Source organism: Pygocentrus nattereri, chromosome 11 (genome assembly GCF_015220715.1).
Source record: "Pygocentrus nattereri isolate fPygNat1 chromosome 11, fPygNat1.pri, whole genome shotgun sequence".
NCBI classification, from domain to species: Eukaryota; Metazoa; Chordata; class Actinopteri; order Characiformes; family Serrasalmidae; genus Pygocentrus; species Pygocentrus nattereri.
In genome coordinates, this window is record NC_051221.1 from 5,639,247 (window position 1) to 5,711,335 (window position 72,089).

Genomic DNA, 72,089 nt, shown 5'->3' on the forward strand with positions numbered 1-72,089 from the left:
GAAAATGTGTGGCGCGTTATGAAGCGCAAAATACGACAGCGGAGACCCCGGACTGCTGAGCTACTGAAGCTGTACATCAAGCAAGAAAGGGAAAGAATTCCACCTACAAAGCTTCAACAATCAGTGTCCTCAGTTCCCAAACGCTTATTGAGTGTTGTTAAAAGGAAAGGTGATGTAACACAGTGGTAAACACGCCCCTGTCCCAACTTCTTTGGAATGTGTTGGAATTGTTCAGTCTACTCACCTCTGAATAGGATCTAATAAAAGCTGATGAGTCTGAGTTTGTTGAAGGATTTCTTCAGGGACTCCCTCTTTCTCAGGACTGAGAGAAACATCCATTTCATAATCTCTCCAGATCCTTCTAATAAACTTTAGAATAAATTAGACTCTAGCTGAACTCTACAGCTAGTTCCAGACCTGTGGAGATCAGGAAATAAACCCCTAAAATCACAAAGCATTTCCAGTCTAATGAAAAGAAGAACAAAGTCTAAAGTCCTGATTTCCACAGAGTGTGTTATTGTGTGTGTCCATCTCCCCCTCAGCACCTGCAGTAGAGTCCAGCTGCAGCAGTGCAGTCTCTGTGCAGCTGGACTGAGGGGGGTTTTTGTACACCTATTAAACACTGTGGGAACACCCAGCTACCACTGATCTTATGTAAACTCTGACAGTAATAATCTCCTGCATCTTCAGTCTGGACATTACTGATGGTCAGGATGAAGCCAGATCCAGATCCACTGCCACTGAAACGAGCTGGAATACCTGACACTAACGCTTTAACATATTTAATCAGCAGTTTAGGAGCTTCTCCAGGTTTCTGCCGATACCAGAAAAATCCAAGATCCCCATCACTATAGATATACACTGCACTGCTGGTTCTACAGATGATGGTAACTGAGTCTCCTGGAGAAACAGTTTTCACTGAAGGCGTCTGAGTGACAGTTATCTGACCACTGGATCCTGAGATAAAAAAGGAACTGTAAATAAACTGAAAAGAAAATAATTAAATTGCACATACAAAACAAAATCACAAAAGGTAATTTACACAAACTTAATGAAGTGAATTACCTTGAGTCCAGAGAGTGAGTGTCCAGATGAAGATGGAGACCAAAGTCATGGTTGCTGTGGGTGAAGTTTGTGGGACAGCAGCTCTCAGTCATGAAGTGTTAAACTCACAGGACTATAAACACTAGCAGAGCACTGAAGCATGGGCTGATCATGCAAAGTGGAATGTTTATGGAAATCATCTTTCTAACAACACGGAGTAAAGATGATCATATTTATCTGATATGGTTTGGTCAGATGTTTCTGCTCTGGGTGGAATCTGAAGTTTAAAGTGCAGCTTTTAATAGAGATGTGGGAAAATGAAATTTTCTGAAAGAAGACAGAATGATTTAAGCGTTATGTGACATTTCACTCCCCCAGATGATCCATAAGGCATGAAGTGGAGAGTAAAAATAAGGGGGTCTCAGAGGTTTGTGGAGGTCAGTAGTGGAGACTATTGCTGGGAGCAGCTTCAGCTCAGCCAGTCTTGTCTAATTCTAGAGGGATAAGAAGTGAAATTCCCTTTAATGTCCAGCAGAGGGCGCTCTCTTATTGTGCAGTTGTAACTGTCTCTGCCTTTCATTTGAGGGTTTCTGCAGCTACGACTGCCACCCAGTCTGTCTGGATCAGGGCTGGAGGACTTTTTGGTGGAGGAAACAATGAAAACAGTAAGAACCTTTTCGTCTAATACTTTTAGAAGAACTTTTATTTTTCAGTTTTTATAAATTTAAAATGATATATTTATTCTTTAGGAATTTCAGTTTGTCTGTTCTGTAAATTCTAAAGGACCAAGTGAGTCCTCAGTTTAAATATTTTACTGCTTATAAAATAATCCTTGCTGGGAATAAAAGGCAGAAGGTATGCAGATCTACCATGTGTAGTTTATTCCATTATTAGATGATTGTAGAACCCATTAATATTGTATTATAGGTCAGAAATAGTGCATGTAGAGGCTGAAGAGAGTGGCGTGTTTAGAGCAGGAGGTTTTTGTACAGCCAGTAAATGAGTTTATATCACTGTGGTACACCTTTGGTGGAGGAACCAAACTGCTATTTGGAAGTAAGTACACTTTTTCTCCTTATTCAAAAGGAATCTTTTATTAAAATGATTATGGATCAACAGTACAGATGTACTTGATGATCTTCTAAATCAGTTCTGATCCAAATTTGAATGTATTTCATTAGAACTTGGCTGAAGTGTGGGGAGCCAGGAGCTTTAGGCTTTACCACTGTATTTCTTTTCTTTAAACTACTAATATTTCCTAAAGGTTTCCTGTGAAGTGTTCAGTAATGACATTTCTTTAAAAAGATCAAATGAAGAGCTGGATTGTAGTGTCAGTGTTGGGCTTCATTACAGCAATTCTGTCTCCATCTGGAAGCCACAACGTAGAGGTTATTATGAGCAGCGTTTTCTGCTCGAAAGCTTTGAAGCCATAGTACATGGAGACTGCAGCTCCATTCATTTAGTGATTATTTATTGTTTTGGAGGAAATAAAATCATGTTCCATTTCAAATTTCCCATCACAGGATGTGCAGAATGTCAGAGTTTTACTGAGTGAAATTCACTAATATTTTCTAAGTAAAATGGAAATGAAGTGCAGCTTTGAATGTGATTGGAAATATGAGTTTGTGTGTGAAACGGTTGAGTTTAAGGTTGTAATTAGAGTTTGGTTTTTAATGCATCACTGAACTCAGTTGTGCTCTGTTAGAAATAAAGGAAATGAAACTGTGTGTGTCCTAGGTTTGGCCGCGCCCACCCTCACGGTCCTGCCCCCCTCCAGCATGGAGCTGCAGCAGGGGAAGGCCACACTCGTGTGTTTGGCCAACAAGGGCTTCCCCTCAGACTGGAGGCTGAGCTGGAAGGTGGACGGGAGCAGCTGGTGCTCGGGGATTAGCCAGAGCCCTGGGCTTCTGCAGAAGGACGACGGCCTCTACAGCTGGAGCAGCACCCTGACCCTCCAGGAGGACCAGTGGCTAAAGAAGACAGTGACCTGTGAGGCCACCAAGGACTCCCAGCCTCCTGTCAGCCAAACCCTGAGGAGAGAGCAATGCACTGGGCAGTGAGTGTCCACGCATGTGTTGGAGCTGCTAGAGCTCCTCTTGATCTTCAGTGAGCTCAAACATGGCTCTGCTTAATGCTGTGATCTTCATCTCATCATTACATCATCACAATAAAGAGTTTCAGTATTAATAACTACAGTCTTTCATTGTTTGTGTTATTTTATTTTTCCTACGCAGGAACAATTAACATGTAAACATTTCTTTGATGTCTAATTTACTGGAAACATGTCTGTTCTTTTCTTTAATAAATAAAGCATTTGGTTTAGCAGAACTGCAGCGTTTCATCTTTTATATCGTGATTTTGGAGGATCTATCAGAATAAAAATCATGAAGAGACACAGAGATTAAGTTCATGAGAAATTTATTTATAGTTCATTACTTCCAGTGTCAGAGATTCAAAAATGATCAAACAAATGAAGAATTAAACAAGACAATTTTATATTGGGTAAAATACGATCTCTAGATTCAGACATTATTTTTTTTTATTCAATCAGAGCAAAATGTTAACAGTTCTCAAAAAAAATTCCCATTTCTATAAAAAGGAACAATAATCAAACAAATAAACAATCAGATAAACAAATAAATGAATAAATAAATGAATAATTCTCTTCACTTTCAGTCTCTTCACTATAATCAAATTATTATTAAATCCTCATTCATTTTTGTCTGAGTGTAATGTTTCTGATTCAGAGACTCTAAAGACCTGCAGAGTCTACCAGCAACGTTCATTAACCTGAACACTCTGATCCATCACACTGTTTCCCACACAATCAGACATTTACTAGTTTAGTTTATTTAGATTCTTTGTGTTATGAATTTCTTAAAGTGAATACATGTGAGTTTCTTAAAGGGACTAATTCATGTTTATAGCTGAATTATCTGTTATAAATGATTCATAAATGATTTCCAACATTAACTCCTTAAAAGTCCAGGCTTCTTAGATAGTAAGGCTTATGATTCAATAACTGCAGGGATTCCAATGCAAACTGGTTGAGCTGTTCTGAGGTTATAGAAGCGTGTAGTAAAGCTTTGGGCCTGCCGGTGGTCCTGGCCATTTAAGGGGTTAACTTTCACCTCAGTGCAATAGAACATTCCCAGTTAAGTCTATGAAATCCTCGGACACTTCACTAAATCACTTGTGTCCTCCTAAATGAGACGGACTAGATTTTATGGAATAACACTTTTATTCCTTATCAAACCAGCCAGCTGAATGTGTAACAGTATTAGACAAAAAGAGCTTGAAGTCCCCACCAGTTCTTCAAGCTCGCTCCTGTTAACCCAGTACAGATGAAGTTGTTATGCGATCACCTGCTACCAGTTAGTCATTACCTATTATCTGACCCCTGCCCACCATGTGGATGTTCATTCAGAACATTCTGTCTTCTGTTTGGGCCTTTGAGCTTCTGAATGGCTGGTTTATGATTCCTCGAGGCTTGTTCTCTGCTGCACCTCAGTATTAAAGTTCAAGCGCTGTCCGTTCATCTATATTTACAGAGAGAGAGGATCATTTAGAGTGATATTTGCTTAATAAATTAGGCTCATATAGTATTTAAAGAATTGCATTACTGACACCTCACACATCTATTATTATCTCCATTGTTCTGAGATGAACAGTCAGTACACAGCCTGCTGAAGCTCCTGACTTCTTGAGTTGCTGTCCATCATCTACATAACACACAATTCTGTAAGTACAGTAAATACTTCTCCGTTTCTGTGTTGATCTGCTGCTACTAGTGAGATGTTCCCTCTAGTGCTGAAGATCCCTGTTCCACAGTGAGGAGAACCCCCCAAAAGAGAACAATGCTCACTACTGTAGTGTTTTGGAGTTGATGAGTTCAGCTGAGTGCTGCTTTAGCAGCTGTTCTCAGATCAGTGAGAGTTTCTGAGTCAGTGCAGTTCCTCTACAGCTGAGGGAGGTTTGTGTATTGTGCTATAACACTAACAGAGTGTAGCCACCCTGCTGACAGTAAAGTTATGCAAAAGGACTTGATGTTTGAATCCCAAATAGTTCAGTTTCCAGTTGGGACCTTGCTTGGACCACTCAGTGATGTTACTCTACGCGACACATCGTCAGTTGTGTACCCCAGTATCTTTAGCTGTTTCAGCCATTTAACACAAGACACCCTCCTCTGTGGCAGGCCCACCACAGGCTGATCAGACCTGGGTGTGTGTCGCATAGGAACTGAGTGGTCACTTTGCCCCCCATGCCATTTCCTTTCTTCGAAGCCACAGCCAGTGACTACTTCTCTCAGCTGTGGTGGCAAGCTCTTTGATGGTTCTCCTCTGAGCTTGCCCTCTGATGCCCACCTCTTTCAGGAGCCTTATGGTGGAGTTAGCCACAAACCCCCTACAGCCCACCTCCACTGGACACATGAGCACTGTCCATCCCCGCTCTTCTGCCTGGGCTGCACGGTCAGAGTATCGCAACCTTTTCCTTTCATAGGCCTCATCAATGGCTTCCTCCCAGGGCACCGTGAGCTCGATGATGTAAACACGGCGACAGGAGTTGGACCACAAAACCAGGTCTGGGCGCAAGCTTGACACAGCAATGTTAGGTGGAAACACTAGGCTCTTGTCAAGGTCGACCCGCAATTGCCAGTCCCTGGCAGTACCAATGAGGCTTGAAATTGTGGGAGGGGCTCTGGTTGGTTGTCTTTCACCCTCCCGGATAAAGGCTGTTGAGGTTTGGACTTCTTGATGCGCATTAAGTGGAGTGGCATTTGTGGTAGTTCTTTTCTCTTCTATGGCTGAGGCCAGACAACGCAGCACTTGATTGTGGTGCCAGGTGTATCTGCCTTTGGAAAGGGAGGTCTTACAGCCCACAAGAATGTGCTTGAGGCCTGCTGGGGCTGAGCACAAGGAACATGCCAGGTCCTCACCAAGGCACAGGTGTAAGTTTGCTGGCGTAGGCAGCTCCAGGAGATTTTCTTTTTGGCAATTCCATTCCATCTCATCCATGATCCTTGCTGCGGCTGATTGACTGTTCTGGCACACCTGGATGCTTCCTCTTGACTTCGAACCTCCACCACCATGCAACGGCGCTCTGCTGGAGAAGCCTTCCCCCAGGTAGGAGCCATCACTCCAAGGCCAAACCCCCTCTACCCTGTTGCAAATGGCCAACTATGTCTCGATGTCTGAGAGCCGCCCTTGCATCTGCTACTGCTGCCTTTGGTGTCCACTTCTTACCAGTTCTCAAGGCTGGGGCAGCACAGCGTACCAAAGGGTCCAGAGACTCAGACAGGGTCATCTCCAGTCGTGCCTTAGCACACTTGTACTCTTCCGTCAAGCTTGATATTGGCAAGGAGAGTGGACCATCAACATACAGCCCTACACTGCTCATGCATTTTGGCAACCCAAGCCACCTCCTTACTTGAGCATTCACCAATCTTTCCAGTCGGCTGATATGTGACGAGGTGACCTCGTAGATTGTGATCGGCCACATGAGGTGGGGCAGCAACCCAAACTGAAAGCACCACAGCTTTAGTTTCCCTGGGAGGCCAGTGTTGTTGATTTGTTTCAGGCTGCTGATGGTGTCCTGTCTGAGCTGTTCTATTTGTTCTGTGTCATTGAGGGTGGCATTGTACCAGCGTCCGTGACTTTTAATTGGTTTCTGTAGGCTTGTAGGGATTGGCTCATTGTTGATGGTGAAAGTGTCATTGGTGATTTGGCCTTTGACGACTGAGATGCTCCTTGACTTGCAGGGTTTGATCTTCATTCCTACCCAAGATATGTTACCTTGAAGCTTTTCCAACAGCCGTTTTGTGCATGGTTTCGTAGATGTTATGGTGGTCATGTCGACCATGTATGCCCTGATTAGGGGCAGACGTAGGCCTCCATCCACACGCTCCCCTCCAACGACCCTTGCTGAAGCCCTTATAAATCAACTCCATAGCCAGGGTGAATGCCTAAGGTAATAATGCATCTTCAGGCTGAACTCCACTGATTTTTAGGGAATAATCTGTTCCAGATCCGCTCCCACTGAAATGAGCTGGAACACCAGACTGACGGGAAGAGGCACCATAGATCAGTAGTTTAGGAGCTTCTCCAGGTTTCTGCAGATACCAGTTCAGACAGTTGGAGGTTGCTGTAAATATTCTGACTTGATCTGCAGCTGATAGTAAAAGAGTTTCCTGGTGAAACAGTATGAGATCCTGGAATCTGAGTCAGGATGATGTTGTCAAAGGACTGTAAAGATAAACAAAGAATCATCTAATTTTATCAGAACATCTGTTTTAGCTGTAAACAGAAATCTAATTAAAAAAATAAACACCTAAAACACCTCCATAATAAACACGTCTGATTATTTAGATCTGATTAAAAATTATCAGCTCAGTTCTGTTCATTCAGTGTTAGACGTTCATTTCTAAAGCTCATAAATAGTTGATGAGTGTAGAAGAGCTCAGGGTGAACAGTGATGAGTGATGGAGGTTTATGTACAATGACCACTGAAATGTAGCACTGTCGTTCACTTTCAGTGGAGGAACCAAACTCTAAAAGAGACTTTTATTCTATTTAAACAGGAGATTAATTTAATCCCCTCATTATCAGCTACAGATCATGATGAACAGCTGGTCCGAGGTCAGTGAGATTCTCCTGTATGAAGACATTCACAGGTTTTAATGAGAGGTTTGAACTGTTGTTATGACACTTCATCTGATGGTAGTTAGATTATGAGTTAGGAACGTTCTAGTTGTTCCACTGTGTAAAGAGGAACCAGTCAATGTTCTCCAGTGCTAGAACGCATAAGTGCTGCTGCATAGTTTCCAGTTCTTTTAGTTCAGTCTGAGTTCTTTACTGTAATGAATGGTGATGGTCAGTGTTAGAGAGGGAGTTCAGCTGGAGATTCAGTGCAGTGTTGTGTGTTGACCTTGGGGGAGTTTGACTGAATGAAGCTGAACATCTGGTGAAAGTGCTGCTCTATTCTGGGAGAAAGAGGACGACTCAGGCCTGTTCATGCAGATCTGAGTTTCACCTCACTGCTCTCTCTCTCTCTCTCTCTCTCTCTCTCTCTCTCTCTCTCTCTCTCTGTCTCTCTGTCTCTCTGTCTCTCTCTCTCTCTCTCTCTCTCTCTGTCTCTCTCTGTCTCTCTCTCTCTCTCTCTGTCTCTCTGTCTCTCTCTCTCTCTCTCTCTCTCTGTCTCTCTCTGTCTCTCTCTCTCTCTCTCTCTCTCTCTCTTTGTCTCTCTCTCTCTCTCTCTCTGACTGTTTACTGCTTAAAACTGCTTGATTGTGTTCAGCTGGGTGGGCTGTGGGGGGCTGGTTTCACTTCTTCCTTTTCTTCTGCTTCGTAGTCGTAGTGTATCGTCCTTCATTAAACTCATCAGGTAATTCTAAAGCCCTTCATGGGTTTAGTGTGTTGGACTAAGACTACAAAAGTATGAGGACTGTAGAGCATTCAAGGCTGGAACTGAGAACCAGTGTGAGGAACGTTTGAGAATAAACTACTGAACTGTCAGGCAGGTAAAGGACTGTGAGAGGAGAGATCCACTGATGCTGCTCCAAAGCCTTTAATCTGAGAACTTTCCACCACAGCACAGCAGCTCACGGCTCAGACCTCCACTCATTCATTAGCTTGTGTGGTCTGAAATAAACCAGAGTGAAATAAACAGCACAGCAGTTTAAGTAGTCTAGAGAATTAACACCTCCCCTTCACGCCGTAATGAAGTCCACACTACTGTTTAAGACTCATCACAGGCTTTAACTACAAGTCCACCATCACCAAAGTCTCTGTTTAACATTTACAACAGCGCCTCCTTGTGGGTGAAGTGAGTCACTGTTCACTGACGGGACTACAGTCACTAGAAAGCCTGACACTGTGCTTTCACAATGAACAGACATGCTACATAAACACGGCAGCATCACCACATAAAGAGGAATTCTCTGTGTCAGAGCTGCAGTTGAGAGATAATCCTGTACCAAATAAACATCAGGCTGATCTGTGACCTCATGACCCTGCAGTACTCCATAAACACTAGTGTTATTCAGATTTCAGTGAAAAATATTAGAGAAGATTTAGTTTCACAGGAGAATTTTAAATAAAAATATCAATATATACTTTATAACTGAGTCTCCTTTGCGTAACGAGCAATGAAACTGCTTATTTTCTTATGTTTTACACGGTAAACGTTAAGTCCCCACAAGGTAAACTGTAGTCTACCAGTGTTGGCAAAAGATTCTCAGTTGACTTGTGGTGCCCTTCCCCCCACTGAGTCCCCACACTGTCTTAAAAGTGAAGGCTTTACACAAAGTCCTCACAAGACATCTACGTTAAAATACCATCATTTTAATCTAGAAATATTTTTTTGGTTGGTGTGTTTAGCCTAAAAATGCTTTCTACAACTTGACAGTGTTCAGCTTAGTTGTAATGTGTCATCATTGCTTTTACTGTTGGGCTTATTGGTAATTGTTTTGTCTATTTCAGATGACAGGAAATGGAATGGAAGCAGGTGGGAATCGTCTGGAGTCAGATGGTGCCTCTGGAGACGGTCACCATCACACCCAGCATTTACAGCATGAGTCTACTTTCTGTACCGAGGTATGAAACTGCTTATTTTCTTATATGTTTACATTGTAAACATTAGGTCCCCACAATGTACACTGTAATCTACAAGTGTGTTCAAATGACTAGTGGTGCCCTTCCCCCACTGAGTCCCCATTATTTAAATGAAAGCCTTACACTAAATTCTAACAGAACACCTGGCTGAAAATATTTCAGTTTCTAGAAAAAAACTATTTCATGTTTATTTTTTTGGCATAACCTTTACTTTCTGCACATTTATGCTTTTTGCCCTTTAGTTTGCTAAAACACTTACACTTTTGGGCTTAATTGGGAGTTGGGGTTGTTTTCAGGTGACAACAACTGTAATGCAAGAAGAAAGTCATCATCTGGAGTCTGAGCTTACTTGTGGAGATGCTCAGCAGCAGAGGTCTGCATTACTAGTTCAGGTAAGAAAATGCTTTTAATATTTCTGTAGTCTTACACAACATGTGCCCAATTCACTCTTCCGAATATAAAGTAGCTAAAGTATACAGCAGTGTTCACATGTAGGCTGTGCTGTTTTTTATAGCTTGATGATGCCTGCTCCATCAGTAGTGTGGAAAGCAGTGATGAGTATGTTCCTGGGTCCTCAGAGAGTAGCTCAGGTGAAAGTGCCTGCAGTCGTATGATTTCAGTTTCTAAAAGAAAAGCAAAGACAACGAAAAGATTGTTGTAGTCAAAGAAGTACATGTTGACCTCCTTGTTGATCTCCTTGGCTTTTTCCATAATCTAGCAAACATCATGGAAGATGGTGCTGATTGATCTTCATTTCATCAGTTATGACCTGTCCATTGAACTTCCCTTGCTAGACCAACTCGAGGTTGAAATTAATCTGAGTGTACAAATATTATAGAAAACAATCCTTGTGTTTCCATGTTTGTTTATTATTATTATTATTATTATTCCATGTTTATTATTATTATTAATAATAATAATAATAATAATAATAATAATAATAATAATAATAATAATAACAACAACAACAACAACAACAACAACAACAACAACAACAACAACATTATTATTATTATTATTATTATTATTATGGCATATCTTTAGCTATTTAAAATATAAGTGTGTGTTTAAAAGTGTGTTTGTTTTGGATTTAGATCCTGCAGCAGAACCGGATGTGTAACCATCTACACAGCAAGGCCAGGACACCTTGCCTGAGTAAACAATAGAATCAACCAGAACCACCTCAGTTCCCAAAAGGTATTTTCTTATAAAAAAACATGTTGGTAAACTTTTTTAATCTGAACCTGAAAACACAATGAAAGTAAACCTCAAGAAACTGAACCAGTTACTGACACAATCTGATTTTCTGTAGTTATCAGATTATAAAGTGTAAACACGCTGAACCAGTTACTGACACAATCTGATTTACTGTAATTATCAGATTATTAAGTGTAAACACGCTGAACCAGTTACTGACACAATCTGATTTTCTGTAGTTCTCAGATTATTAAGCGTAAACACACTGAACCAGTTACTGACACAATCTGATTTTCTGTAATTATCAGATTATTAAGTGTAAACACTCTGAACCAGTTACTGACACAATCTGATTTTCTGTAGTTCTCAGATTATTAAGTGTAAACACTCTGAACCAGTTACTGACACAATCTGATTTTCTGCAGTTATCAGATTATTAAGTGTAAACACGCTGAACCAGTTACTGACACAATCTGATTTTCTGTAGTTTTGTTAATTAACTACAACACAGTGAGTACACAATGCAACACAACAGTGCAGAAAAACACATTTAGCTGCCTACAGCTGTGCAGTAACACATTATAATAATACACATCAGTGCAAAACTAGGCCCAAAGCCCAACAACACATGCAGTACAAGACAGTAACAACACAAAATGTAGTGTGTGAATGTGACGAGCGATAAAACATACAGACCTGAATAAAAAAATACTTATTGTACTAATTATACATATTATATGAGGCAGTGTCCTACACCCATTGGCAATTTTGGGTCAAAATAAACTGCAGCCAATCAGAACAGAGCTTATTTACATATACAGTTGGGGAAAAAAGTATTTAGTCAGCCACTGATCGTGCAAGTTCTCCTACTTAGAAAGATGAGAAGTCTGTAATTTTCATCATAGCTACACTTCAACTGTGAGAGACAATGAGAAAAAAAATCCAGGAAATCGCATTGGAGGATTTTTAAAGACTTTATTTGTAAATTATGGTGGAAAATAAGTATTTGGTCAATAACAAAAGTTCAACTCAATACTTTGTAACATAACCTTTGCTGGCAATGACAGAGGTCAAACGTTTCCTGCAAGTCTTCACCAGGTTTGCACACTGTAGCTGGTATTTTGGCCCATTCCTCCTGCAGATCTCCTCTAGAGCAGTGATGTTTTGGGGCTGTCGCTGGGCAACACGGACTTTCAACTCCCTCCACAAATTTTCTGGGATTTCTGTTCACCGTTCTCATGATCATTTTGACCCCACGGGATGAGATCTTGCGTGGACCCCAGATCGAGGGAGATTATCAATGGTCTTGTATGTCTTCCATTTTCTTACAGTTGCTCCCACAGTTGATTTATTCCCACCAACCTGCTTGCCTATTGTAGATTCACTCTTCCCAGCCTGGTGCAGGTCTACAATTTTCTTCCTGGTGTCCTTCGACAGCTCTTTGGTCTTGGCCATGGTTGAGTTTGGAGTCTGACTGTTTGAGGCTGTGGACAGGTGTCTTTTATACAGATAACGAGGTCAAACAGGTGCCATTAATACAGGTAATGAGTGGAGGACTTCTTAAAGAAGAAGTTACAGGTCTGTGAGAGCCAGAAATCTTGCTTGTTTGTGGGTGACAAAATAATTATTTTCCACCATAATTTACAAATAAATTCTTTAAAAGTCCTACATTGTGATTTCCTGGATTTTTTTCTCATTTTGTCATAGTTGAAGTGCAGCTATGTGTAACGCGGAGCGATGAGGCGGACACATGTGCGGAGGTAAGCGACTTTTATTAAGGGCAAATCCAGGGTCGTGGTCAAAACGGTCCAGGGTCAAAGAGCCAATACGGACAGATTTGGGGGTTCAGACATGACAAACTATAGACAGATTCAAACAGGGCAAGGACATACAACAAAGATGGATACATTCATACAAAGACCGGCAAACACTAAGGCCAAACACAGGGCTTAAATAACAAAGGGTAACGAGGGACAGGTGAACACAATCAGGGGCGGAGTAACCAAACAGGGGGCGGGAGTTAAACCAAAACAAACACACATGGACAAACCAAAACAAAAAGGCACATGGAGTGGGAGGAGCCAATCGTGACACTGTGATGAAAATTGCAGACCTCTCATCTTTCTAAGTAGGAGAACTTGCACAATCAGTGGCTGACTAAATACTTCTTGCCTCACTGTATCAGTCTGAAAGATCCAGTTAAAAGAAGCCGCCTGTTTAATGCTAAGGAATAAAAGAGGCTGTTAAACAGTCATGACTGATGTTTCCGGTATATTAAACCACAGAAAATGTCGTTAGTTGATCCTCAGCTGATTCCAAGTAACACGTCTTTGCTGACATGAGTGTGAACTGAGAAAAGGGGAAGCTGTGTGAGGCGGAAAGAGCAGAGCTTTTATTGTCCTGTAAGTGTGTTAGAGAGTGCAGGCAGTAGTTCCTTTAGTTAGCGTGCACATCAAACCCACAGCCAGACGGAATTCTCACTGCACAGACGCAAGACCATGAAGCTTCTCCTGTTAGTGTGTCTCCTGACCTACAGCTCCACAGGCACAGCTCAGACCGGTGAGTAGACCACCTCACACTGTGAAGACTCATTATAGGACCATTAGACCGGCCTGCAGATTGGTTGCTACATTCAAGTCCACTGTGGTGGTGCTCAGAGGCAAAATTACAAATACTGTCCAAATACTTATGGACATGACCATATAACTGTCCTTCTCACCAAAGAATTGGAAGAGAACAGCGTTAGTAACATTTAATACAATAGATTGTTACACATTTTAAATAAAGAAATAAGTCTAATAATCTTAGTAATATTAATAATTATACATTTTTCATGGAAATCTACAGGGAATTGCAAAAGTCTAGGCATCTGTGGTCAAATTTTCCATAACTCTGATTAGTTAAGCGAGAAGAAAAAGACAAAAGATGTAATATTCTTCTCAGTATTTTAAGCAAAAATAGTGTATCATTTCTATTTTGTACCGTTTTAGAGTGAAAAAAGGAAACAAGCACCATGTAAAAGAGACTTGGATGAAATGGGTGAAAATCCCCCCAATAAATCACCTTAAAGACTCTTAGCTGGCAACAGAAAGCATTTACAAGGGGTGCTACTGAGCACTGACCATGCAGGGTGCCCAAACTTTTGCCTAAGACTCTTCTCTTTTTCTGTTGTGTTGAAACTTTAAAAGATGGAAGTAAAAAGTAATCTGGCTTAAAATATGAAATAAATTGGACATTTTCAAATCTCTGCCTTTTGGAAGTCAGGTCATCTTTTAGTCGCTTAGCTATTCACAGTAACAGAAATTTTGACCAGGGGGCTCGAAACTTTTGCACGCCTTTGTATGTCACTGGGGCGGCGCGGGGGGCTCTCGCTGTCGCCTCACAGCAAGAAGGGCCTGGGATTGATTCCCCCAGCCGGGTGACCAGGGTCCTCTCTGTGTGGAGTTTGCATGTTCTCCCTGTGTCTGGTGGGTTTCCTCCCACAGTCCAAAGACATGCAGCCAGGCTGATTGGACAGGCAATGGACTGGACTGTCCCGATGACAGCTGGGATAAGCTTCAGCACCCCCATGACCCTGAGGGAGAAGTGGCTTAGAAAATGTGTGTGTGTGTGTGTGTGTGTGTGTGTGTGTGTGTGTGTGTGTGTGTGTGAGAGCCCAGTGCTCGGTGAGTCACGAGCCGTTTCCTCCTTCTGTTCCCAATCTGATCCCCTGAGTCAACAATACGTGACTGAGGTGTCCTTGAGCAAGACGCCTAACCTCCAACTGCTCCCCGGGTGCTGCGGATAGGGCTGCCCACCGCTCCGGGCAAGTGTGCTCACTGCCCCCTAGTGTGTGTGTGTGGTGTTTCACTGCACGGATGGGTTAAATGCGGAGGTGAAATTTCCCTGTTGTGGGACTAATAAGGGTCACTTAGTCTTAAACGTGTCTACTTCCATGTTCGTCTCACTGCATCTTATGGGACAGCTCTGCACCAATCAGGGCCCAGCGGTCACTTTGTTTAGAGCTGGTTTTGACCTGTTGGTCATACCGACCCAGTGCAGCACACGGTTCAACGTCAGCGCAGCAGTGTAAAACTTTGGGAGAGTCTGTTCAACATAAATGATGAACTAACCTAACTTTGTGTAAATAGAGCTCAATATAGAAATATGTCCACATATGCAGTCGAGACTGACGCGGCTTTTTTCTGAATTTCTACAAACACCATTTCATTTTATAGTAAATGAGTTTGGGCTGGTTTATGTTTATGAACAGACGCCTACAGATCAACATAGTAAAGGAGCTCATCTGTGATCCTGAGTTTAAAGCCAGTTTTTATTCAACTTAAACTTGGAACTAAGTTGTAAATAAATCTGAAACTGAAACTTTGCTTGTGTGTAAAAAGTGATTTCAGAGCCACTCGGTTCTCCCTGATGGAAACTGTTTACCTTCAGTGTTTTGTGCTTCTGATCATTTTAATAGACGTCAGCGTCACTAATTAATGACGTTCTATTAAAAGACTGGTTTACCAAGAGAGACGCTGGAGGACTTTCACCTGAAATGAGTTCATGAAGCCAGTCTGGTTATAAAAATGATAACAGGACATCAGAGCCACAATTACTCTTTTAGTACTTTTACTTTATACTTAAGTACATTTGAAGGTGAATACTTTAGTACTTCTACTAAAAGGTCTAGAGTAAGGACTTTTACTGGCGGAATATTTTGCCTTGGGTGTCTCTACTTTAACTCGAGTACATGATTTCTGTATTTCGTCAACCTCTGCAAAGAAGTGACTGCGGCCAAATAATAAGCCCAGCTGTGAGTCAACCAAGCATCATGATGGCTCTGCTGATGCTGGAGAAGATGAAACTGAACCCTCTGGGAGCGACTGGCGTTCATTGGAGGCTATGATTGTTTACCTCTGGATGAGCCACATGAAGCAATGTGAAATATTGATCTTTTGTGCATGTTCAGAATAATCTTGCACATAGATCACATTTAAAACATATTGTAAACAAAACAAAAAACAAAAACAAACAAACAAACAAACAAACAAACGATTTGGTGAGAAAGCCACTTTTACCCAGCCTTAGTCACATTTTATAAGAAATCTGATGTGACCGACTGAACCAAACACAAACAACAAACGTTATTTTCTACATTCTAGGCCCAAGCAGAATTACCACATCCACAACTACTACAGAAGCTGCAGCAACACCACCAACAACACCTGCACCAACAACACCACCAACACCAACAACTGCACCCACAAGTGAAAGAAGAGCTACAAAGGCACCCGAAACTGCAAGAACTACTAAAGGTTCATCTGGAGGAACAACTCAAGGTTCAAGTAACTAAGCTACCAGATTTTTAATAAAGGATGCAATTTGTATTTTATGACAGCAAAGAAAAACATGCAGGACACATTGTGCTTTAAGACCAAATCCTCATGTTTAAACAGGCAGCAAGGAAGAGCCGCCGCTCATCACTGCTGACACAGCTGGTAGGTCACTTCTAACCTTACACTTCCACCTGAAATTGGGCACGACCACCGCTCGAAACCTCAGCCCAGGACAAAATAGCACAACAGATCTTAGACCGAACCAGCAGCAGCTTATTTACATTACAAGCCTCTCCTAACTCGAACTTGGCACTTCCCAAGCGCCTCCTTGCATTTTAATTCTGCCTGTAACCAGTAGCAGGAGGCTACATAGCCGCCCCTTCGAGGGGAGTCGTTCTGGCGCCCTCAGAAATGAGTAGAGTCCCTTGGGTGTGCGGGGGCATGACACCCCACCCCGCGATCTTTCAGCATCGGGGGTTTTGGAATGTCCACCATCGTTGGCCACACGCTCCCAGTCTTTTCTCAAGGCTGCATCCTCCTCTTTGGGGTGCTGCAGCGGAGAGATGGAGCAGTGCGTCCTCCTTCCCACACGCAGAACTCCTTTCAGCTGGCAGCATCGATTCTCACATCATTTCAGTCATTTTACATGAAACTCACAAAAGCTGTACACTTCCTTTTAAGCATGCACACTTATTTTAAAGTGCATTAATATCGTCATAACCTGCGTGAGAAATGAAGAACTTCGCTCCACCTCAAGCCTCCCTCCTGCTCTCCGATGTGTCGTTTCTCAGAAATTTAAGCCAGTTTTCTTTTAAAGCTGGAAAATGACTCTGGCAGCCTGGTTTGATTTTAATTGTGGTTTTATTTTCAGTTCTATGGAAAGTCCTGATCATAGCAGTGAGCTGTCTGGTTGTTGTGGCGCTGGCTCTGTTCTCATGGAGAAGGTTCTACAAAAGGAAAGGTGATGACGGTTTTTATTGCGCTAGTTATGATGCTACGTTTGCACTAGATTTTGTGTTATTACAAATAAGGTTTCTTGCATATTTATTCTTCCATACATTAATGTGCATAGCAGGGGGGCTCCTGGGGTCATATTACAGAAACTTCTCAACTCTGAAATCTTATCTGTTTAGTCACCATGACAACTTCAGTTAGGGCTGTATTTAGTACAGTAGCTAATCCAGAATAACAGTTCCTACCTTCATGATCTCATCATTAACTCCAGATCAGAAAACAGCATCACACAGACATCCTAACTAGACTAAACCTCCGAAATCCTGTCCTAACTTTAGGATGAACCCTGACTTCTGTTTGAGGTCCGTTTCTCTGGTTTTGAGGCGGCTGAGTCAGGCAGTGTTGTTCACTTCCAGCATAATGAGCTCCAGTTATTTCTACTGGAAAACGCGGCTTTCACTGGGAGACGTTTTTCTTTTCTAACTGCACATTTTAAAAATCTCAGACGCTGTCGACTCGAACTCCACTGCCCCTCTGATCACCTTCCTGTGTTAATGTTGATGAAATATTACAGTGATGGTGGTGATTAACGAGGAGATGGAGCTGAACGTGTGTCTGTTTATTAGGAGGAATAACATTAGCGCGTAAAGCATTTGGGAAATGGAGACTGAAACTGGGGAGCGGCGATGCTCTGATAAACAGCAGGGGGCACTCTCACAGTATTCACTACTTACAGTTTATCACTAGTTTTATTTGACCTTTTTGTACATCAGTAATGGTAGCTAATGTTAGCTGTCTGGCTAACTAACTTGATTTTTTGATTGTGTTTGTTTCAGCTGTGCACATATGGTCGGTTGCTGGGTGACAGACATGACAATTAGTTGTCGACTTCGATCAAGTTAGTTAAGATTTCCTGACTTAAGATAAGATTTGCTTCTGTAACACAAATGAGTAAAAACGTCTCATCTTGACCCGTCAGGTTCTGTAATACGGCCCCAGGAGCACAAGTGGATGACACTAAAGTCCACAAGTATACAAGTGTTACAAATGTGCTCACATGGAAATGGGGACAGTTGTATTGAGTAACATCTGTCCACGTTCTCAGCGAAGAACCTGTGCACACCCTGTTACACTCCTCCACAGTGGTTCTTTAGTGCCGCAGAGGAACTACTATCTTAAGAACCTGTGGGTCCCTGGTTCTTTGTAAGGTTATCTGTAATTTCATGGCTTTGCTGCAAATCATTTTTCAAAGAGCCACATTTGCACTAATTTCCGCTCCGTGTCACAGCAGCGCATCTTGTTACAAGGTCAGGAGAATTTCTATTACTCTATTGAAGACAACACACCAACCACACGACCTGGCGAGTAATATTTATTCATTTGATCAAATTAGTTTTAGAATTAGATGAGTATTTTATTTGAGCTGATACTGTTGACGTTAATGACCACAGTATTTTAACTAGTCTGCCCCTTGTACTATTTCTCTATTAGCAAGTGACCAACAAAGAGCAAAGGAACCCATCTACTACCTGGCAACCTTTCCAGGGGTCCAGATCACAGGTAAACCCACTGTAGTACTTTCTTAGGAGTCTATCTACTGGTTTATGCTCAGATTTGCATAAATCTTTTGTATTTGTTGTACAACCAACTCTACAATTACAGGTGACGTCAGAACTTGCTTTTTCAGCATTTTTTTTTCGTGGTCTGCAGCTTAGTGTACCAATGTCAACAGGTCAATTTGGACAAAACATGAAGTGTCTGACCAATAATCATGACATATGAAGGACTTCTGATAAACTGAGTGCATTTATATGGAACCAATGATTATCATAATCAGATTTCTACAGTTATGGGATCATTCAAATGGCAGCATACTCCGATCGAGAAATACGATTAGGAAATCCTGGATTTTAGCTCAATTCAGTCTAAACTTGGTGAAGGACACGTCTTCTGAGGGTGAGAGGAATTGATCTACTATTGTACCCATCATATCTTCACCATATTGCCGTATGTTGTAGACGTCAGGTCGAACCTTTAATGCGAAAAGACACAGCGTGGTCCGAAAATCTTCTGCCAAATGCGTCCCGGTAACTGACTTTTCAGGCTTTACAGGACGACTGGCAGCAGCACACTCACCATATTTCAGTGTGTTCTTTATTCTCCGTTCTCAGTAAAGCTACGTCTGTTAGTTTGATCAGAAGCTGCTTTAATTACATTGATCTATTAGTGTTTCCTCTGAAGCTCCTTTCAGACACGCATCGCTACCTGTGACTGTAGTGGAAGAGCTCAGTGTGAACAGAAGCTCATCTGTTGATGGAAATTCAGCCACTAGAGTGAAACATTTCAGAAAGGCAGGTTTCTGGCTTAGTTGTGATCCACCCTGCGGGGGCCTGGCCTCTACTGCACAGACGCAACGCTGCAGGACCTGCAAAGCACAACACGTGTGGGAAATGAATGAAAAACTCTATTATATTATAATTCTCTCTATTATAACTCTACTATTATTAAAGCTACTGCATAAACGCCACAGAGCAAAGCACAACAGTAGTGGTTCAGTTGGGCGTGTTTATTTCTCTACATGATTCAGAAATTAAGAAGTTGTTGCCGTGGGTTTCACATCCTGTTTACCAGGAACACTCAAAATATAGCTTAAGACGTGAGAATGAAGCTCGAACGCTGCCGGTTAAAATAGCCCTCGCGTGTGAAATTGGCTGAAGTGACTCATTAGGACGTGCTTATATTTTTAAGCTCGGTCACAGAGGCTGAATGCCAAGCAGCCATTGGTTGATCCTGAGCAGCTCCGAGAAACTCTTTATAAATGCGCACACTTTCTCGGACTGTGCTGTAAAAGGTTCCTCGCCAGAGTAGTTCAACCACAACACAGTGGTCCAGATCTCCATCCACCCAGTAGAGATCATCAAATGCTGATTAGGTAGACGTCACCCAACTCAGGATCAGAATCAGGCTTTACTGGCCAGGTTTGTTTACATGTACAAGGAATTTGGTTTTGGTTTTTTGAGCACAAGATCAGACAGAGATTCACATGTAAAATAAATTAAATAAATAAAATAAAACAATAAAATACAAATACAACCTACCATCTCACACACACACACACACACACACACACACACACACACACACACCCACCCCTTACATTAAGCATTAAAGTGCTGAGTGCAGCAGTAGCTAAAGGGTGTATAGTGGTAAAGAAAGGGATCAGTGGGGTAACAGTCAGACAAGTGGGGTAATGAGGTGCCAAGTAAGATGTTAGAGACTTCTCACACCACTGTTTATTCTACTACCCCATTTTCTTCATATTTGTCTGTTTTAGAGCACCGTGTTGAACATATTTCCCCACAAATACTTTCACAACATAAAACCGATGTTACACTAAACTGTTGGCGGGTAGATTTTCTTTGTCTTTGTGACTGAATGTAATAAATAGCCAAATCACACCGGCATCTCAAATGGTTAATGGTCAAATACACCTTCACATCCCTAATGAAGACGTTTCTGTCCTCAGTGTCACCTTGACCAAGTCATTTGTTGACACATTATTTATTGAAAAGAAAAAAGAAAAATCATCTACTGCTGCACCAGTTAGTAGAGGTCTGCACTACCATGGATTCCCGCAGGACCCAACACAATATCTTGCGGCACGGGCCTAATTTTCAGTGTTGCTTGCAGGAGTGGGCGGGGAATCAGACCCCTTCGGGCGGGAGCGGGAGGAGGCACACATAGAATTCATTTATATTAATGAACAGCCTAAAAAAAGTAGAGCGATCACTAAAAACACACGTAAAGTCATTCTCCAGCGACCAGTCAAGGAAACAATAATCACACCTACTGCTTCGCTGAAAGTCTCGCTTCTCATTTCACCGCTCAGGTTTACTAGTCAGCGCTTTGAGTGCCAGACGCCGCGGTGTTTAGAGAACAGACCCGGAGCCGTTTTTGTGTCACGCGTGAAAATGAAACCGAAGACTGTAGAAAAACGTAAAAACTCAATGTTATGTAATCCGTGATGAAATGCTAGTTAAACAGATTTCCTGGTTGGTCCATCGGGCCTAAAACTTTTGCCCAAGTCAGAAAGCTGTCGGGGACCAACAAACACACCATGTACATTTAGAGATGCTATTTTCATTGATCAAAGCGACTAATGTGACCATTTGTCCATCTGGAAACAGGAATGTCTGTATAACTTTCTCTCCGCCCTGCAGCTCAAACACTGTATGAAAGGTCAGCGCGTTCCAGCTGTAGTGCTGAGACGGCACGTGTGAATCAGGCATCAGGGAGGCGAGCCTTCTCAGTCCGACGGCCACAGCTGCCCAGCAAAAACACCAAAAATAACCGCTCTGTGGGTCAATTCCTGCTCCGCGCTTAAACGATGAATAAACTGCGTTTGATGAAGTTACTCAGCGAGTCTGAGACCATGACGGCCCTGTATTATGGATTTTGGAATAGACAGCGTCTGATACTGAAGGCCAGTTTGCCTTGACGGGAATGCGTAAGTGGGAGCGGGACGAAAATAAAAAGCCCTGCTCAGACCTCTACCAGTTAGCTCAAGTGGTCTGAAGTACCAGCCTACGTTACTCGAGTATAAAGGCATTCTGGTTTAACTCGGCCACTGAAAGACCCACAGCTCTTGTTCATCAATAAAATGCTTTCAAAAATACTCGTTTGTTGTTATTTTGTCGTTTCAGCTTGTTCAAACTTCCCAATGTAGCATGAGTGAGAACTAGGACACCAGGATCTCAGCCAAAGCCCTTTATTCTGTTCCTCCAGGTGTTCATGACGTCTAATGGATGCTCAAATATTCCTGTATTTACTTCTGCTTGAAAGCTTCTGTGTCTCTGAAGTTAAAGTCAAAATTCCTCTTTTCCTCTGCTTTGAACAGACACCCAGCAGAACATGTATGAGGCCAAATAACAACTCCGTATACCCCCCACCCCCCACCACCACCACCACCACCACCACCACCACAGGTAAACACACAAAACTGGCTACAGTGTTTTCTGATTTATTTTACATATTTTATCTTCTTTAACTACTGAGTTTAAAATACTGTGATTTTTGACAATTTAAGAGTTTTACTAAGTATTTCTTTTTATTTCTAAATCAGGAACAAGCTGAACAGCTACAGGCCAAAACCCAGAAGCCAACAGAATAAACTCTGGACTTTGCTCTCACTCCTTTACTGCATCACGGCCTCCTGTTGTATTATATTGTTCTGTTGACTGTCTGGTTGTTACTTTCAGACTTATTGCAGAGGCTACAGAGCTGTGTAAAATAACACACAGTACACTTAAAGGACTTCATCAGTGGGCAAAAAACTGTTTCCTGCCACGTCTATTAACGTTCAGAAGGTCAACTCTTTTACCTGGTTTAATTCATTATTTTAAACCAGATGTTATTTGTCTGTATAAGCGCCAAACCCAACTCACCTCGTCAGCCAACTATCGGTAGAACCAGCTGGAAAAGTTAGTCATACAAGGAACCTGTAGAATTTCACAACTTTTTTAAGAGGGTTTGTAGAGGATTTGGCCACCCAAATAAATGTACATCTTTAATTTAACTCGACAGTTTTTTTTCCTCATTCTTTATTATTAAGATTATTATTAATTATAATGCCATTTTGTGTCAAGATTCACAATATTTAAAGTTTCATTGCCTGCACAGTTTGGCTATGATAGCAGAGCATGAACTGGGGGAGGTGCTGCTACACCACCAGATATTTGCTTGCTCAACAGAAGAGAAGCAGACAATCCTCTGCTGTTCAGTGCTCAAGAAAGAAGGAACCACTGGCTCAGCCGTTCATATCACAGCGTATATCTAGACCAGTTATATCAGAGCTGGGGCAGCAGCTCTGGTGGGCCTTGTTCTGAAAGCTAGATGGACAGTTGTATGTTTCACCTGCTTGCTCTTTGTAGAACAAGGCTTTTTGTAGTTCTTGAAGCCGTTTCTTGTTCAAGCATTCTTTTTGGCTTTTAAGTAGTTTGGGGCAAATTTTCCTCTTTTCCTTTCAGTCCAAATACCCACCTGGGCTGAGTACCGTACCGGTCACCCCTCTACAAAGGTGTGACAAAGAGCTGCTGTGTGCCACGGCCTTAAGTAGAGGAGTCCACAGGTGTGCCAGGTTGGGCCTAATCAACCCAAGGGCTCCTGAGAAATGGAGTTCCCTGAACTTGTGGTGCCTCGACACCGTCGCCCTCTGCTGGCGGCTGGTGGCGCAGGCTGAGCCCTTACAATATGCTCCTTATTTATAGCTGAGGAAAAGATGAACACGTTAAAAGAATAGCTTTAATCACTGCCTGCACCTGTTCAGTTTCACAGAAATGACTAATCTTAAATGTCTTAGATATCGTTGGATTTAACCTTCTTCATTAATCTAGGGATCAAATCAGGGAGATCCGCCTTGCGTCTGGAAGTAGACTTTATTTCTTTATGCACACATTTATTCACAGACAGACAACAAGCTGAGCCACTGAACACTGTAGGAGTCGTGTTTAAATAGGTGGATTGATATCAAGATTAGCCATGGCCAACACATAACAGAGCAACAGAAAACAGAAGTGGCCATATAGGGACAGGCCAAAATGACAGGACAGGATGCCCCGCCCCCAGGATGTCCACACAGAGGTCATACACACTATATAAGACTGCAGTACATGATCATTCCTTCAATATAAACCAGAAAACATAGGAATTCATATGAGATCACGTCTAATGTGAGCTGTTCTGAGACACGTGGCTCTGTGTCAACTGGGGAAGTGGGTTATAGAGCCTCAGAGACCACAAAATCAAGGCTATTACAGATGAACAACTTCACGCTCTGATGCACGTGTGATTTTTTAAGCGTGCAGATCACACCATGTTAATTTGAGGCCATACACTTCCTTTACTTGCTAGCTGCATTAGCCTTGTGGCCTTTACTTTCAGCCCTGCCGAATGATAACATTAAAGAAGAAAGTACTTTAGGTACTAAACCCATCTTGGCTGATTAACTGCATTGGAGGTGGGGTGCTGGGGTGAGGGGTGCACTACTGCTTAAAGCTGGGGTGTCCAATCTCCACACGGGTTTCTATTTGTGGTTAACACCTTCTTTAGTAGTGAACATAGTCCGGGGAACTACCCCCTCTGCATGTTCCCCAGACTATCATGTCAGGCCATGAAGACCTTTGTCGGCCCATGTGCAAAAATACAGTGCAATGAACCAGTTCTTCTAGGGCCTTGTGGGAGTTTTCAGGATGAGATCTGCAAAACTGTTTACCAAACCATATATAGAAACACAGTTGCATGCAAAGTTTGGGCAAGTTTGGGCAACCCTGGCCAAATGACATTTTGAAGCAAAAGGAATTGAGCAAATATCTGCAGAAATTATGTGATTTTATTATATATATATATATCTTTTTTTCCCACTTGTTAATGTTACTTTATATCTGATGACATTAAATAGCAGAAATAAATAAAACAGTAATTGTACAAATGTTTGGCTGCTCTACCAAGTCAGGCCTAGTAAGAACTCTCCTTTAGCAGATGTCACACCTTGCAAATGTTTTTTGTGGCTTTTAATTCTTCTTTTGCTTTTTGAAGAAGTAAAAGGTGTGGAATCCATTCTTCTGTCTACCTGTGCAGTGTTTCCTGGGTCACGGACTGCCACTCAACCCCAAAGCATAAGAGATCCACCCCTACGTTTAACAGTTGTCAAGATGTTCTCTTCATCAAATGCTGATCTAGTTTTTGTTTTTCTTTCCTTCCATGCAGATTGTTTTCATTCAGTAACACTGCACAGCAGAATGTCTCTGCTGCTCCTGTATCAACGAATCCTTCCTACAGGTCCTTTGCTGTCATGTGGGGGTTTTGCTTTGCCTTTCTGAGCAGAATACGAGCAGTTCTGTCTGAGAGTTTACTTAGTCTTCCAGATCTTGCCTTGACCTTCACAGTTCCCCTTAGCTAGCTTTTTGGGTCAGTCGGATTCGACAGTTGGAGAGAATGTAGTTGTGTTTGAGGGGCGCAGACTCAGATTTTTGGCCTCCTGCTCGTGTTTCAGACCATTCAGTTTATCAAACGTTTGTTGTTTTTGGACACAACTCAAGCGGAACAGATTCCTGCAACAACCAATGAAAACTGAGATGGTGAAAAAGTAAATTAACAAAGAAAAATGGTAAAAAAAAAATCACTCATGTGTGGAGTGAAGCTTTTTAATGAGCTGAGTTTAAGGCCCAATCGAGTTTATGTACATTTAAAACTCTAAAAATCCCAACATCTCATTTTTAAATCCATGATCCTCTTAAACATGTTTACCTGCTGCTTCTTTACTGCCTCAGTGATAACAGCAGAGAAAACAGCAGCAGCAGCTCCACGTTTGTTTATTTGCATCTCCTAGGAACCTCCTAGAGTTCAGTTCGGGTCAGTTCTGTTCGGGGCAGCAGGAGAGTGGTGCATGATCTCCAGTATTTCAGAGCCCAATAAAATCTGCAAGAAACAGTCGTACAGTGTGAGATGCGCAGTGTTTTATAATCTGTTGAGACCTTAAAAGTCGTGTAGTGAACCCAAGGCTGGAGAGGAACCCATGGTTGTTCAATGTTAGCACAAGGCTTGAAGAGTCCGAGACTTTGTTATGCTCTGTAACTGTCATCAACTCACAGTTCCCATTAACATTTAACACACGTTACAATGTTACACTCTCAATAATATTAACATTTGCAGAAAAAGTTTGCTGCAGAGAGTTTGCTACTTTTCATTTAGGAAAAATCCACAAATTATCCACATAATTAGGCACTTACCTGTACTTATTTGCCATTTTATCAAAAACCATCTTCCAAATGTGTGGACAATTAAAGACTGGAGCTCGTCTGCACATTCGGTCAGCCTCCTTCTACTCTTTTCATCAATGGAAAGGGCCCATTGTACCACAACTGATCATTAAACTCTACATCGTTCCTGAATGTGTAAGGCAGTCCAATCCTGCTTAGCAACTGCTGTTGTCCACCTTGGTCAATCCCTCATGCAGCATATGGATATAAGATGTGCCTGGAGTCCTTTGAAAGTGGAAGCTGATAAAGTAGAGTGGCTTTTCTAAAAACTTTCAAAGCAAGCATAGTTTGGCCCTGTGTTTAGCCCTAAATGTCCAGACCCAGCCATTCTGTTTGTGGTTGAGGTGGATGCCTTGGAGTGTGGCATGGGAGCTATACTGTCCCAGGTTGTGGGCAGTCCTCCCAGGACTTGTGGCCATTATTCAAGGACACGAACAGAAACTGAGCATAATGATGACATAAGAAATGGGGAACTGTTTGTCATGAAAGCCGAATTTGAAGTGGAAGCACTGGTTAGAGGGGGCCGAGCATTTCTGGTTCTAAAAACCACAAGAACCTAGAATCTATCAGCGAGGGCAAACACCTGAGCCGTCTACCATCGGCACAGGGAGTAAAATGTGAAGAGTTTATTTCAGAGTTTCAGATTTCAAACTCACACTTCTGTACTGACATGTGTGTGAACTGTGAAAGGAGGAAACTGTTCGAGGAGGAAGGAACTGGGTTTTTATTGTTCTGTGAAAGCGTGACAGCGACTAGACGGCAGTTCCTTTTCGGTTTCTCATCAAAACTAAAGCCAGACAGAGCTACTACTGCACTCCGTACAGACAGCAGACCATGAAGCTTCTCCTTTTAATGAGTCTTCTGATCTACAGCTCCATACAAACAGCTCAGACTGGTGAGTAGACCAGATCACACTGTGGACATTTTCATTATGATCAGACCAGGCTGGCCTGCAAATTCACTGAGACATTTACCCCGTGCCTGAACAAGACCAAGGGATGTCTGAGACCCTCAGGCAGCTTGTTCCAGCTTTGGGCAGCATAAGAGCTAAATGCTGTCTCACTGTGCTCGGTTCTAGTTTCCAGACTTTGCTAGCCTACCAGTCTCGACCTGGCAGGCCTGTTAGGTTTGTATTCTTCCAGTAGATCAGACATTCTGGTGTTAAGAGAAGGAGGAACTAACTGGGAGCCAATGTGAGGCTCTTTATACTGAAGTAATACACTCAGTTTTCTTTGCCTTGCTAAGCCGTGCGTTTTGAATGTGCTGTAGCTGTGGATGTTTTATTTTTTGGGTGGGATCCACTGAGCAGCCCACTGTAGTAGTGTAATCTGCTGGATAAAAGGACATAACCTTCTCTAAATCCTGTTTCTAGAGTGTGTTTTTCCTCTAGTTATACATTTGAGAAGAAGTAATAATTAGAGATCATAGAAAACACAAACAGTGCCAAAATCAAAACCCTGTTAAATTGTTCTTTAGCCGTTAATAGATTGAGTTAATAGATGAGACTACTGGAACTCGGGAAGTGGAAGAAGATGCTGAGTAAGAACATGACCATGCAAGAACACCAAAGAATGGGTGTCTCGGTAGTGAAAACACAGGACTGCTGTTCTTAAATTTTTTCTTTCAAGGTTTTTTTTTTATTATTTTTCCCCAATTATGTCGTCTCCAGTTCCACCCACTAGTTAGGACTCCCCCAATCACACGATGCCACCAACGCTAGAAGGGTGAAGGCTAACACAGCCACAGAGACCTGTGAAACCAGCCACCGCTTCTCTTCGAACTGCTGCTCATGCAACATCAGCGTTCAGGGGCTATCCTACCCACCCAGAGAGAGCAAGGACAACTGTGCTCTTTAGGACTCCCTGCCACGGACAGCTATAGCATCACCAGGGATCGAACTCATGATCTCCTGATGATAGTGGGGTGTTACGACCCCACGTTTTGTCTCGGGTGCCGTGGGATCAGTAACGTGGCATTAAAATACTGAACTGGTGGGAACGGATTGGAAGCTTGAGGAACAGACCAATATAGAGCTTTTAAAGCCATTTTATCAAAGCAAACCTCAATAAAACCAGAGTGCTGTGATAACCAGCACCACACTGGAAGAATCAAACTGGACGGCACCAAAGAAAAGAACAAACTAAACTGAACCACACCAGCCTAGTTTTAGCCTAGTATTTAGTTCATCTAAAAAAGGAAACAAAACCAACTACTCTACATCTGCCTAGCCGGTCACTAAAAGTACATATGGCAGTGCCCTTGACCCAGGGAGCTAGACAGAGTAGACCTCTAAGTGGTGCGAATGTATAGGCGCGCCCCTTTTACCCGTTTGACACCCCAGGTGATCTCATGTGAAGCAAAGTTAGAAGTATGCAGGTAGCATACCAACTAAAGCACTTCCCCAACACAAGAGACAAAGTCTAGCAAACTAAGTTAAAAGAAGCACCAATAAAACAGCTAAAACAAAAGCACATCCCAGCACAAGAGATTAAACAACTAAAACAGCACACGGGATCAGTCCTCGATATCTTCTGCCATCTTGAAGGCCTCTTTTAAAACATAGGCTCCTCCCCCAACTGCACCAGCCAGGCCTCTGATTGGTTCTCCTCACATGACTGGTTCCAGAGCAGGTACCTGTGAAGTCCTGAGGCACGAACACAAAACGAAACAAAATGTAGGTTTACCCGTAACAGAAGTGTCCATTTAGAGGTTAGGGTTTGGGACAGACACCTCCCAATAGAAGGTACCTTAAAAATAATGATTTGGCATATTTAGCTTTTTATTGCTATCTCTATTAATGCCTTGACTTTAAATAGTTGATCATTTGTGTAAATATCTCACTCTCTCGCCGCCTCTGTAAAAATCTGAAACTTTCCTTGTGTTTTAAATAGTGTTTCTGCTGCAAGGCCTCAAGTTTGAACTAATTCAGTAGGTTGTCTACCGAATCTTTTACACAGGTGGAAGAGCCGGAGGTGTTGGGTGGTAGACGTCCTCAGGTACAGCAGTAGGTTGCCGACACTAGCTAGACAAAATGAAAAGGGAGCGGTTTAAACCACCCAGTGACCACAACTAAAGCGTCCTGCTGCTGCGCTCAGACAGTGACACGTTTCTATTCAGCTCTATGATGAAAGACAGACTGACGTAACAGCTATTCTGGGAAGCAGACAGTTCAGCTCTGTTCAGAAATGAGGCCGTTCAGATATTTAGCCTGAGAAAGTCTGTTTAGCGGATGAGAGCTTTACTGCTCCTCCTGGTGTCCCCTGCTGTTCTCCACTGAACTCCACTGATGATGACTGTCAAGAAGCAGATGAAGCAGATGAACCCCAGTCAGCTGAGGCAATCGGTCTTCCTTCACTGTTTAGCCCCTTTTCACAGTAGCCAAAAGAGGCAGTGCTGCTTTGAAAGGTCCCTCAGTTGCATTGCTGATGGAACATATTTACATGAAAGAAATTGGATTTTCATCCTTGTAGTAGGTTAGCAGACAGGTCAATCTTCATAAAAGTCTTTTTCCTTTGTTTAAATGCATTTTTTTTACTGTATCAGTTGTACCAAATTGTTGGACATGAAGAAACTGCAGCTGATCATTTCATCTCAGCTCAGCCGTCTTTGTGAAAAGGTGTGGGTAGTTTTTATAGCAGGGCCCCCCCCCCCCAACCAACTCCACTTTCACCCATCACTGCTCACTGGCAGCTTAACAAATTTTAATACATTACGTTTTTTAAACATAATTATTGGGACACATATTTAATATGATTATAATATTTAGAAATATGTGGACACCCCTCCTAATTACTGCATCTTCCCCGCCCAGTGCTAAAATCAATGGCATAGCCTTGCAATCTCGATAGGCAATCACTGGCGGTAGAATGGGTCATACGGAAGAGCTCAGTGGTCCTCTCTGTTTGTGAAATTTTCACTCTACTAAATCCTCTGGTCAACTCTAAGTGCTATTATTGTGAAATAAAAGTGTGTCAGAGCAACAACAGCTCAGTCACGTAGAGACAGACCACACAAACTCAGACTGCGGCCGCTGAGTGCTGAATCACCGTTGGGCTTAAGAATGGCCTCTGCTGTGTTGCTTGACTCACTAAAGGGTTTCAAAATGCCTTGACACAACACCAGCACAAGAACTGTCCACTGGAAGCTTCTTCAAATGGGTTTCCATGGCTGGGCAGCTGCAAACAAGCCTAAGATCAAAATGCACAGTGGCAACTGGAGTGGAGTCTTGCTGCCACCAGAGCTGTGGAAACAGGTTCTTTGGAGTGATTAATCACACTTCACTATATTGCAGTCTGATGGCTGAGTCTGGGTCTGGTGAATGCCAGAACAACGCTACCTACCGCAATGCATAGTGCCAACAGTAAAGTTTGGTGGAGGAGGGATAATGGTCTGTGGCTGTTTTTCGGGGTTGGGCCCCTTAATTCCAGTGAAGGGTGATGTTAATGCAAAACAATGATGACAATGATGATGATTGACAGCTCACTCCACCTAGAGAGAGAGAGAGAGAAATCCGGATGCCCCCTGGACGCCTCCCGGTGGGGGTGTATCAGGCACGGCCTACCGGGACAAGACCCCGGGGTCGTCCTAGGACCCGCTGGAGGGTCTCCAAGTTGGCCTGGGAGCGGCTTGGGGTCCCCGGGAATGAGCTGGAGGAAGTTGCGGAAACAGAAAAAATTAAAACAGAATACGATGATTTGCAAATCCTTTTCAATCTATATTCAATTGAATACACTACAAAGATCAAACGGATAAACTTTATTGTTTTTTACAAATATTCATTCATTTTGAATTTGATGCCTGTAACACCTTCCAAAGAAGTTGGGACAGGGGCAACAAAAGACTGGGAAAGTTGAGGAATGCTCAAAAAACACCTGTTTGGAACATTCCACAGGTGAGCAGGTTAATTGGAAACAGGTGAGTGTCATGATTGGGTATAAAGGGAGCATCCCTGAAAGGCTCAGTCGTTCACAAGCAAGGACGGGCGAGGTTCACCACTTTGTGAACAACTGCATGAGCAAATAGTCCAACAGTTTAAGAACAACGTTTCTCAACGTGCAACTGCAGGGAATTTAGGGATTTCATCATCTACAGTCCATAATATCATCAAAAGATTCAGAGAATCTGGAGAAATCTCTGCAAGTAAGCGGCAAGACAGAAAACCAACATTGAATGCCCGTGACCTTCGATCCCTCAGGTGGCACTGCATTAAAAACCCACATCATTCTGTAACGGATATTCCCACATGGGGCCCAGCCCTAACAGTCTAATGGATGAGGAATAAAATACTGGAAATGCCATGGAGTAAATAAACATAGGTTTCACTTTACGTACAGCTGACAAATACAACAACAAGCTCTTATAATAGGGTTATAATATCATGTCTCTCAGTGACAATCTGTACCCACAGTGACAAATAAATTCATCCTGTAAAGCTAAATGTATGAATGTCTGACTCTTTAAGCTCAGTTACTCTAAAGAAGTGTGGGTGATATAGTTACTCACACATAGTTACTCACATCTATGACCTCATAATAACTCATTTTATTATATTATTAGTTACTGCATAGTCCTTAGAATTTGAGCATTTTAAGGAAACAGAAGTTAAACAGAAGTAATACCTGAAGGACCAGCCCTGAGCTGAGATATAATGGAAATGCCATGTAAGTGAATAAACTTATATCTCTCACTTACAAGCTCTTATAAGTTCTATGGGTCTGTAATAACACATACCAATCTACACCCTAATGATAAATAAATGCTGTGAGTGTTTATGAATAGACAGGTTTGTTAGTAATAATGCGCTCTGCAAGCTGGCACTGTCTCCTTTGGCACTGACAATATAACATGTTATGAACACTCATGAAGTATCATGCTAACAGTTTGCCATGCTTAATAAATATGGCTCTAAAACGTAATTCAATTTTATAAATATTTATAACCATGTTTATAACACCTTATTTGTGCATTATAGCATGTTGTGAATGTGTTTATAGAAGCTCATACACATGGTATTCATGGAAAGTGTTGCAAAATGATCTTCAACTTGATGTTTATTGGCGCTTTCAGTGCGATGTGTTCTAGTATAGCTGTGCTCTGCTACAGGATGCCACACTGCAGCGTTTGGTAGCCTTACATCCAACCACTGGTGCGCATTTCAACAAAATGCAGGCCCAAACTTTCAGTGACTCACTAATGAGTAGTGCGACACTCTATTATCATATGCCCTAAAAATTCTTATTCAAACAAATTTTATTCAATTATTTTTATAGTTTACATTAAATTACATTCACACTGCCATCATCAGATTTTGACTAGCACACCTTGAGGGCTTATGAAGTTGGGATGCTCTGGAAAATCAAAGTAAATCAAGTCTTCTTAACAAAATCTATCTTTTATTTGCAAATGATACGTTTTCTTAAGAAATTTCTGCGTTTAGTCCAGAACAGAAGGCAGTGTTGTAGACTGCAGTGTAAATATACAGAGTGTAATGTGTGACCTGCAGGTTTATTCTAATAGCTGATTTATTCCTGTTTCTGAGATGATCATATTTTAATTCTGCTCATGTTTGTTTTGACAGGAATATTCAGTCGGAGTGAAACAGAGGGGAGATTCGTCATCCTGGCCTGTGGAAATGAGGGTAACGTGACCTGGGAAAAAGGCACTGATGAAAGAAGATCTACCATCCTCACAGCTAAAGATGGAGAAATCACCCAGAGACTCAGGCCTGATCCAGAAAACAGATACAGTGTATTAACTGATTTATCACTGGTGATAAGGAGCCTTTCTCTCTCTGACTCTGGGATTTATTACTGTAACGCTGCTCCTGCAGTGAATCTGACTGTGAATCCTGCTCCACCAGCAGGTGAGTCACATTTATAACTGTGTTATACACAAATCACACTGACGGCCTTCTAATCAGTAATTTGTAGAACCCCGTGTGGGTGATTGTAGCATAAAATAATGTAAGAAATGTTAAACGTAACTGGTTTTGTTTTAACGTAACATCTGTTTTGTTTTGGGACCAGAAGATCTCAGACACAGCTGTCGTTCTGGAACATGCTTGTGTTTTGATCACTGAGTGGATGAGTGGAAGAAAAATAATTACATCATATACTGTAATTATGGAAATGAAGACTGTTGTAAAATAAATAAATAAATAAATAATAATGATTAAAAACACAGGGTACATGACGTGAATCCACTGTTAGTAATAAAGGTACAGTGGAGGTACATCAAGTTACAAACAGTGTAAATGTTCCCTCAAAGGTTCTACAGGGGTTCTAACGTCTGTTTGTGAGCCTTAAATCAGTTCCTCCAGGTGAAAAGTTGGTATTTGTTCCTTTTCATAACCGAATGTTTTAAAACAGAGCAGTAGAGTAAAAGCCTGGAGGCGAGGCAGGGGGTATGGAGTCAGTACAGCTTAGAACAGATCATTTCAGTGGATTATGGTTCAGTTATGTTCCCTGACTAAAGGGACTGAGATGGAGCCTTGAGGGTCCCACCCCAGTGACCGTTTAGTACCTTTATTTCTGAGAGAGTAGAATTAAAAATATGACTGTAACAGAATTTGATGGAGCTGTGTTCCCTATCTAAAGATCCTGAAGATGCACCCTTAAAGGTACTGCCCCAGTGATAGTTTAGTGAGGGTATATATTAAACAACATTAACCAGTGAATTTAATAAAACTGAAAATCTGACTTTTTTTAATAATGAATAATTAATTATTACATAAAAGATAAAGATAGTATGAAAAGTCTGCACTGTCAGCTGCTGAATGAGAGCTGCTTACCTAAGATAAGATGACATATGTAGGGGTGATATAGTAGAGGGGTGATATAGTGTAGGGGTGATATAGTGTAGAGGTGATATAGTGGAGGCACTGGTTCAGTACAGCAGCAGAGATAAATAAGTGGACATGAAGTGCCATTGCAGTGATTGTCTAATTGGAGTTTAAGTGTCTTCCAGCTTCAGGGAAGAAGCCGTTCCTCAGTCTGGTTGTTTTACTCTTAATGCTCCGCAACCTCCTACCTGAGGGGAGCGGGACAAAACAGTGTATATACTGGATGGGTGGGGTCCTTCATGATGCCAGTGGCCCTTTTCCTGCATCTGGAGGTATAAATGTCAATGGTGGTAGGAAGGCTGACTCCAACAATCCTCTGTGCAGCCTTCACAACCCTCCGCAGAGCTTTCCTCTCCGCCACAGAGCAGCTTCCGTGCCACACAGTGATGCTGGAGCAATGTTGGCAATGTTGTTTGCCCCTTCTGAAATCCACAATCATCTCCTTTGTCTTCTTCATGTTGATGCATAGATTGTTCTCACTGCACCAACTCTCCAGGTGTTCCACCTCCTGCCTATAGCCAGACTCATCACTATTTGTGATGCATCCAACCACTGCCATATAGTCTGCACACTTTACAATGTGACAGCCTGGATGGACGGCTGAGCAGAGTCATAAGTGAGTAGTGTAGAGCCCCGAGGGGAGCCGGTACTGAGGATGATGGTGGAGAGGAGATGTTGTGAATCCTCACAGGCCTGTTAGTCAAGAAGTCCAGGACCCAATTACAGAGAGAGGTGCTCAGTCCAAGTGTATGGAGTTTGTAAGCCAGGGTTTGGGGCATCATGGTGTTAAAGGCAGATGTGAAATCCACAAAGAGCATATGCAGTTAAGAATCCTTACTCTCCAGGTGGGTGAGGGCAGCGTGGACCACAGAAGAGATTTCCGATACGCGTACTGGTGTGGATCCCCAGTGACGTCAATGTTGGACTACTGTGGAGCTCTTAGGGACTGGGATGATGGTGGCGGTCTTCAGGCAGGTGGGGACAACTGCCTGGGTTAAAGAGGAGTTGAAGATGTCTGTCAGCACCTCAGAGAGTTGGTCTGCACAGCACTTGAGCACACGCCCCAGAATGTTATCTGGGCCAGCAGCTTTGCGGGGATTAATCTTCTTAAGGATCCTCCTCACCCCAGTTTGGGTCACACTGAGGGGCTTTTCTCCAGGTGGTGGAGTGAGTCAGGTGCTGGGGGGTGTGTTTGGGCCCTCAAAGCGGGCATAGAGCTTATTGAGAGCGTCGGGCAGTGAGAGGTCCCTAGTGCACTGTGCATCTATGGTGTTGTAGTCTGTGATGCAATTGATGCCCTTCCACATGCTCTGTGGACCCTGGGAAGAAAAATGACCCTGGATCTTCTGAGCGTATGCAGCTTTGGCCTTCTTTACGCCTGCCATCAGCTCACGCCTGCCGTCGTGCTCACCTTCAGACCTGAAGGCAGCATCGCTGACTTTCAGAGGAGATCGGACCTCTGCATTCAGCCAGGGTATCTGGTTCGGGTAGCACGTCACAGTCCTGGTGGTGGTGACATCCTCAGCACACTTGCTGATGTATCCGAGGACAGCAGATGTATAATCCTCTAGATCCAGCTCCCCATCCTGCACAGCAGCAGCCCTGAACACCTGCCAGTCTGTGCACTCGAAGCAGTCCTGCAGCACAGAGTCACCATCACTGGACCACACAGTAATGGTCTTCTGTGTGGGTCAGGAGCGTCTCAGCGGGGGATGATAGGCAGGAACCAGCATGATGGAGATGTGATTGGAGAGGCTAAGGTGGGGGTGGGGCACGACTCTGTATGCGTCTCGTATTTTTGTAAATACATGGTCCAGTGTGTTATTTCCCCTGTTGTTATGGTGACGTGCTGATAAAACTTTGGCAGAGTGTTTGCCAGATCTACGTGGTTAAAAATGACACAGTTTGTGCACCAACCTTTGTTTACATACACGCATACATAAGCCACCCCCATGGGCTTTCCCCGATAGCTGGTTGCGGTCCACACGGAAGAGCAGCCAGCTGGCGATCTGGAAGGCTGAGTCTAGCATGCTGTTATTTAGCCATGTTTCCGTAAGACAAAGTACAGAACAGTTCCTCATCTCTCTGGAAACACTCGTCCTCAGTCACAGAAGGTCCAACTTGTTGTCCATTGAGCGGACATTGGCCAGGAACAGCCATCGCTTCCTCTTGCCCCTCTTCTGGGTCAGTTCCAAAGTAAACCACAATACACCGAAGGCAATCATATCCAAGCAGGGAAAAGCAAAGCAGGCTAAAATACCATCTAGGCAGGTCATGTGATACATACATACAGGTGAACATCATCAGTATTCAGGAGAACTTTAGCGGTGATTGGCCTTTCAGGAAACTTTCAGATGTTTTTAAATACATATTCTCTAATATATGGTTTTGCTTTTCTCCTCCAGCCAGCACAGCTTCACCTACAACAACAGGTAACAGTGCAATTACAGAACACGCTCCCCTCAGAGCCGCTGCCGTCACCTGATTGTGTGCTTAAGTAACCAAGTAGAACAGTTTCTACTAGTTTTCTTCTATTTTCTATTTCTAAAACACAAATCCTACATCTGTGTTAGATGGTGTGAGTTTTCTTCTGTAAAGAGTACTAAAGCATTAGTGTCATGCAGATAAGCAGGTATATGGTATATATCCTCCCCTGAGTGACTGATTTCCTGAATATAAACCTAGATAAGTTGGGACAATTGCTCTGACTTTAGCTTAGCTGTGGTGTGGAGCTTAACCCAGGTTAAGTGTTGACTTGCTGGCTCATCTGAAAGATGTCACTGTATCTCAGGTTTAACTGGAGTTTACCTCACACCTGCTAAAGACAGTTTTATAGAGGCTTAAGGCAAGATTATCTTACCTAGGCCCATAAACCTTCTGTAAAGGTGCTTTGTGTTTTAATTAAATGCCATATTGATTGAATTAAACACACCCTGAGGTACCGTACTTAACTAGAGGAAGCGTTAATGACTACAGTCTTGATCAGGCTTTCCAGACTGTATTGTTTAGAGAAACTAGAGATATTGACTTAAAAGGGAAACTGTGGGATGTGGAGCTCGTACCAGTTGACTGTGGAGATCAACAGGAGAGAAAGCGATGTTGCTGCCCTCTCTGGGTTGATTCACAGCCTGTTGGTGAGGTAAGCAAAGTGGCTCATTAAGAGGCAGAAGGTCAGGTCAGTGCAGCAGTGCATTCGTGGCTTCATGTTGATGCTGAGCTCTGCGGGTGTAGTGGGTCTTTTGGGTGGCGTCCACAGGTAAAATTTCCCCATTGTGGGAAAAAACAAACAAAGGCCACTTTATAATAATAATTAATAACAAATGGATATGAAACATGAAGCATAAGTAACAATCAACGTGTCTTAATATGAAACTTTCAGATGTTTTTAAATACATATTCTCTAATATATGGTTTTGCTTTTCTCCTCCAGCCAGCACAGCTTCACCTACAACAACAGGTAACAGTGCAATTACAGAACACGCTCCCCTCAGAGCCGCTGCCGTCACCTCACCCTTTCTGTTTAAGCCCTGAGGTGACCAGTTTAGCCGAAATTGTATTAAACTGAGGCTAAACTGCTGCTAAACTAATGACTGAGCAATATCCCCAACGTCGCTCACAGAACAAAACTTTGCATCTTCATTTTTGTCGTTTGTCATTAGATCAATAAGAACAAAAACTTCACCTTCGTCCAGTCATGAGCCAAATAATCAGTGAGAGCTAAAGGCTGCGTGACTATAGATGTTTACTAGTAGACTACTCATTTCTGCACCATGCAGAATATTTAAATTTTTTTCTGAAGGGCAAAAAAGGTGCAACAAGATACAAAGTGGGTTTACTCAAAGTTTTTTAAAGGCATTGAAAATTAGATTCATTCAAGAACCCTGAATTTTACCCACATGTTAACATGAAGCAAATTTGGAAAACCGTGAAGGACAAACTAATGATTAAACTGAATGTTTATAACCAATCACCAGAGCCCGTAAAGTATAAGAATAAAAGAACACTTTAGTCACCTTGTATTAAAAACCCAATAAAATTATAGACAAACAGTTGTTAGCTAATCGTGTACAATATAACTGATTGAAGGTCCACTTTTAAACACCTGTGAGAAGTGGAAATTTTAAAAAAAGCCTGAATTAGTGATATATCCTAGTATTAAAGCCTAAAAAAGCTAGATAAACATTTAACAAGTATTGAAATGAAAGAACTTTTGTGGCCTCAATATAGAACCCCAAATTTTGTCTAAGATATTTTGAAATCATTAACGTGGCATTAAAATGTTGAAACGTTTTCGAAACTCTAGCTGATATGAATAATCTAGTGAAATATTGTTAGGTAGGGTTGGCAATGTAGTTACCCTATGTAAGCACATCCCTATCACAACAGCACTAGAGCATGCGGAAAATCCTCAAATCTGCACAGCACAGAATCTCTCGTTTTTAGATCGTATATTCGAGATCAAGAAATTCAGACCACGTCTTTTGTGACTGTAGGTTTCTTTAGCGCTATTGCTGTGCTGGTCGGAGTGCTGCTGATAATGTTGGCTCTGTTCGTACAGAGATGCTGTTTCAAAAGGAAAGGTGAGTGACCATCTTTATCAAATGACAGGCTACATTCCAACACGTTCAACATAGCAGCAATCGCTTTCATTCAATACATCATCCTGTACTGAACTGTCTGTCTTACTGTTCTCAGCTGCCAGAGCCACCAAGACTGATAATGTCTATGAAATCGTAAATGATGAGGCAGCAACCACACAGCCTGGTGAGCCTTAACAGTGTAACTCATGCAGTCAAACACTTTAGCTGGTATACAAGACCTGTTAAATATCTGAGGAGATCTACCTTTTAAAACAGATGAGCATGTTTTCTTCAAGCTGAAAGAAAAACATTTCTGCAACGTTTACTGACAGTGCTATGTGGGGGATGAAAGAAAGGGCCATCCACTTTATCTCCTTGTTCTGTTCATCAGCACATAAACCATTTAGGTGTTTAAACCACCTTTGGGGGGGCAAAAGGTTTCATTATCTGCTTTTAATAGTGTTGTAGTCAAAACAACCTCCATCTACTCCAACCATATGCCTAGCTGAGATCAAATCAATTCAAATTTCATGACAAACAAAAGTCTAAGTGCAGATATTATTTCATTCAAGACCAATCTGAGTCCAAACACTATTCAGATCAAGACCAATCTGAGTCCAAACACTATTCAGATCAAGACCAATCTGAGTACAAATGCTATTCAGATCAAGACCAATCTGAGTCCAAACACTATTCAGATCAAGACCAATCTGAGTACAAATACTGTTCAGATCAAGACCAATCTGAGTACAAATACTGTTCAGATCAAGCCCAATCTGAGTACAAATACTATTCAGATCAAGCCCAATCTGAGTACAAATGCTATTCAGATCAAGACCAATCTGAGTACAAATACTATTCAGATCAAGACCAATCTGAGTACAAATACTATTCAGATCAAGACCAATCTGAGTACAAACACTATTCAGATCAAGACCAATCTGAGTACAAATACTATTCAGATCAAGACCAATCTGAGTACAAATACTATTCAGGTCAAGACCAATCTGAGTACAAATGCTATTCAGATCAAGACCAATCTGAGTACAAACACTATTCAGATCAAGACCAATCTGAGTACAAATACTATTCAGATCAAGACCAATCTGAGTACAAACACTATTCAGATCAAGACCAATCTGAGTACAAACACTATTCAGATCAAGACCAATCTGAGTACAAATACTATTCAGATCAAGACCAATCTGAGTACAAATACTATTCAGGTCAAGACCAATCTGAGTACAAACACTATTCAGATCAAGCCTAATCTGAGTACAAATACTATTCAGGTCAAGACCAATCTGAGTACAAACGCTATTCAGATCAAGACCAATCTGAGTACAAACACTATTCAGATCAAGACCAATCTGAGTACAAACGCTATTCAGATCAAGACCAATCTGAGTACAAACACTATTCAGATCAAGACCAATCTGAGTACAAATGCTATTCAGATCAAGACCAATCTGAGTACAAACACTATTCAGATCAAGACCAATCTGAGTACAAATACTATTCAGGTCAAGACCAATCTGAGTACAAATACTATTCAGGTCAAGACCAATCTGAGTACAAACACTATTCAGATCAAGCCTAATCTGAGTACAAATACTATTCAGGTCAAGACCAATCTGAGTACAAACGCTATTCAGATCAAGACCAATCTGAGTACAAACACTATTCAGATCAAGACCAATCTGAGTACAAACGCTATTCAGATCAAGACCAATCTGAGTACAAACACTATTCAGATCAAGACCAATCTGAGTACAAATGCTATTCAGATCAAGACCAATCTGAGTACAAACACTATTCAGATCAAGACCAATCTGAGTACAAATACTATTCAGGTCAAGACCAATCTGAGTACAAACACTATTCAGATCAAGCCTAATCTGAGTACAAATACTATTCAGGTCAAGACCAATCTGAGTACAAATGCTATTCAGATCAAGACCAATCTGAGTACAAACACTATTCAGATCAAGACCAATCTGAGTACAAATACTATTCAGGTCAAGACCAATCTGAGTACAAACACTATTCAGATCAAGACCAATCTGAGTACAAACACTATTCAGATCAAGACCAATCTGAGTACAAACACTATTCAGGTCAAGACCAATCTGAGTACAAACACTATTCAGGTCAAGACCAATCTGAGTACAAATGCTATTCAGATCAAGACCAATCTGAGTACAAACACTATTCAGATCAAGACCAATCTGAGTACAAACACTATTCAGATCAAGACCAATCTGAGTACAAACACTATTCAGATCAAGACCAATCTGAGTACAAACACTATTCAGATCAAGACCAATCTGAGTACAAATACTATTCAGATCAAGACCAATCTGAGTACAAACGCTATTCAGATCAAGACCAATCTGAGTACAAACGCTATTCAGATCAAGACCAATCTGAGTACAAATACTATTCAGATCAAGACCAATCTGAGTACAAATAATATTCAGATCAAGACCAATCTGAGTACAAATACTATTCAGATCAAGACCAATCTGAGTACAAACACTATTCAGATCAAGACCAATCTGAGTACAAACACTATTCAGATCAAGACCAATCTGAGTACAAACACTATTCAGATCAAGACCAATCTGAGTACAAATACTATTCAGATCAAGACCAATCTGAGTACAAATGCTATTCAGGTCAAGACCAATCTGAGTACAAATGCTATTCAGATCAAGACCAATCTGAGTACAAACACTATTCAGATCAAGACCAATCTGAGTACAAACACTATTCAGATCAAGACCAATCTGAGTACAAATACTATTCAGGTCAAGACCAATCTGAGTACAAACACTATTCAGATCAAGCCTAATCTGAGTACAAATACTATTCAGATCAAGACCAATCTGAGTACAAATACTATTCAGATCAAGACCAATCTGAGTACAAATACTACTCAAAACACAGCAAGGTGTCCGTAGACTTTTTACAGGCAGTCTATGTACAAACGTGGTTTTGATTATAAACTGGATTTCTCTTCTCTTTCACAGCATCTTCTCCTCCAAAGGAATATGAAGCCATTTATGTGCTGGCAGGTGATCCGGAGGTCATAAAACTGGGTAAAGTTTTCAGACGTTTCTGTTGTTTATCTGAAGCTACAGCGCTGATTAAAATCTTCTGCTTCAGCTTCTTTATTTAAGATCATGCAACACTCAGCTAAACATCTCAGACTGGTTCCTGACCACAATGTCCAGGGCTGTACTTTAACATCATGTCTGCATGTCTACATGCTTTATACCATCATACTTGTTCTTTGTTTATCAGGCTTGAAGAACCAAAGTGCAGCTTCCCCTTTAAAACCACAAGCTCAGTCCACTGAGAACAACCCGGTAAATAACCTACAACACGGCTCACTTTCATACATCATCACTTCTTATCTACTGTATTAATGACAAATAACAGCAAACTAATGAACCTCTGACTGTGTAAGAGTTCTGCTCTTTCTGTTCTCTTTCTGTCTTCATGATGTTCTCAGACCTCTGATACGTCAGTGGGCGTATATAAAGCCCAGTTTACGGTCTAAACTTCAGTGATGTCACTGTAGTTACAGTAGATTTTTGTCTCATCCCTCAGAGTGAGCCGCTCTATTCCAGCATCCAGCTTCCCCGGCCTCTGTAAGGCCTAGCTCTGGTGAGTGGTTGGAGATGCCTAGGATGTGACATTATATCAGGTCAGAAGTTAAGAAGATAGCACAAAACATATTTATTCACCAAAGAAGCTATGAATCATAATATAACATTGATATTACCCTTAATGTTTAAAGACCACTCCCACTAGTATATTCACTATACACACTATATGGCCAAAAGTATGTGGACAGCTGACCGTCACACCTGTATGAGCCTGTTGGCCAACCCTTTCTTCATGGAGTTGACCTATGTTTGTATCTATAACAGCCGTCGTTCTTCTGGGAAGCTTTCCACAAGAGAATGGTGTGTATCTGGGAATTTGTGCCCATTCAGTCAAAAGAGCATTTGTGAGGTCAGACACTGATGTTCTGGCTGACAATCAACGTTCCAGTTCATCCCAAAAGTGTTCAGTGGGGTTGAGGTCAGGCCTCGGTGAGGGCCACTGGAGTTCCTCCCCACCAAACTCATCAAACCATGTGTTTATGGATCTGCTTTGTGCACAGGCACTGAGTCATGCTGGAACTGGAACGGGTCTTCCCCAAACTGTGGGAATGCCATGAAAACCCATTTTATGAAGCTCCTGCTTCCTGCTTTTTTTAAAATAAAAAAAAAACGGTTCTTTCAATGCATAAACGAGTTGGTTAAATTGGTTCTTCTCTGTGACTAAGCCTTTACCCAATCTTTAAAATGTAAACATCCATCCATCCATCCATTTTCCAAGCCGCTTCTCCGTCAGGGTCGCGGGGGGGTGCTGGAGCCTATTCCAGCAGTCTTCGGGCGGAAGGCAGGATACACCCTGGACAGGTCGCCAGTCCATCACAGGGCAGACAGACAGACACAGACAGTCACGGCAGTGTAGCATGTCCAACTGGCCTGACTGCATGTCTTTGGACTGTGGGAGGAAACCGGAGAACCCGGAGGAAACCCACGCAGACACGGGGAGGACATGCAAACTCCACACAGAGAGGACCCCGGTCGAACCCAGGCCCTCCTTGCTGTGAGGCGACAGCGCTACCCACCACGCCACTGTGCCGCCAAAATGTAAACAAATAAATTAAAAAAATGCCATGAAATAGTTTCTCACTTTCAATTTCTCATAGACTTCTAGTGTATTTGTGACTGTGTGTATGTATTTATATGTATATGGTGTGCCTGAGTGTTCATGCCCATTGTCTATTTATTCAGTCGTATGTGAATGTTTGACATGTTGAAATGATATATTGTTGATTTTGTGAGTGAAAATATGTTAACACATCTACAGAGAGTACGTTCATATGGGGTTCTAAAGCAAATGTTATTTCTACGTATTTGCTGAGCTTAACTTCTGCACCAGCCAACCTTTGCTTTATTTTTTCCAACATTCATTTCAAGCAAGTAGCAGTACATTAAAACGTGTGTTCTCTGTGGAGAGTGTATTAACTTGCTCCTCTGCTGTGGCTGTGGTTGAGGGTCTGTGGTGAGCTTTTCTCTCTCATTGAGAACCTGTGGTAGATCTGAGTGACCTGCTGAACAAAGTGGAGCATATCAGCTCATGCTGGTATTTATGTTAAAAAAACGTTCAAGAAGACAAGCTCGGTCATCTATGTCCATATTATCGTTCCCATGAAAGTCCAGACTGGTTGTGGCCAATCCTGTAATGTTTAGTGACCAACCAGAAAATAAGCGATTAAGTAGGAAAATGAGCTAGCTGGCACAAAAGCCTGTCAGAATGGCTTCATTTCTAAAGCATTAATGTCCTGCTACTGGTTTTCTGGATCTGGATTAAACCTAGTCTTATTTAGACAGAATGGACACAGTTTGCAGTCGTGCTGTTCTACCACATCCAGAATGTAGAGTGGCATCGTGCTGAAATGGCTATGAATGTCCCTGAAAAAGATGTGCTGTCCATTTCAATACAGATTTTAATGCAGCCTTGTCCACTTGGCCTCATTATTTATTTTTTAAAAGAACTTTGTTAGATGAACTTTGAAGGGTTGAGTGACCGACTGAATGACGGTGTGGGAGATAAAACAGAGTAAAAACACCCTGAATATGTCAGAACTACACACGAGCTCTGAATGAATGAACTCCTTCTGTCGATTCTTCTCTTTTCGCCTTTAAACAGGACGTCACCGCTCAAAATAACGTCATGACTTCAGCGCTTTGTCTAGACCCACATTTCATAAATCATTTCTACGTAAATGACATAAATCCATGTCGTCCTGTGTTGTTAAATGCTGGCGTATCGACTTTAATCAGAAGCCTGTTGTGAGGGGCGGAGCTGCTGCTCTACGCTCAGCCCTCCTCCTTTATCCGGGCTTGGGACGGCACAGTGACCTTATAGAGACACTTTGGCAGAGCTACTTAGTTTTTCTGTCTTCTTTTTTTTTTTTTTTTACTGTGGGTAGGAGTTCACATCTCCATTAATCTGGAATCATATATAACATATATATATATATATAAGTTATGTATACAGACATCACTTAACATAGATCTTCATAATGGAGCACAAACCATGAACTCATCACCACTGCACAGGTCCTGACCTACGTTTGAGCCACAACACCTGCTGGTTTGCTTATTCAGGCTCTTAGATTCACTTGCTCTTCATTTCTTGGCCACTTCTAATCTTTTATTAAATGCAGCAAAGACTAAACCCAATTTGATTTTCCTCAATTTCCCAACTTCTTTTTATCCTAGCTAAATATTTATATTTAGCTAATTTATATTTATAAATATATATAATTTATAAATATATATAAATATATTTATAATAGCTAATATTTCCCTGTCTTGTTTAAACATTACAGTGGCGTTTCAGGCGTACAGTGGCGTGTCTAGGTATTTTCTGTAGTCCGGTGCTGAAACAGACCAAGTACCTAAACAGTGATTCAGTATTCAAATGGTACTTTGACGCTTAGCAGAGTAGCCCAGTACCCATGCACGCCCCCAAATTAGGTCCAAAAAAGGGAATCGGGAACTCCGGGCACAGTGGGCAGTGGGCAGTCTACCTCTAGATAGATACGTTTGCTAACAGCTTGGTTTTCCTTCCTTTGCTTGCTTTAGTTAAGTTCACTCACAGTCGCGTATCTTTATAAAATGCTCAAATACAACGGTTTTCATTTTCAAATCTTCTGTCAATATATGATCTCTGCATGTTGAAAAGCTGAAAAAAGTGCATTACTTTTAAAGATGTTACTAAAGGGGACTTCCAATGATTTTCCAGTGACTGCCAAACCGGATAACTGAGATGATTCAGAGCGGTTTGGTGTGAATTGGTTCACATGTCTTTACAGTGGTGGTGATGGGAACCAGGCATCGCCATGACTACAACACAGATATAGACTTATATTTGCTAAATATATTTTAGCCCAAAACCATCTCAAAACTATCCTAGAACAATTTGCTGTGCATCAGGCAGTGAATGCATAACCATTTCCTGTAGTAAGTTTCTGTGAGGGAGCTTTTAGAGGGGGACGTCTGGTTCCCATCACCACCACTGTGAACAGCTCTGACTGGGTAAGTTTCTCTAGAACAGAGAGTTTCACACCAAACCGCTCGGAACCGCTAAGATCTGGACCCCAAGAAAATAAACCCTGGACTTCACTGCCTTCATTTCTTCAGGATCAATAAAGTATCTAACCTCTGTGTACATAAATATATTTTTATTAGGGACTTGCTGAATTGTTGTAATCCATTCATGATGAAATCCAGCTGTTAAAGTCATTCATGGTGAAATCCAGCTCTTAAGGTGACTTATGTTGAAATCCAGCTGGTAAGGTGATTTATGTTGTAATCCAGCTCTTAAGGTGATTTATGTTGTAATCCAGCTGCTGAGGTGATTTAAGGTGAAATCCAGCTGTTAAGGTGACTTATGTTGAAATCCAGCTGTTAAGGTGATTTATGTTGTAATCCAGCTGTTAAGGTGATTTATTTTTACTATGTTACTGCTCACTATCTTCAGTGGACGTACATAAAGCAGCTTGTTCGATTTAAACTCAAACCTGTGATTAAAATCTACTTTTTGAGACAACTGTGAACTTTATTTGTACATTCAGTTTAAGAAATTCTCCTCTGCAAGTAACATTAGCAGTAGGCCAACTCGTTTGTTAGCTTAGATGGCTCTTTTTATCTGTAGCGTATATTTTAAGAGTCATTTCCAGATTTCTTTGTGACTAATGAGTGTTAACCTCGAGGAATCACATAAAAACAAACTCCCAGGAAACTGAAATAACTGCAGAACTGAACACCAGTTGAAAAGTGTAGATGCTGTTAGCTTCAGCTCAGCGAGAGCTTCTTCAGCTTTGAGAAACTTCAACGACTCCTAAAAACACAACATAACACCTTATTCAGTTTAACTGGAGCGGTTAAGGTTTCTAAGGTTTAACTGGAAGTTAAAGGTTTCTATTGAACATTACGGCGTCTGAGTGTCTGAATGTTGAGGAAATAAACCGCACTGACCGGTTTAATCAGGAGGACATTACAGTCAGGGGACCTCGCTGTTTCCTCCAGCTTTCCTCTGGCGGTGAAGCGCTTTCTAGTGATGAAGCTGAAGACCAGCGTCTGTTTAGAAAGACCGTCAACATAAAACCAGGATCTCCTCACAGATACAGAGTGAACATCACTGACAGGTGATATTAGTTTATTTGAAGATAAAAATAAAACCAGCATATTCTCATTTTAGTCTGAACTCAATCATTTGTTCCACATTTCAGCCCAGATTGCTTTTTGATGGAGTCATAATGCAGGTCAGCCAATCAGAACAGAGCTCATTTTCATGTATCAGTCTTAAAGGCACAGTAACATGAACAGCCTGTTTAATTCTAAAGGATAAAGAGGAAAATGCTCATGTGAAAGTTGATTATGACTACTTTTGGTACAAAGATCCCCCATAAAACCCACAAATCCTTTCCACTGGCCTCAGGAGAAAAAAGAAAAAACAAGAAAATTGTTGAATATGGGCCGTTTTAAAGTGCACTGTTTACATTGGTCTACGTCGCCTCCTTCTGACAGCAGTGACTCACTGCGTTGAGAACAACCCAATTAGAAACACCAGAACAGACTCATTTTCTCTGTCGCTCACCTCAGTGACAACCACTTCAGGTAATACATGGCCAGAATCCTTGGACAATATATTCATTCAGCATTAAACGATGCCACTGTTTTACATAATCAGTGCTTTACTTTATTACAATAGTAATATCACATTCTAGAGACGTGGATAGTTGGTCACCCAAACGTGATTCAGGAGACCCAATGATGATCCTCCTAATATTCCTTAGGAGAGACAGCAATAGACAAAAAGGAGAAATGAGAGTTCAGTGCTATGACCTTCAAATCTGAGCACAGTGTGTAATTTTACAGAGCTGTTTACTAAAACCTGAGTAGGCGTATGAAGTTACTGGCCACTTTTTCTCAGGAGAAACATCTGAGGAGCAGGAGATGCTTTAGCTAAAGTCTCATTTGTCTTTCCATCTGATTTCACTGAGAATTTTCTCTTTTTGGAATTTTCTTTCTTCTGAACATGGAAGCTCCACTATAAATAAACGTAGACTAAATTCAAGCTTCCAAACTTCTTTCTATGAATGTCACGTTTGTACGCATCTATAAACACATTTAGGACATGTTATAATGCATTCATAAGGAACTATAAACGTGTTTATAAATATTGTTAAAAATGCAATACACATTATAGACATGCTTATTATGCCTTATCAGGTCAAAGACCATCAGAGAGGAGAAGAGGAAGGCGGGTTAGAAAGCAGCGAGGGAGAAGGAAAGGCAGGAGTGTGGAGGTTAGAGTAGGGACTCTGAACATAGGGACAATGACTGGTAAAGGCAGACAGCTTGCAGACATGATGGAGAGAAGGAAGGTAGATATTCTGTGTGTCCAGGAGATCAGATGGAATGGAAGCAAGGCCAGGAACATTGGAGGTGGATTCAAACTGTTCTATCATGGTGTAGAGAGGAAGAGAAATGGAGTAGGGATAATCCTAAAGGAGCAGCTTGGGAAAAGTGTTCTGGATGTAAAGAGAGTGTCAGACAGGATCATGAGCCTGAAGTTGGAGGTTGATGATGTAATTTTGAATGTGGTCAGTTCATATGCACCACAGGTTGGTTGTCATTTAGAGGAGAAAGAGGAATTTTGGAGTAAGATGGATGAAGTGGTAGATGGTGTCCCTAGAGAGGAGAGATTGGTGATTGGTGCAGACTTCAATGGACATGTTGGTGAAGGGAACAGAGGGGATGAAGAGGTGCTGGGTATGTATGGTGTGAAAGACAGAAATGCGGAAGGTCAGATGGTGTAGATTTTGCAAAGAGAATGGAAATGGCTGTGGTGAACACGTATTTTCAGAAGAGGGAAGAACACAGGGTGACATACAAGAGTGGAGGGAGGTGCACACATGTGGATTATATCCTTAGCAGGAGATGCCACCTAAAGGAGATTGGAGATTGTAAAGTGGTGCCAGGGGAAAGTGTAGCAAGGCAGCATAGGGTGGTTGGCTGTAGAATGAGATTAGAAACAAAGAAGAGGAAGAGAGTGAAGACAGAGATAAAGATTAGATGGTGGAAGCTGAAGGAGGAGGATGGTTGCAGGCAGTTCAGGGAAAAATTGCAACAGGCCCTTGGGGGCAGTGAGGAGCTACCTGAGGACTGGGAAACTACAGCTAAGGTGGTGAGAGAAACTGGCAAGAATGAAGAAGAGTGTTGAGTAGATGGAAGGAGTACTTTGAAGAACTAATGAATGAGGAAAACGAGAGATAGAGGAGGACAACGGGGGGAGAGATAGTGGATCAGGAAGTGCAGAGAATTGGTAAGGTGGAAGTGAGGGCAGCTTTAAAAAGGATGAAGAATGGAAAGGCAGTTGGTCCAGATTACATACCTGTGGAGGTATGGAGATGTTTAGGAGAGAAGGCAGTGGACTTTTTAACCAGGTTGTTTAACAAAATCCTGGAGAGTGAGAGGATGCCTGATGAGTGGAGAAGCAGTGAACTGGTCCCCATTTTTAAGAACAAGGGTGATGTGCAGAGCTGCAGTAACTACAGAGGTATAAAGTTGATGAGCCACACCATGAAGGTATGGGAAAGAGTTGTTGAAGCAAGACTAAGGCGAGAGGTTCAGATCAGTGAGCAGCAGTTTGGTTTCATGCCCAGAAAGAGCACCACAGATGCATTTTTTGCATTGAGAGTGTTGGTAGAGAAGTACAGAGAAGGTCAGAAGGAGCTACATTGTGTCTTTGTGGATCTAGAGAAGGCATATGATAGGGTGCTAAGACAGGAACTGTGGTACTGTATGAGGAAGTCAGGTGTAGCTGAAAAGTATATTAGGGTGGTACAGGACATGTATGAGGATAGTAAGACAGTGGTGAGGTGTGCAGTTGGAGTGACAAATGGTTTCAAGGTGAAGGTGGGGCTACATCAGGGATCAGCTTTGAGCCCCTTCTTGTTTGCAATGGTGATGGAAAGGTTGACCGATGAGGTCAGGCAGGAGGCTCCATGGACCATGATGTTTGCAGATGACATTGTAATCTGTGGTGAGAGTAGAGAGCAGGTGGAAGAGAATCTGGAGAGGTGGAGGTTTGCACTGGAGAGGAGAGGAATGAAGGTCAGTAGAGACAAGACGGAATACATGTGTGTGAATGAGAGGGAGGCAGGTGGAAAGGTGAAGATGCAAGGAGTAGAGGTCGTAAATGTGGATGACTTCAAATATCTTGGGTCAACCATCCAGAGCAATGGACAGTGCAAAAAAGAGGTGAGGAAGAGGGTGCAGGCAGGATGGAGTGGGTGGAGACAGATGTCAGGGCTGATGTGTGACAGAAGGATAGCAGCAAGAGTGAAAGGGAAGGTTTACAAGACAGTAGTGCGTCCTGCTATGATGTTTGGTTTGGAGACTGTGGCTCTGTCTAAAAGACAGGAGGCTGAGCTGGAGGTGGTGGAGATGAAGATGCTGAGATTTTCGTTGGGAGTGACAAGGATTAGAAATGAGCAGATCAGAGGGACAGTGAAGGTGGAGCAGTTTGGAGATAAAGCCAGAGAGGCCAGGTTGAGATGGTTTGGACATGTGTTGAGGAGGAATAGTGGATATATTGGTCAAAGAATGTTGGAGATGGAGCTGCAGAAGGAGAAGAGGTGGACCTCAGAGAAGGTTTATGGATGTAGTGAAGGTGGACATGGAGATGGTTGGTGTGAAAGTAGAGGAGGCAATGGATAGGGCAAGATGGAGGCAGATGATCTGCTGGGGCGACCCCTAAAGGGAGCAGCCGAAAGAAGAAGAAGAAGAAGAGGAAGAAGAAGAAAGACTTCATCTGACTATCATTCAATAGTCATTTCTGATCATACACCTCATACTATAAATATACAATTTTCTAATTGGCATTCTTCCCCCCCTATTTGGCGATTCAATTCACTATTACTGTCGAACAGTGAATTCAATACATTCATTTCTGCTTCAATAGATGATTTAATTGCCAATAATAAAAGAGACTCTGTCTCTCCTTCTATTGTATGGGAAGTGCGAGTGACATTGAAAATGATTAACTTGTGAAGAAAACTGGGTAAAAATTATTAAAAAAACAAAGCAAAGATCTCCTAAACTGGTTGTAAACATAATGATGTTTGAATGAAGATTTAAAGGCACAGTGTCTCAACTGATGTGTGTCTATGGTTGAATTGTTTATAAGGAGAGAAGAGCTCGCTGTAAAAAAGCACTGTGTATTTCTCTCTCTCTGTCTGTCACCACAGGAAGGTATGAAATCACCCACAAACAGACACACGCATCCAGACACCCCCTAAACCACGAGTGATCTCATGCTTCTCATCCTCATGCTATAAAATCTCACTATAGCTGTAAGAGCCTCTCTGTTCAGCCTGAATTGTTCACTGCTGTCTGTGTGACTTGTTCAGTGTTCTGTGATGTATTTCTGTGTCCATAGTGCCTTAAATATGAGGCAAAACTGACTCTGCATCACTTCTTTTTCTGCATCATCCCCTTTTCATCGCATGCAGTCACTAACGCACGTTAACTTGAGTCTAATCCTGAATATTATGGGGATTATAACAATTATAACAGGAGCTAGCCTTCAGTTCAGGCATAAACTGTTACAGTGCAGACACAATGAGGTTCACATTGACGTTTAGTAAGTTTTAAAGGAATTTGATACAACTCATTAAAACTTCATCTTCAGATTAACTGGAAACTGCAGCTCAGTTAAAATCGTATTAGCTAGTAACGCAACAGCTAAACTTGTTATCTTTCCTTTTAAATGCAGGTTTTACTGCATGTTGCTGTTTGTACTGAGTCCCACGTCAGACTATAAATAAAAGGTGTTTGTTAATTACAGCGTTAAGACGGTGGTTCTAATGTTTTTCTCTGGCTGAAATCTCACACGTCTTGAGTGACACGTCATCGCACTGCATAAACTATGTATAGCTGTGAGAGAACTAGAGGAACTGTTCTGTTTCTCACGATGTGGCTATTTCTGTCTTAGCCTTACATTTTATGTGAAAGTATCTCAGTCTAGTTCACTCTCTGTCCGAGCGTGATGGAGCATGTTGGGTTCCTCTGTCTCCTGCTGTGTGGATACCTACACATGATCAACAGCGGTGAGTAGTGAAGTTCCAGTAGCTGCATTTTGTTGATAAACTTAAAGGAGGAGGTAAAAATGTACTGAAAATCGAGAAAACACAATGCAAAATTGGGACATTGTGCATCATGGAGAACGGGCATCTTTTAATTTTGATCTCGTACAACTGAGACTCTTCGTGTGCTGCCATGGAGGCTCTGCTCAATATAATTTGAAGCTTTTGAATTCCGTCTCAGGTGTTTTTCCTCATGCAAAGACACTGAGCAGGCTAAGGGAGTTTCTCTAGAAGAACTCTGTACAATAATGAAATCATGTGTATTTTTATGATTCCTTTCTTTTAAGAAATTCATTTTCCAGCGATCTTTGCTTGCGTTATTTCAGAGTTTACAATATAGTCTGCTTTATGCTATCATACCTGAGACACACAAATTCCTGAAGTTCTGAAATGTCTTGGTTGTACTTTTACATGAAGTGTTTGAAGTGAACAGTTGTTCAAATGTATCTTTGTGCACGTCTTCTACTACTTCACTGGTCCTCTACTTCACTGGTCCTCTACTTCACTGGTCCTCTACTTCACTGGTCCTCTACTTCACTGGTCCGCTAGTTCATTGGTCCGCTACTTCACTAGTCCACTACTTCACTAGTCCACTACTTCACTAGTCCACTACTTCACTAGTCCACTACTTCACTAGTCCACTACTTCACTAGTCCGCTACTTCACTGGTCCGCTACTTCACTGGTCCGCTACTTCACTGGTCCGCTACTTCACTGGTCCGCTACTTCACTGGTCCGCTACTTCACTGGTCCGCTACTTCACTGGTCCACTACTTCACTGGTCCACTACTTCACTGGTCCGCTACTTCACTGGTCCGCTACTTCACTGGTCCGCTACTTCACTGGTCCGCTACTTCACTGGTCCGCTACTTCACTGGTCCGCTACTTCACTGGTCCGCTACTTCACTGGTCCGCTACTTCACTGGTCCACTACTTCACTGGTCCACTACTTCACTGGTCCACTACTTCACTGGTCCACTACTTCACTGGTCCACTACTTCACTGATCCACTACTTCACTGGTCCACTACTTCACTGGTCTTCTACTTCACTGGTCTGCTACTTCACTGGTCCTCTACTTCACTGGTTGTGACTACAACACAAATACAGAAATTGTATTTACTATCCAGAACCACCAGAGAACCTACACAAGTTTTATATAGAAGAGTAATGAAATAGCCATAAATCTGGTCTCTTTGGGGACTAAGTTGCCTTTAATTTCCCTGCATGTACATCTAAATCATGACTGGATTAAAAAAATATATTGACAACAAAATACGGCGAAAGCTAAAACTGTCTCAGACACCACAAATGGAGCATTTTGCATCAGAACACTTGAATATCTAATTCTGCAGAACTCCTGATAAACTGGTGGACGTCCCCTTTCAGCCATATATACAGTACAGACCTTTTGAAACCCCAGTGTGTTATGAAAAGAACAGAAAACCCTTTAGTGGATGTTTAAATGTTGTTATGGTGACTGAAGATCAGTGATCACGCATTATTACAGCCCCACAGATCCGTCGTTTACACTGATCTGTACTGACAGTCTATTTATCTGTACTAATGAACATGTAATGAGCTGAGGGTGGTGGCAGCAAGCTGTCCAGCCTGCACCGCCAGCTGCCAGCAGAGGGCGATGGCGGCACGGGACCAAAACTTCAGAGAACACCTGTGCGCAGCGTTAACTGCACGGACCGCCGGCCACTGGATTGATATGGGCATTAAATTTTCATATCGGTCAGATCCTTCACGCAGCACAACTAGCGGTCACGTTTAAGTGTTTGTCGTTTTTGCTGTTGGCTGGGATGTAATATTCTTTAATATAATATCTAAAATATTAAATAACTAATGTTTTGTATTTCAGTGAATATTTAATAAATATATAATTTACCCTGTTTCTCATTACTGCAACGTCTCTGCTCCTCAGTACTGATGTGTATATATGGGGTTTTCTTTTTTTTTAATTAGAAAAAGTCTTAAACTTTAAAACTATTTAAAATCAATTAAATCATTCAGGTTTATCTTCAGTTATTCAACCACTGTTTGTGGGAATAAGGAGAAAACATTACATTTTAACTGTGATTCTTTGTAAAGACTGTAGAATACATGAGTGATGAGAGGAGAAGACAGAGGTCTGGTACAGAGAGAGAAAACAGTGATGAAGTGATGAGAGGAGAAGTCAGAGGCCTGATGGACTGAGAGAAAACAGTGATGAAGGGATGAATGAAGAGCTGTAATAAAGTATAATAAACTAATTCCAGCAACACTGCAGACTGAACACTGAACCTGCTCCACTGTGTTCTTCATAACAGAGATTCTACATCAGACTGAGAAAGAGGGAAACACTGTCGCTCTTAAATGTGGAAGACTAACTAAAGGCCCAGTGACCTGGAGCAGAGACACCAACGGACAGAGAGTGGACATTCTGACCACTCATAATGGAGAGACGACCAAACACATCGCTGATCCAGACCGACGTTACGGCTCACAAGCAGATCTAGCGCTGACTATAGTCAGAGTCTCTCAGTCAGACGCTGGTAGATACGACTGCAGTGGAGCTACAGTGGAGCTCAGTGTGACTGAAGATAAGTGTGAAACTCTCTACAGTGGCCTCCAGAAACACTGCTGTGATGAAGTGATGATAGGAGAAGTCAGAGGTCTGGTACAGAGAGAGAGAAAACAGTGATGAAGTGATGAGAGGAGAAGTCAGAGGTCTAGTACAGAGAGAGAAAACAGTGATGAAGTGATGAGAGGAGAAGACAGAGGTCTGGTACAGAGAGAGAAAACAGTGATGAAGTGATGAGAGGAGAAGACAGAGGTCTGGTACAGAGAGAGAAAACAGTGATGAAGGGATGAGAGGAGAAGTCAGGGGTCTGGTACAGAGAGAGAAAACAGTGATGAAGTGATGAGAGGAGAAGACAGAGGTCTGGTACAGAGAGAGAAAACAGTGATGAAGGGATGAGAGGAGAAGTCAGAGGTCTGGTACAGAGAGAGAAAACAGTGATGAAGGGATGAGAGGAGAAGTCAGAGGTCTGGTACAGAGAGAGAAAACAGTGATGAAGGGATGAGAGGAGAAGTCAGAGGTCTGGTACAGAGAGAGAGAAAACAGTGATGAAGGGATGAGAGGAGAAGTCAGAGGTCTGGTACAGAGAGAGAGAAAACACTTATGAAGGGATGAGAGGAGAAGACAGAGGTCTGGTACAGAGAGAGAAAACAGTGATGAAGGGATGAGAGGAGAAGTCAGAGGTCTGGTACAGAGAGAGAGAAAACAGTGATGAAGGGATGAGAGGAGAAGTCAGAGGTCTGGTACGGAGAGAGAGAAAACAGTGATGAAGGCATGAGAGGAGAAGTCAGAGGTCTGGTACAGAGAGAGAGAAAACAGTGATGAAGGGATGAGAGGAGAAGTCAGAGGTCTGGTACACAGAGAGAAAACAGTGATGAAGGGATGAGAGGAGAAGTCAGAGGTCTGGTACAGAGAGAGAGAAAACAGTGATGAAGGGATGAGAGGAGAAGTCAGAGGTCTGGTACGGAGAGAGAGAAAACAGTGATGAAGGCATGAGAGGAGAAGTCAGAGGTCTGGTACAGAGAGAGAGAAAACAGTGATGAAGGGATGAGAGGAGAAGTCAGAGGTCTGGTACACAGAGAGAAAACAGTGATGAAGTGATGAGAGGAGAAGTCAGAGGTCTGGTACAGAGAGAGAGAAAACAGTGATGAAGGGATGAGAGGAGAAGTCAGAGGTCTGGTACGGAGAGAGTGAAAACAGTGATGAAGGGATGAGAGGAGAAGTCAGAGGTCTGGTACACAGAGAGAAAACAGTGATGAAGTGATGAGAGGAGAAGTCAGAGGTCTGGTACAGAGAGAGAAAACAGTGATGAAGTGATGAGAGGAGAAGTCAGAGGTCTGGTACAGAGAGAGAGAAAACAGTGATGAAGGGATGAGAGGAGAAGTCAGAGGTCTGGTACAGAGAGAAAACTGATGAAGGGATGAGAGGAGAAGTCAGAGGTCTGGTACAGAGAGAAAACTGATGAAGGGATGAGAGGAGAAGTCAGAGGCCTGATGGACTGAGAGAAAACAGTGATGAAGGGATGAATGAAGAGCTGTAATAAAGTATAATAAACTAATTCCAGCAACACTGCAGACTGAACACTGAACCTGCTCCACTGTGTTCTTCATAACAGAGACTCTACATGTGAGTCAGACAGAGGGAAGAATCGCCGTCCTTCGCTATGGAAGACTAACTAAAGATAAAGTGACGTGGAGCAGAGACACCAACGGACAGAGAGTGGACATTCTGACCACTCATAATGGAGAGACGAGCAAACACATCACTGATCCAGACCGACGTTACGGCTCACAAGCAGATCTAGCGCTGACTATATTCAGAGTCTCTCAGACAGACGCTGGTAGATACTACTGCAGTGGAGCTACAGTGGAGCTCATTGTGACTGAAGGTAAGTGTGAATCTTTCTACAGTGACCTCCAGAAACACTGCTGTCTGTAATAAAGACGAGCCTATAAAACGGCTATAAAATGTCTAACCCGTACAAATAGCCACACAAACTGTCGCGTAAATTAAATTTTATCACCTACAGCCCTGAACAGTGAGGGTCACATTATCCACTCATTCATGGTTAAGGAACTTCTCAGTTCAATCCATAAATTGTCAATTTGTGTGTGTGGAAACTGGTAGAAACGTCCAGCAGTATGGATTACCTGGTGTAACGCGAGACCAGGGTAGAATCCAATCGCAGGTTTATTGAGGATAAGGGTAAACCAATCCAAAAAACGTACAAACAGAGGGGAATCCAATCATCGTAGTCGGGGTACACTGAAGAAAGATCATCCAGAGGCATACAAAAAAAGGGAAATCCTAAATCGTGGTCAAGTTCAAACAGAGAAAGGTCATACACAAAAAACACAGAGAAAGGACAAATGCTTCGAAATGGCTATGGGAAGACAAGACGTCGCAAGGTGAGTTCAGAGCAGCGTGCTTAAATACTGAGCTAATTACAGATGAGATGCAGGTGAGTGAGTGCTAGAACTGGGGCGAGAGTGACCTCCTGTGGGCAGGAGGGGTAACTGCAGGGCCAATCGTGACACCTGGATTGTTGAAGCTATAAACAGGATGATCATCTATCAGCTGTAATTATCAGCTGTTTCCAACATTAGACTGATAATGACACTTTACTCTGTGGCTGTATTCCTAAGACCTACATAAACATTTATAAAGGTTTATTTCAACAGGCATCATCTATTATAAAGACTTCTGTCAACTTTGATGTCAACACAACACGTGTCAGGAGGCACTGATTTTATCTGACGCTGATGTTTTCAGACACTGGGTTGTATCAGACTTTTTTTTTGGTGAAATAACAGCCCTTTTGCCCTTTTGGATACTTTTGCGTGGTTTTTTACTGACTGCTTTTTGGCTTTTGACCTCCTTTTCTGTCCTTGACCTTGTCCCTTGGATTTCCCTGTTTTATTTGACCACCTTTAACCTGCACATGGATCCAAAGAACATGTCTCCACTGCTCTAGAGTCCATCGGCAGCGCTTTACACCACTGCATTCGACGCTTTGCACTGCACATGGTGACGTAATGCTTGGATGCAGCTGCTCGGCCATGGAAACCCACTCTATGAAGCTCTCTATGCTGTTCCTGAGCTGATCTGAAGGCCGCATGAAGTTTGGAGGTCTGTAGCGATTGACTCTGCAGAAAGTAGACAGCATCCACTGACCCCACTCCAACACGGATTGATCAAGGGACAGACATGACAAACTAGAATCAAACATACAACCAGGACAACAATGCAAACAGTTCAGACAACAATTCAAACACCAACAAATACCAGCAAACACAAGGGGGCAAACCCAGGGCTGAAATACACAGGGTAAATGAGGGACAGGTGGGAAACAGGTGGAGACAATCAGGGGTGGAGTCATGAAACGAGGGGGCTGGACCAAAACAAACGCACATGGGCTAAACCAAAACACGAACACACAGACAGGACTGGGAGGGGCCAATCATGACAATGATAATATGGTCAAAATACTCACTTGCCTAATAATTGTGCACACAGTGCATGTATATATATATATATATATATATATATATATATATATATATATAGATGTCATGATCAACCTTTTATATTTCAAACATTTTTATCTGAAGAATTGTGAAAATGGAGCAATTGCATCTTCACTTTTTTCGGATGACTGAACTGCTCACCCTATCTCTAAGGGAGAGTCCAGACACCCTGTGGAGTAAACTCATTTCGGCCGCTTGTATTCACGATCTCATTCTTTCGGTCATTACCCAAAGCTCATGACCATAGGTGAGGGTGGGAACGTAGATCGACCGGTAAATCGAGAGCAATGCCTTATGGCTCAGCTCTTTCTTTACCACAACAGACCGGTAAAGAGCCCGCATCACTGCTGACCCAGCACCAATGCGCCTGTCAATCTCCCGCTCCCTTGTACCATCACTCGTGAACAAGACCCCGAGATACATAAACTCCTCCACTTGAGGCAAGAGCTTATCCCCGACCCAGAGAGGGCTCTCCACCCTTTTCCACCTGAGAACCATGGCCTCGGATATGGAGGTAATGATTCTCATTCCAGCCGCTTCACACTCGGCTGCAAACCGATCCAGTGAAAGCTGAAGTTCACGGCCTGATGTCCCCAGTAGGACCACATCATCTGCAACCAGCAGCAATGTGACCTTGAGGTCACAAAACCAGACACCCTCCATCCCCTGACTGCGCCTAGAAATTCTATCCATAAAAATTATGAATAGAATGGGTGACAAAGGGCAGCCCTGGCAGAGTCCAACTCTCACTGGGAACGAGTCTGACTTACTGCCGGCCATGCGAACCAAACTCCTGCTTTGTTTGTACAGGGCCTGAATGGCTCGTAGCAAAGAGCCATGTACCCTGTACTCCCGAAGCACCTCCCACAGAATACCCCAGGGAACACAGTCGAATGCCTTCTCCAAAACCACAAAGCACATGTGGACTGGTAGGGCAAACTCCCATGAACCCTTCAGAATCCTGGAGAGGGTGAAGAATTGGTCCAGTGTTCCACGACCAGGGCGGAACCCGCACTGCTTCTCCTGAATCTGAGGTTCGACTATAAGCCAGACTCTCTTCTCCATTACCCCTGCATAGAACTTATCAGGGAGGCTGAGGAGTGTGATTCCCCAAATATTTTGAATTAAAAAAATATAAATTAATCATTATCTTACTATTTTGTAAAGGCTTTTAACAGTATTTGAACTACAACAACAGAGAATACATTAATTTATGCAATTATGTCAATACAGTCACAATTTATGTATAAAAATGAAAATCTGTTAAATTCCATTATGAGTTTATCAGATTTATGTGTAACTGCTTAGTACTCAACCTTTAAAGATTATCTCCTAATAAAAACTGATGAGTATTTGATTAAATACTATGAGTCTAATTTATTGAAGAATTGCATTACTGACGCCTCACACTGTGACGTGGAGCGAGGAGGCGGACGCACGTGCTGAGATAAGCAAGATCGATTAAGGGCAAATCCAAAATCAGGGTCGAGACACTCCAGAGTTCTAGAGCCAACATGGATAGATTGGGGGGCAGACATGACAGACACCAGAATCAAACCAACAGCACAAAGATTCAAACAAAGCAAACATAGACCAATACAAAGACCAGCAAACACAGGGCTTAAATACACACCAGGAAGACGAGGGACAGGTGAAAACAATCAGGGGCGGAGTTACAAAACAAGGGACAGGACTACAGATACCAAAACAAATGCACATGGAAGATCAAAACAAAGGAGCACATGTGGTAGTGGGAGGAGCCAACCATGACACACGTCTATTATTATCTCCATTGTTCTGAGATGGAGAGTCAGTACACAACCTGCTGAAGCTCCTGACTTCTTGAGCTTTTGTCAATCATCTACAGAACACACATGAAAAATTCTTTAACAGAAAAACATAAAAACACCAACTTTTCCAATTTTTAAAATTATTTTTCTAAACTGATTTTTTACTTCTGATGATCGTAATTTAGAGATTTCTTGTTCCTGAAGTGTTTAACACTTTCATGTGAGCTGCTGTTCCACCTTTAAAGTAGTCGAACTTATGAAGTAGTGACCGTGTTCAAACGGCACTACAGTATAAATCATGTAATAATAGACTATCCTGCTGAAATGAGGAGCTTTAAATTAGTCCTGGCAGACTATTTTAATCTCAGTTATCAGCTGACACTGGTTACTGGTTGGTTCTATGACCCTGTCTTCTGAGAAAGTGCACAGACAGAAGTCCTGAGTTCTGACCTCAGGACTACTAACAGTAAATAAAACAAACAGAACTAAAATGATGCTCATTGAATTCAGTAAGTACAGTAAGTACTGTTCCTTTTCTTTATGAGTTGATCTGCTGCTACTAGTGAGATGTTCCATCTGAGTGCTGAAGATCCTGATCCACAGTGAGGAGAACCCCCCAAAGAGAGAACAATGCTCACTACTGTAATGTTTGGGAGTTGATGAGCTCAGGTGAGTGCAGCTTTAGCAGCTGTTCTCTGATCAGTGAGAGTTTCTGAGTCAGAGCAGTTCCTCTACAGCTGAGGGAGGTTTTTGTATTGAGTTCTAACACTGTGTGAACGGAGTGTAGCCACCCTGCTGACAGTAATAATCTCCTGCATCTTCAGGCTGAACTCCACTGATCTTTAGAATAAATGATGTACCAGATCCACTCCCACTGAAACGATCTGGAACAGCAGACTGACGGTTAGTAGCACCATAGATCAGAAGTTTAGGAGCTTCTCCAAGTTTCTGCAGATACCAGGCAAGAAGGTCATAAAAGGTCCCACTGGCTCTGCAGCTGATAATAACGGTGTTTCCTGGTGAAACAGTCTGAAATGCTGGACTCTGAGTCAAAATTAAAAGACTTTAATGAAAACATAGTTAATATGAAACATAGAACAGAAAGACCTGCTCTAAACAGAAAGGCTGCTCTAAAAGTGTGTCTTTTCCAGCGTGCCATTATTCCCGCTTCAAACATTCCAAGATCCGCTTTGATTTCTCTTTTTCTCGCTCATCAGCTAAAGCAAAACTCCAAGCTGTGTCCTGCAAGCAAGGTGTCCTCACAGGAATCCTCAGCTTTTCCTCAGTAATAAGTTGAGTGCAAGTTAATACCAAACAGTTTGTTGTTCTGGTAAATGTGATTTTCTTGGTAGAGTACAGAAGTGGATCACCATTGGCTTCTTCTGCACAGTTGAACTGACGTCTTTGCCATTGTCACCCGTGTATGTAACACAAGTTTTGTTCCCAGCTTTTTAATGTTATATTCCAATTGCTTATGTCTAAAACAAATAAAAAATTGTTTACATTCATCATAAACTTCGCTTTTGTGACCCTGGTAACGAAAATTATGAATTTTTATTATAGAAACAGACGATTTTGCATCTTCTCATTTATACAGTCAGACTAAGAACACTATAGGCATTGCAAATCTACACAGATTACCAAAAACTGTTCAGAAGTGTGTGGTTTTCCGAGATTTACGACTATACTGCAAATCAGATTCACGAATCAATCCCCAAATATAGTCGCCCATCATGTTCTTGTTATATTGTCCTTGGTAACGGCATTCAAAGTTCATACTGTCCTGGTGGAAGCGCTCGCCTTGCTCCTCTGAATAAGCTCCCATGTTCTCTTTGAACTTATCAAGATCAGCATCAAGGATATGGATTTTGAGTGACATCCTGCAGCCCATTGCAGCATAGTTCTTTATCAGAGTCTGGGCCAGTTGTACATAGTTTTCATCTTTATGATTGCCTAGGAAGCCGCGAACCACTGCGACAAAACTGTTCCAAGCCGCTCTCTCCTTCCTATTCAGCTTCTTGGGAAATTCACTGCACTCTATGATCTTCTTGATTTGTGGTCCGACGAAGACACCGGCTTTGATCTTTGCTTCAGACAGCTTAGGGAAAAGATCTTGGAGGTAATTGAAAGCTCTTGACTCCTTATCTAGAGCCCTGACAAATTGTTTTATGAGCCCCAAGTTGATGTGTAGTGGTGGCATCAGCACCTTGCGTGGGTCCACCAGTGGCTCCCACTTTACATTGTTCTTCCCCACAGTGAACTCTGTCCGCTGAGGCCAGTCCCGCCTGTGGTAGTGTGCTTTAGTATCCCGGCTGTCCCAAAGGCAAATAAAGCAAGGATACTTAGTAAAACCACCTTGGAGGCCCATCAGGAATGACACCATTTTGAAATCTCCAATAACTTCCCAGCCGTACTCATCATACTTCAAGGCACCTAGCAACATCTTGACACTGGTGTATTCCTTTTTCAGGTGCACCGAGTGAGCTACAGGAAGAGATGGGTACTTGTTCCCATTGTGAAGCAGCACGGTTTTGAGGGTCTTGCATGAGCTGTCTATGAAGAGACGCCACTCATTCGGGTTACAGGTGATACCTATAGCCTCGAATAGACCGGCCACATTGTTGCAGAAGCACAGTCCGTCTTGATGACTGAAGAAGGTGGAAAAAACTTGGTGACGCTTCCTCTGACCTGTGACTTGGACGCTTTCATCTAATAAGTTCCATTGCTTGAGCCTTGATGTCAGAAGCTCAGCGTTGGACTTGGTGAGACCAAGGTCTCTGATCAGATCGTTGAGGTCTTTTTGGTTAGGGTAGTATGGCTTCCGCTCCTCATCTGCACATGAAGAGAACTCGTGATCTTCAACATCTTCCTGGGTGTCTGACCTGCTGCTTTCTTCTGAAGGTGGTGTTGCTCTGTCTGGAGGTGTTGGTACAGGAAGTTCAGGGCAGTGTGGTACTGGGGCAATAGATGAAGGAATGTCAGGATATGCTACAGACGTTGCATTTTTGCCAGTGCGACGTTTGGAAAGGTCCACCATGCAGAAGTAGCAATTTGTTGAGTGATCAGTCGGTTCACGCCAAATTCTTGGGACAGCAAAGTGCATGGCTCTCTTCTCTCCCCTGTACCAACCTATAAGCTAACAAAATAAAATTTGGATTGAGAATTTGATTTAGGCCTATTTCACACTAATGACTAGTGGTATGTATGATATTAACACAGTTTGAAATCTGAAATCTGTTATATATCAAACAATAAAATATATCTGTATATATTTGATATATTTAACTGCAACATGTGAAAAGGTGTTAATTAAAGCTCTTTTAAACTTTAACTGATTTAAAAATTTTGCAAAATAAAAATTTAAATCTGCTATTTAAGAGAGTATCATTTATCCACTTACCTTCAAGAGTTTTCTTGCAGTGCTCACATGTGAAATGAGGAGCCCGTGGTTTGTCTTGGTCACCAACAGGCATGCCAAAGTATGCTTTGTAGGCCTCACACATCTTAGCAGATGCTTCCACAGAGTACTTTTTCGCTCTTGTCTTTATAAAATGGCCACATACATAGCAAAATGCGTCTGCTAGATGTATGCAACCTCTTGATGCCATCTAAATTGACTAAGCTGCTGTGTACTGTAAGGAAAAAGGATGTCTCTCCAAACTCGATAGAAATGGTCAATCTTTATTCCATGCAGTATCAAAGTACAAGAGTGTACTGAGGATTCAGCAGAGCAAGACTGATCACCCGGTAGAAGAGTAACACACAATATATACATTTGAAAGTAGTGGTCCTTCCTAAGCTCCTCCTGTAATGGGTGTGGGGTGAAGTGTGAATACTGTCGTTATCAGAATCTGAATAGAGAATGAATTCACACCTGTCTGTCTAGGTCAATTCCCCTTTGTCTGTGATGGCTGTTGCCCACTTACTATGCAATCCCAATCAATTAGATCATGTCTCTCCGTCTCTCAAGAAGGGCTATAGTGGCCCTATATAACTGTAGTTATACAGCTACCTACAATTCTGTACAGTCCCAGAAAGTTCTAGATAATTCTGGACAGTTCTAGAAACTTCTTGATAGTTCTCACAATTCCAGAAGCTTCTTAAGTATCTTGAAATATGGCGAATGTCCTTAAAAATAGATGAATTTCAAAATATCATTGTGCTGACCACAAAAGCAAAGTTTACAGGGAATAATAACTTTTTTTCTATTCATTTAGGGCACAAACAATCGGGAAAACACACTTAACAACTGGGAACAAAATTTTTTTGGAAAATTGTTACATATAATCCACCTTCGACATTGTCCTATACTTCTGCTGCCCTGTTGTCCTATACTTCTGCTGGTAGTTTGCAGCCACCTAGCAGCACCGTAAGAACCACATAGCAAGACCTCATCAATGACACAGCAACACTTTAGCAATCACCTAGGACTTACCTCAGCAATCACTCAGCATTTTCTTCAGGAAATGCACTGATATACACTCACCAGCCACTTTATTAGGTACAGTAAAAGGTTGGACCCCCTTTTGCCTTCAGAACAGCCTTAATTCTTCGTGGCAGACTTTCGACAAGGTGTTGGAAATGTTCCTCAGAGAGTTTGGTGGGTAATTTGAATTCCTGTTGCCTTTCTATCATCTGTAACCAGTCTGCCCATTCTCGTCTGACATCTCACATCAACAAGGCATGTTCATCCACACAACTGACCGCTCACTGGATATTTCCTCTTTTTCGGACCGTTCTCTGTAAACCCTAGAGATGGTTGTGCGTGAAAATCCCAGTAGATCAGCAGTTTCTGAAATACTCAGATCAGCCCGTCTGGCACCAACAACCACGCCACGTTCAAAGTCACTTAAATCCCCGTTCTGATGCTTGGCCTGCACTTCAGCAAGTTGTCTTGACCACCTCTACATGCCTATTATTATTATTATTATTATATTTGAATTCCTGTTGCCTTTCCATCATCTGGAACCAGTCTGCTCATTCTCCTCTGACCTCTCACATCAACAAGGCATTGTCGTCCACACAACTGACCGCTCACTGGACATTTCCTCTTTTTTGGGCCGTTCTCTGTAAACCCTAGAGATGGTTACTGCAGTTATCAGTTTAGTAAGTGTAAACACGCTGAACCAGTTACTGACACAATCTGATTTTCTGTGGTTATCAGATTATTAAGTGTAAACACTCTGAACCAGTTACTGACACAATCTGATTCTCTGTAGTTCTCAGATTATTAAGTGTAAACACTCTGAACCAGTTACTGACACAATCTGATTTTCTGTAGTTATCAGATTATTAAGTGTAAACACTCTGAACCAGTTACTGACACAATCTGATTTTCTGTAGTTATCAGATTATTAAGTGTAAACACTCTGAACCAGTTACTGACACAATCTGATTTTCTGTAGTTATCAGATTATTAAGTGTAAACACGCTGAACCAGTTACTGACACAATCTGATTTTCTGTAGTTGTCAGATTATTAAGTGTAAACACGCTGAACCAGTTACTGACACAATCTGATTTTCTGTAGTTATCAGATTATTAAGTGTAAACACTCTGAACCAGTTACTGACACAATCTGATTTTCTGTGGTTCTCAGATTATTAAGTGTAAACACTCTGAACCAGTTACTGACACAATCTGATTTTCTGTAGTTATCAGATTATTAAGTGTAAACACGCTGAACCAGTTACTGACACAATCTGATTTTCTGTAGTTATCAGATTATTAAGTGTAAACACTCTGAACCAGTTACTGACACAATCTGATTTTCTGTAGTTATCAGATTATTAAGTGTAAACACGCTGAACCAGTTACTGACACAATCTGATTTTCTGTGGTTATCAGATTATTAAGTGTAAACACTCTGAACCAGTTACTGACACAATCTGATTTTCTGTAGTTATCAGATTATTAAGTGTAAACACTCTGAACCAGTTACTGACACAATCTGATTTTCTGTAGTTCTCAGATTATTAAGTGTAAACACTCTGAACCAGTTACTGACACAATCTGATTTTCTGTGATTATCAGATTATTAAGTGTAAACACTCTGAACCAGTTACTGACACAATCTGATTTTCTGTAGTCATCAGATTATTAAGTGTAAACACTCTGAACCAGTTACTGACACAATCTGATTTTCTGTAGTTATCAGATTATTAAGTGTAAACACTCTGAACCAGTTACTGACACAATCTGATTCTCTGTAGTTCTCAGATTATTAAGTGTAAACACTCTGAACCAGTTACTGACACAATCTGATTTTCTGTAGTTATCAGATTATTAAGTGTAAACACTCTGAACCAGTTACTGACACAATCTGATTTTCTGTAGTTATCAGATTATTAAGTGTAAACACTCTGAACCAGTTACTGACACAATCTGATTTTCTGTAGTTATCAGATTATTAAGTGTAAACACGCTGAACCAGTTACTGACACAATCTGATTTTCTGTAGTTGTCAGATTATTAAGTGTAAACACGCTGAACCAGTTACTGACACAATCTGATTTTCTGTAGTTATCAGATTATTAAGTGTAAACACTCTGAACCAGTTACTGACACAATCTGATTTTCTGTGGTTCTCAGATTATTAAGTGTAAACACTCTGAACCAGTTACTGACACAATCTGATTTTCTGTAGTTATCAGATTATTAAGTGTAAACACGCTGAACCAGTTACTGACACAATCTGATTTTCTGTAGTTATCAGATTATTAAGTGTAAACACTCTGAACCAGTTACTGACACAATCTGATTTTCTGTAGTTATCAGATTATTAAGTGTAAACACGCTGAACCAGTTACTGACACAATCTGATTTTCTGTGGTTATCAGATTATTAAGTGTAAACACTCTGAACCAGTTACTGACACAATCTGATTTTCTGTAGTTATCAGATTATTAAGTGTAAACACTCTGAACCAGTTACTGACACAATCTGATTTTCTGTAGTTCTCAGATTATTAAGTGTAAACACTCTGAACCAGTTACTGACACAATCTGATTTTCTGTGATTATCAGATTATTAAGTGTAAACACTCTGAACCAGTTACTGACACAATCTGATTTTCTGTAGTCATCAGATTATTAAGTGTAAACACTCTGAACCAGTTACTGACACAATCTGATTTTCTGTAGTTATCAGATTATTAAGTGTAAACACTCTGAACCAGTTACTGACACAATCTGATTCTCTGTAGTTCTCAGATTATTAAGTGTAAACACTCTGAACCAGTTACTGACACAATCTGATTTTCTGTAGTTATCAGATTATTAAGTGTAAACACTCTGAACCAGTTACTGACACAATCTGATTTTCTGTAGTTATCAGATTATTAAGTGTAAACACTCTGAACCAGTTACTGACACAATCTGATTTTCTGTAGTTATCAGATTATTAAGTGTAAACACGCTGAACCAGTTACTGACACAATCTGATTTTCTGTAGTTGTCAGATTATTAAGTGTAAACACGCTGAACCAGTTACTGACACAATCTGATTTTCTGTAGTTATCAGATTATTAAGTGTAAACACTCTGAACCAGTTACTGACACAATCTGATTTTCTGTGGTTCTCAGATTATTAAGTGTAAACACTCTGAACCAGTTACTGACACAATCTGATTTTCTGTAGTTATCAGATTATTAAGTGTAAACACGCTGAACCAGTTACTGACACAATCTGATTTTCTGTAGTTATCAGATTATTAAGTGTAAACACTCTGAACCAGTTACTGACACAATCTGATTTTCTGTAGTTATCAGATTATTAAGTGTAAACACGCTGAACCAGTTACTGACACAATCTGATTTTCTGTGGTTATCAGATTATTAAGTGTAAACACTCTGAACCAGTTACTGACACAATCTGATTTTCTGTAGTTATCAGATTATTAAGTGTAAACACTCTGAACCAGTTACTGACACAATCTGATTTTCTGTAGTTCTCAGATTATTAAGTGTAAACACTCTGAACCAGTTACTGACACAATCTGATTTTCTGTGATTATCAGATTATTAAGTGTAAACACTCTGAACCAGTTACTGACACAATCTGATTTTCTGTAGTCATCAGATTATTAAGTGTAAACACTCTGAACCAGTTACTGACACAATCTGATTTTCTGTAGTTATCAGATTATTAAGTGTAAACACTCTGAACCTGTTACTGACACAATCTGATTTACTGTGGTTATCAGATTAAGTGCATGTAAACCCACCAGAGCCGCCCCTGCTTTTAGCTCATTCTTCACGAGGCAGTGTGTTTGTTTTGAAACTTTACTTTATTTCCAAACTAATAATAAGATCTCTTCATCCCCTTCCAGTTAACCTGCTGTAGGCTGAACATGTGGAGACATGAATGTAGTACTTTTCATGACCAGCAATGGATCCCAATCAACCTGGTTTCTGGCTTATTTTCCATGTTTGGACTGTTTGGACTGCTGGAGCTCTGAAACTGCAGTGATGTTTATATACGACATTAAACTGATTTATTTTTCAGAAGTGAGGGAAAAGCTTTTCTCTGATGTGGCTCTTAAATAAATGACCGCTCTAATAAACCCTGAATTCTCTCAGCAGGTCATTCAGTAAAATATCTGAGAAATGGATTACAGTAAAAACAAAGAGGAAAGAGGCTGAAAGCTATTTTTCAATTTTATTGATTTTTTATTTTTTTTTGATGCTCGTGCGTTTGTGTGTGGGAGTGTGTGTGTGTGTGTGTGAGTGTGTACGTGTGTGTGTGTTTGTGAGTAAGTGTGTGTGTGCGCGTGTGTGTGTGTGTGAGTGTATGTGTGTGTGTGAATGAGTGTGTACGTGTGAGTGAGTTTTTACGTGTGTGTCTGTGGTGTGTCTGCGTTTCTGTGGTGTGTCTGCGTTTCTGTAGTGTGTCTGCGTTTCTGTGGTGTGTCTGCGTTTCTGTGGCGTGTCTGCGTTTCTGTGGCGTGTCTGCGTTTCTGTGGTGTGTCTGCGTTTCTGTGGCGTGTCTGTGTTTCTGTGGTGTGTCTGCGTTTCTGTGGTGTGTCTGTGTTTCTGTGGTGTGTCTGTGTTTCTGTGGTGTGTCTGTCTCTCAGGGTCTGTCTCTCTCTCAGGGTCTGTCTGTCTCTCTCAGGTTCTCTCTATCGATTGTCATGCTGCCACCACGGTGGTCTCCTCACTCTTGGTTCTCCTCCACGTCTCTCTCTTCCTGCATTCCTCTCTGTCCGTGGAGGAGTGGACTCCACTCGAGGATCTTCTCTGGCTCTTCTCTCTGTCTCTCCTGTCCTCAATGCTGTGGAGGAGTCGGTCACTGCAGTAGATCTTTTATCCGTCTGTTCCTGATCTTGACTGGGACGGAACACCTGCCTGCGTTCCTCATTCTTGTTTCTTCTGTTGTCCTTCTGAGAACTTCTTGGAATGAATGTGTGTTGGGTTCTCTACATAAAACAGGTTTAATTGTTTATGGACCATGACCAGGACTAAAACATCCACTCATTAGAGACCCTGACTAGGACTAAAAGCTCCACTCATTAGAGACCCTGACTAGGACTAAAAGCTCCACTCATTAGAGACCCTGACTACGACTAATAGCTCCACTCATTAGAGACCCTGACTAGGACTAAAAGCTCCACTCATTAGAGACCTTGACTACGACTAATAGCTCCACTCATTAGAGACCCTGACTAGGACTAAAAGCTCCACTCATTAGAGACTCTGACTAAGACTAAAAGCTCCACTCATTAGAGACCCTGACTAGGACTAAAAGCTCCACTCATTAGTGACGCAGACTAGGACTAAAAGTTGCACTCATTAGAGACCCTGACTAGGACTAAAAGATCCAATCATTAGTGACGCAGACTAGGACTAAAAGTTGCACTCATTAGAGACCCTGACTAGGACTAAAATCTCCACTCATTAGAGACCCTGACTAGGACTAAAAGATCCAATCATTAGTGACGCAGACTAGGACTAAAAGTTGCACTCATTAGAGACTCTGACTAGGACTAAAAGCTCCACTCATTAGAGACCCTGACTAGGACTAAAAGATCCAATCATTAGTGACGCAGACTAGGACTAAAAGTTGCACTCATTAGAGACCCTGACTAGGACTAAAAGCTCCACTCATTAGAGACCCTGACTAGAACTAAAAGATCCAATCATTAGTGACGCAAACTAGGACTAAAAGCTCCACTCATTAGAGACCCTGACTAGGACTAAAACATCCACTCATGAGAGACCCTGATTAGGACTAAAAGATCCAATCATTAGTGACGCAGACTAGGACTAAAATCTCCATTCATTTGAGACCCTGACTAGGACTAAAAGCTCCACTCATTAGAGACCCTGACTAGGACTAAAAGATCCAATCATTAGTGACGCAGACTAGGACTAAAAGCTCCACTCATTAGAGACCCTGACTAGGACTAAAAGATCCGCTCAGAGACCCTGACTTAGACTAAAAGTTGCACTCATTAGAGACCCTGACTAGGACTAAATGATCTGCAGTTTAGGGACCATGACTCGGAGTAACAGATGTACTCTGTACCTGTCCTCTTTTCTGCTGAGGATGTTCTCTTGGCTCTCCATGTTCCTCAGTCTTCCTCTGCTGATGAGGATGTGTTTTAGGTCTTGGGTTCTCTACAGGGGTCTTTCTCTCTTCTTGAACATTTCTACATTGACCCCTGCGCTCCTCTGCTCCTCCTTTGGGTGCAGATACTCCCCTGTCATTTTGGTCAGGTCTTCTCTCTTCCTGCACACGTCTTGGGTGGAACACCTGCCTGCGTTCATCACCCCAGTTCTTTCTGACATCCCTCTGTCCAGAAGAATGTCTATCAGATAAGCCTTGGGTTCTCTGTATAAAAACACATTTTTAGTTTAGAGACCAGGATTAGGATAAAAAAAAAAAATTAATCGGTTTGGGACCCTGACTAGGACTAAAACCTGTACCTGTCCCTGTTCTTTTTTCCACTGAGGACGTTCTCTCTTCTCCTCGTGTCTCTCCATCATCCTCTGCTGTTGATGAGGATGAGCTTTTCTGCCGTCATTTCGGTCAGGTCTTCTCTCCGTCTCTTCCTGTGTTCGTCTGGTGTGGAACACTTGCCTGCGTTCATCACCCCAGTTCTTTCTGACGTCCCTCTGTCCAGAAGAACGTCTCTCAGATAAGCCTTGTTGGGTTCTCTGTATAAAAACGCATTTTTAGTTTAGAGACCAGGATTAGGACTAAAAGATGCATCGGTTTGGGACCATGACTAAGACAAAAAGCTGTACCTGTCCCTGTTCTCTTTTCCACTGGGGATGTTCTGTCTTCTCCTCGTGTCTCTCCATCATCCTCTGCTGTTGATGAGGATGAGCTTTTCTGCCGTCATTTCGGTCAGGTCTTCTCTCTGTCTCTTCCTGTGTTCGTCTGGGGTGGAACACCTGCCTGCGTTCATCACCCCAGTTCTTTCTGACGTTCCTCTGTCCAGAAGAACGTCTCTCAGATAAGCCTTGTTGGGTTCTCTGTATAAAAACGCATTTTTAGTTTATAGACCAGGATTAGGACTAAAAGATGCATCGGTTTGGGACCAAGACTAAGACTAAAAGCTGTACCTGTCCCTGTTCTCTTTTCCACTGGGGATGTTCTCTCTTCTCCGCGTGTCTCTCCATCATCCTCTGCTGTTGATGAGGATGAGCTTTGGGTCTCGGGGTCTCTGGTGGGTTCTTTCTCTCTTCTTCAACCTCTCTGCATTTACCCCTGAGCCCCTCTGCTCCTGTTCTGTGAGCAGATACTCTGATATCGTCCTTGGCACCGTCTTGTGGATTGTTGTCTCTTTTGTAGATGATCCTGCATCCTTTTCCTCTCGTTCCTCTCCTGGTGTATCTCTTTGTGCTCTTAGCATCTTCCTCAGGAGGGTCGTCCTTCTTTATATCCATTTTGTCTAGAGAACCCAATTAGACTAATTAGTAATCAAGCTTTTCTCCAATAGTCTGTCCTGGAGCTCAGAAATAGTAGCTGGATAGCAGCTTCCTCCAGCTGGATCTCCAGGAGCTCACTGACTTCAGCTTCATCCTCAGTTATTCTCACTAGATTGTCTTAAATTAATTCAGATGGATTATAGTTTTTAGTGCTATTATCTTCAAGCCCTCTGTTCATTTCTTTACTTACCCAGATGTTTCTCCAGAGGTTTCTTCTCATTCTCATCCTTGTTTATGTCCATGGTTTCCATGGTGGCTTCTGCCTCCGCTGCATCAATCACCATCATCATCGTCATCTCATTTTCTGCTTTCAAGAAAATAGTCAGTTTTCCAGCTTATTCAGTTTTCATCATTATTATTTATTTTCATTATTATTCAGTATCCATCATGAATTATTCAGTACCTGCTATAAATGATTCAGTATCCACTATGATTTATTCAATGTCCATCATGAATTATTCAGTACCTGCTATAAAGTATTAAGTATCCACTATGATTTATTCAGTATCCATCATGAATTATTCAGTACCTGATATAAATGATTCAGTATCCGCTATGATTTATTCAGTATGCATTATGAATTATTCAACATGCACTATGGATTCATAGTCAGTAATTTGAATTATTGTC

General features: G+C 41.9%; 2 protein-coding genes, 2 long non-coding RNA genes and 1 gene segment (V, D, J or C); 4 read left to right on the forward strand and 1 right to left on the reverse strand.

Annotated features, from left to right (window-relative positions):
• The first annotated feature begins 1,436 nt into the window (after positions 1 to 1,436).
• On the forward strand, positions 1,437 to 3,372 carry LOC119264340. The segment is given in 3 exon segments: positions 1,437 to 1,481; positions 1,992 to 2,100; positions 2,782 to 3,372. Coding segments are annotated over 3 exon segments (477 nt in total).
• Positions 3,373 to 13,286: 9,914 nt separating this feature from the next.
• Positions 13,287 to 18,483, forward strand: LOC119264264. Of its 2 annotated transcripts, none has more exons than XR_005130919.1 (5): positions 13,287 to 13,409; positions 15,995 to 16,177; positions 16,289 to 16,330; positions 17,040 to 17,129; positions 18,414 to 18,483. It is a non-coding gene; the product is annotated as an uncharacterized LOC119264264 (long non-coding RNA). The 2 variants fall into 2 exon arrangements; XR_005130920.1 differs by having other exon boundaries at positions 18,411 to 18,464.
• Positions 18,484 to 18,612: 129 nt separating this feature from the next.
• Positions 18,613 to 22,697, forward strand: LOC108416472. The gene is made up of 3 exons (XR_005130921.1): positions 18,613 to 18,682; positions 22,020 to 22,107; positions 22,245 to 22,697. It is a non-coding gene; the product is annotated as an uncharacterized LOC108416472 (long non-coding RNA).
• Positions 22,698 to 26,719: 4,022 nt separating this feature from the next.
• On the forward strand, positions 26,720 to 42,413 carry LOC108415928. 2 transcript variants are annotated; one of them, XM_037542581.1, is made up of 10 exons: positions 26,720 to 26,833; positions 32,516 to 32,800; positions 36,184 to 36,210; positions 37,209 to 37,235; positions 38,272 to 38,358; positions 38,474 to 38,542; positions 41,391 to 41,459; positions 41,665 to 41,729; positions 41,974 to 42,030; positions 42,297 to 42,353. In XM_037542581.1, the coding sequence occupies exons 1-9, from the start codon at positions 26,773 to 26,775 to the stop codon at positions 42,016 to 42,018; spliced, it is 735 nt and encodes a 244-aa protein (XP_037398478.1). In that variant the 5' UTR covers positions 26,720 to 26,772; the 3' UTR covers positions 42,019 to 42,030; positions 42,297 to 42,353. The 2 variants fall into 2 exon arrangements, with proteins under 2 accessions (XP_037398478.1, XP_037398477.1); XM_037542580.1 differs by having other exon boundaries at positions 41,974 to 42,413.
• Positions 42,414 to 70,011: 27,598 nt separating this feature from the next.
• Positions 70,012 to 72,089, reverse strand: part of LOC119264341 (trichohyalin-like) — a 2,496-nt gene continuing 418 nt past the window's right edge. The window contains exons 2-6 of the mRNA XM_037542804.1: positions 71,650 to 71,763; positions 71,094 to 71,422; positions 70,773 to 71,003; positions 70,452 to 70,682; positions 70,012 to 70,356 (exon numbers count right to left, since the gene is read on the reverse strand). Of these exons, the coding sequence (XP_037398701.1) occupies positions 70,012 to 70,356; positions 70,452 to 70,682; positions 70,773 to 71,003; positions 71,094 to 71,422; positions 71,650 to 71,763 (1,250 nt within the window). The remainder of the gene's footprint in view (positions 70,357 to 70,451; positions 70,683 to 70,772; positions 71,004 to 71,093; positions 71,423 to 71,649; positions 71,764 to 72,089) is intronic.

Bases quoted from the DNA above. Each gene is read 5' to 3' on its own strand.
- LOC108415928 (XM_037542580.1), top strand. From the start codon at position 26,773: ATGAAGCTTCTCCTTTTAATGAGTCTTCTGATCTACAGCTCCATACAA. The intron at 32,801-36,183 runs GTGAGTCACATT...TTTCTCCTCCAG, and splicing joins GAATCCTGCTCCACCAGCAG to CCAGCACAGCTTCACCTACA. The intron at 37,236-38,271 runs GTAACAGTGCAA...TTGTGACTGTAG, and splicing joins AGCTTCACCTACAACAACAG to GTTTCTTTAGCGCTATTGCT.